This window comes from Vigna umbellata, chromosome 1 (genome assembly GCF_029865625.1).
Source record: "Vigna umbellata cultivar VRB3 chromosome 1, Vumbellata_1.0, whole genome shotgun sequence".
Classification (NCBI taxonomy): domain Eukaryota; kingdom Viridiplantae; phylum Streptophyta; class Magnoliopsida; order Fabales; family Fabaceae; genus Vigna; species Vigna umbellata.
The window spans coordinates 3,551,377-3,623,465 of record NC_142165.1 but is presented as its reverse complement, the minus strand read 5'-3'; the positions used below and the strand labels follow the sequence as shown (position 1 = coordinate 3,623,465).

General features: G+C 31.9%; 5 protein-coding genes and 2 pseudogenes across 9 annotated transcripts in view; 2 read left to right on the top strand and 5 right to left on the bottom strand.

Annotated features, from left to right (window-relative positions):
• LOC124826656 (inactive receptor-like serine/threonine-protein kinase At2g40270) overlaps nt 1-6,190 on the top strand; it is a 6,942-nt gene extending 752 nt beyond the window's left edge. Inside the window, exons 3-9 of the mRNA XM_047299547.2 lie at nt 2,778-2,849; nt 2,930-3,073; nt 3,154-3,297; nt 3,510-4,063; nt 4,230-4,420; nt 4,494-4,626; nt 4,856-6,190. Of these exons, the coding sequence (XP_047155503.1) occupies nt 2,778-2,849; nt 2,930-3,073; nt 3,154-3,297; nt 3,510-4,063; nt 4,230-4,420; nt 4,494-4,626; nt 4,856-5,454 (1,837 nt within the window). The 3' untranslated portion in view covers nt 5,455-6,190. The remainder of the gene's footprint in view (nt 1-2,777; nt 2,850-2,929; nt 3,074-3,153; nt 3,298-3,509; nt 4,064-4,229; nt 4,421-4,493; nt 4,627-4,855) is intronic.
• On the bottom strand, nt 6,097-7,883 carry LOC148204424 (ethylene-overproduction protein 1-like). Its single transcript, XM_088105929.1, has 5 exons — nt 7,872-7,883; nt 7,773-7,785; nt 6,617-7,530; nt 6,433-6,483; nt 6,097-6,198 (listed from the first exon to the last, which is right to left on the bottom strand). Exons 1-5 carry the CDS (start codon nt 7,881-7,883, stop codon nt 6,097-6,099), a joined length of 1,092 nt encoding a protein of 363 aa, XP_087962055.1.
• A 51-nt stretch (nt 7,884-7,934) lies between these two features.
• On the bottom strand, nt 7,935-8,824 carry LOC124826657 (uncharacterized; annotated as a pseudogene). The gene is made up of 2 exons (XR_015779805.1): nt 8,690-8,824; nt 7,935-8,601 (listed from the first exon to the last, which is right to left on the bottom strand). The product of XR_015779805.1 is annotated as an uncharacterized LOC124826657 (transcript).
• Nucleotides 8,825-13,086: 4,262 nt separating this feature from the next.
• Nucleotides 13,087-17,977, bottom strand: LOC124826655 (ethylene-overproduction protein 1-like). 3 transcript variants are annotated; one of them, XM_088091736.1, is made up of 5 exons: nt 17,856-17,874; nt 15,691-17,769; nt 15,198-15,489; nt 14,802-15,111; nt 13,087-13,697 (listed from the first exon to the last, which is right to left on the bottom strand). In XM_088091736.1, exons 2-5 carry the CDS (start codon nt 17,622-17,624, stop codon nt 13,477-13,479), a joined length of 2,757 nt encoding a protein of 918 aa, XP_087947862.1. In that variant the 5' UTR covers nt 17,625-17,769; nt 17,856-17,874; the 3' UTR covers nt 13,087-13,476. The 3 variants fall into 3 exon arrangements, with proteins under 3 accessions (XP_087947862.1, XP_047155502.2, XP_087947867.1); XM_047299546.2 differs by having other exon boundaries at nt 15,691-17,965; XM_088091741.1 differs by lacking the exon at nt 13,087-13,697 and having other exon boundaries at nt 14,832-15,080; nt 15,691-17,977.
• Nucleotides 17,978-40,109: 22,132 nt separating this feature from the next.
• LOC124826660 (uncharacterized) lies at nt 40,110-44,171 on the top strand (annotated as a pseudogene).
• Nucleotides 44,172-49,097: 4,926 nt separating this feature from the next.
• On the bottom strand, nt 49,098-50,454 carry LOC124826661 (uncharacterized). Its single transcript, XM_047299553.1, has 4 exons — nt 50,210-50,454; nt 49,894-49,984; nt 49,343-49,469; nt 49,098-49,219 (listed from the first exon to the last, which is right to left on the bottom strand). Exons 1-4 carry the CDS (start codon nt 50,452-50,454, stop codon nt 49,098-49,100), a joined length of 585 nt encoding a protein of 194 aa, XP_047155509.1.
• Nucleotides 50,455-63,967: 13,513 nt separating this feature from the next.
• On the bottom strand, nt 63,968-68,673 carry LOC124826658 (BAG family molecular chaperone regulator 4-like). 2 transcript variants are annotated; one of them, XM_088105618.1, is made up of 5 exons: nt 68,344-68,673; nt 65,487-65,671; nt 64,771-65,027; nt 64,545-64,691; nt 63,968-64,338 (listed from the first exon to the last, which is right to left on the bottom strand). In XM_088105618.1, the coding sequence occupies exons 2-5, from the start codon at nt 65,599-65,601 to the stop codon at nt 64,141-64,143; spliced, it is 717 nt and encodes a 238-aa protein (XP_087961744.1). In that variant the 5' UTR covers nt 65,602-65,671; nt 68,344-68,673; the 3' UTR covers nt 63,968-64,140. The 2 variants fall into 2 exon arrangements, with proteins under 2 accessions (XP_087961744.1, XP_047155506.1); XM_047299550.2 differs by lacking the exon at nt 68,344-68,673 and having other exon boundaries at nt 65,487-66,034.
• Between the last annotated feature and the right edge of the window lie 3,416 nt (nt 68,674-72,089).

Genomic DNA, 72,089 nt, shown 5'->3' with positions numbered 1-72,089 from the left:
TTAATAAAATCGATGAGAGAATTAGAGGAGGTGTCAGTAATCTCAAGTGTGGCATGAAACTTGCGTTTAGCTTTATTAAACATGAAATTGAATAGTTTGGTAACTTTGTGTTTGCCACTGTTTTAAGCCCTCTGTTTTATAATGAAGAGAGGGGTCCATTAGCCTTTGATTTTGGTATTAAATTGGCCGGCAGAGAAACCTGGTCTTCTTGTAGTGGTAGAAGCTGTTGTTCTTCTGATAATGAAAATGGAAAATGATATACAAGATCTTCTTAGCTCAATAACTGCAACTTCTATTCTTTAGAAACCTTTTTCAAAATTTCCTGCCACCTGTTGTGAGGAAAATGACATAATTAGTAAAAGGAATTTATATATAACGCGTTCAGGAATTTAAAAGCAACTAAAGAGGAGAAAGAAAAATTAACAATGATTAGTAAATATTATTTTATTGGTTGAAGTTTTGTAAGTTGATTTCTTCATGCGACAAATAAGTAAATAATTATACTTTAAGGTAATTTAAAAAATATGGACAAAAATAAAGTAAAAGACTATTATTTATTATTAATAAGTATAAAATTAAATGTTGATTTATTTCATGATTAAGTAATTCATTCTTTTAACTTTCATTTATATTACACTTTAAGGTAATTTTTAAAAAATATGCACAAAAATAAAGTAAACGACTTTATTATTTATTATTAATAAATATAAAATTAAATGTTCATGTATTTCATTCATTCTTTTAACTTTCGCTTATATATTATGTTATTATACTATAATTATATAAAATATTTTAAAAAGATAATGTTATTGTTTTGGGTATGGGTTATGACCAGAATACTCCATTTTACATTGTTTTTTATCCAATTTCTAATGTTGTCTCTAAAGTTGGAGTTACTCTATTCTCTAAATAATTATAACTTTTAATCACATATTTATAAGTTTCGATATAAATTTATAATTAACACAGGTTTAATCATGATCTAATAAAAAATAAATATACTTTGTTTATAAATTTGATCATTAATGACATTTAAATTTTTTTTATCAAAAGACCAGTTCCAAAACCTCACCAACCAATTGATAGGAGGTAAGGAGATGGAATGCTATGACACAATCTCTAAAATAAATCATTCCGTAAATAACTAACTAGACTATCATACAATAAAATTATTATTCACAAAAGTTATCAAGTTTAATTTGCTTTTATTGATCCTTCATCTTTGATATATCTTCCTCTCTTATCATTCAAGCTTAAAAATATTTAAAGAATGTACATTTATCATTTACTTTTTTTTTTATTTTTCTTTTATAATGAAACTATGAGTTAAGAGTAGAATCAATTATTTAAAAATTACAATTTATTTAATAATTATAAAACATTAAAAATCATATCAGTACTTTTTTGTATGTTAAAGAATATATAATAACAAACATATTTACATAAAAGACAATTTTAAATATATTTAAGTACTAAATATTACAATAACAATTATTAATTTTACCAAAGAATTTTGATACATTTACTATAACATCATATACATCATACTTCTTTCAATAGTAAGTTTTATTAATTATATTTCTTTTAATAAAAAATGCTAGTGATTATGGCATAAAAATATATTAAATTGAAATAAAATATATTACTTCCAAATATTTGAATATTAAGTCATTTTATTGAAGAAAGATTTATTTATAATTTTTTAAATTGTAACAAAATTATAAAAGAAAAATAACTATTAGGAACAGCGATAAATGACACTGATATTTTATATAAAATAAAAAATATAATTATCTGTTAAAAAATAGAATGTTTACAAAAAAAAATAGTTAAAATAATTATTTATGTGAATTAACTTCTTATCTAAAATTATTACATTTGTGTGTAAAAAATAAAAAAGTCAGGGGGCCCTTGGTTGTTCCTATCTAACCTGTAAAAATTTACTTTGATTTTAATTTTAATATTCTAAAATTAGTAATTTTATATATTTTTTTATAATAGAATAGATCTTCATTTTGTAAAATGTTATAAGATGATATGAATGTCAGTTCTCAAAGTGAATAAAAATTTACAAAAATCAAAGTTTGAGTTATTTATTTATTTATTTTTTTGTAAATTCAAGGTCTAAAATGAAAAATATGGCCAACCTTTCAAAATACTTTGTCAATGCTGAACCTAATAATTTTATTCTATTTGATTAAGTATACCTGTTTGGTCGGATTTGGTATTTTACTAAAAAACAGTATTTACTTGAAAATGAAGTATAATGAGTTAGTGTTAACAAGGCAACCTATCAAAAATTAAAATATTTTTTAATAATTACATATTTATTGTTTATATGCCTGTAATAATCTTTATTATAACTTTGCTTTTCCTTAGAATGCACGTACATTTTGAATATTCTTTTATAAATCAAGGAAATTTTATAAATATATTTGTATATAAAGAAAAATAAAATGTTGCATGCTTTTTTTTAAGGATAACAAACTCTATAGTTCTCTAATTAAAAATAGCCTTATTATAGTTTAAAAACGATTATTTAGATCCATGTAGTTTTCATAATTGCAAAATTTCATATTTCTTTATGAACATGCATGAAATTATTTACAATAAAATGAATAAATAAATAATTAAATAAAGAACAAAAATCACCTTTTTAAAAGTGTCGGGGTGAGGTCAATGTTAACCAAAAACAAAGAAATTTAAATCACATTTTTCTACCATTAGTGCGCGATAAAACATACAATTAATACTGGTGACGAATATTCAACTTGCAGGAATTTGAAAGACCTTTGTCTTGAAGGAACACTAGCACCAGAAGTTGGAATGCTGGCTCACATAAAATCAATGTAAGATGGTGCTCATGCCAATGCTTGTTTTAGAAATAAGAATTCCTCGACCAACTTTGTACACTTTGTATTCTCGGCAGCATTTTGCGCAACAATTCTTTCGTTGGAGAGATTCCTGAGGAGATCATATACTTACAGGAGTTGGAAGTCCTTGACTTGGGACATAACAACTTCAGTGGATCACTTCCATTTGACCATGGCAATATGCCATCCCTGACCACTCTGTAAGTTAAGCCTTTCATGCCAAATATTTTCTTTCTGTCTTGTTCTTTGGTTGACTAATACTGCCAAATTTATACTACAGTCTATTGGACAACAATTACCATCTGACCAACTTAACTCCAGAGCTGTATAAGCTCAAGATGAATTCTGAATTTCGTGCTAATGAAGAACAACTTACCGGTGCCACCACTACTAGAGAAGCATATGTTGGCAGATGTAGTTTATGGTAAGCAAATAATGATGGATTTTACAAAACAAATTTCTGAGTTATCAATTTTAGAATTTGTATTCGATGAACATCTTCCTCAGTAAATGGCTAACGTAGCCCTACAATGAAAATAATCATCAGACCAATATTGCTAAAAGCGTGCTTATTCATTGTAAAGTTCATCTACAGTTCAAATTTGAAATTATTTGCTTGTGACAATTTTGTCTAAGGCACATTGGCCAACATGGGGATAGAGCAGACCGGAGGCAACTTCTCAAAGTAGCAAATGTTGCTAGTACACCCAAAATTCAAAGGCATGTTAACCAAGGGATACTTAAACAATTAGCATCGCATTTCCCTTTTGCATTACCACCAAATTTTGAGCCTTTCTCATCACCACCATCACTTTCACCGTCAGAAAGTCCCTCATATTCGCCATCACCTTCTCCCTCAGATAGTTTTTTCACTCCTTCTCCCTCTCCTTCGCCTGTAGTGTTACTAACTCCAGACGTATCACCACCAATAAACACTCCTCTCACTGTACCTACACCACCAGTTAATTGGGTTCCAGCACCTAGCCCTTCTCCATTTTCTACCCAAGGGAACACGTACAATTCCAATCAAATACATCACTCGGCGATAATCTGGTCTGCGGTTGGGGGTTTCTCTTTATTGATTTTGATGTCAGCCATTACTTTTGCTTGCTTCCGAAGTAGGAAGGTTGTGACTGTTAAACCTTGGTCCACAGGATTGAGTGGCCAGCTGCAGAAAGCCTTTGTAAAAGGTAATTTATGTTTGCTATAGGTCATTCTGCATCTTATGTACTACTGCATAAAGATTAAGAATAAATTCAATTTCAAAATGCATTGTGAATTCAAAGAATGAAGTTAGTTTTTTAGAACTATTTCTTTAGCTCGGATTGAGTTAACTTATTATTATGCGTTATTAAGGTGTGCCAAGTCTCAAACGAGGAGAAATTGAAGCAGCTTGTGAATATTTCAGCAACATTATCGGTTCGCTTCCTGATGGAACTGTGTATAAGGGGACTCTCTCCAGTGGAGTCGAGATAGCTGTAGCATCCTCTGCTGTGAACACAGCTCAAAAATGGTCAAAAAGCATGGAAGCTCAATTCCGAAATAAGGTATGCTCTCAACAACTGTAGCAAATGCATCACATTTATCATCCAAGTCCTACTTATTTTTGCATGATTGCAGATAGCAACATTATCTAGAGTGAATCACAAGAATTTTGTGAATCTAATTGGGTACTGTGAAGAGAATAAGCCGTTCTCAAGAATGATGGTGTTTGAGTACGCTCCAAATGGAACACTCTTTGAGCATATACACAGTGAGTGATATTAAGTTCATATTTTACTTTCCAGAAACACATTCACAGCCACATCCTTTGATTATTACAGGTTCATAACAACCTAACTTCTGAAACCAATCTGTGAGTAAAAGGCTTGTATTTTCTGGCAAAAAGTTATTCATTAGATCCCTGACATCTTGAAATATTTTTGCGAAAGATGCACTTAAAGTTGTTCTGAGTGTTGACTTTATTCTTGCATATGCTGCAGTTAGAGAAGCAGAAGAACTAAATTGGACTATGAGAATGAGGATAGCTATGGGAATAGCCTACTGCCTAGAGTATATGCATGACCTAAAACCCTCCATTGCCCATAGAAACCTGCAATCTTCATTTATATACCTTACTGAAGATTATGCTGCTAAAATATCAGACCTTAGCTTATGGAATGACATGTGTGCTGCAAAAAATGGGTCTGCAACCACACAACTCCTGGAAACATCATCAGCAGATGCCAAGGACAATGTTTACAGCTTCGGAATAATATTGTTTGAGTTGATTACGGGGAAAATCCCCATTGCCGGGAACAATGATCTTCTTGCAGATTGGGCAGCAGAATATTTAAGGTGGGGGAAATCCTTGAGAGATGTTGTGGATCCAAGACTGAACTCTTTGCAGGAAGAAGAGATTGAAGAATGGTCTGAAGTGATGAGAAACTGTGTACAACCAGATCGAGAGAAAAGGCCAACTATGAAAGAAGTTACATCTAGACTCAAGGAAATAACAGCTATGGGGCCTGATGGAGCAAACCCAAAGGCATCACCACTTTGGTGGGCAGAAATGGCAATTACGTCCACTGATTCAAGTTGAGACATTGATATTATTACCCGAATAAAAGTGGAATGATAATTTGTACAGTTACTCTAAATTTGGTATTCCTGCACTTTTGAAGTATTTATGTTTATACTAATGTTTTTTAAACCATAAGTTTGAAGCCAACAGAAAAAGATGTAAAGAACAAATAACATTTGCCTCATTCTAGAGGAATTGATTTCTGTTAACGTTTGAAGGGGCAGAGAGTGCTTCCTTAATAATCTCTATTGAATATTACTTGGGGAAACTGCTGTCCGGACAGGGAAAGGACTGTGTTACGTTTGTCTATACGAGAAGGAAATACATTCACTTTTTCACTGTGAATATACATAGGTTATGTAACTAATGTTTCCTTGTTTTTAAAATGCTAGACATGGAAATGCTTGTGATGTGTAGTAGCTCATCGTCAATTATTATTATTTGAAGAGTTGGAAGCAAATTATCATTTCCTTTGGCAAGACGCATAAGAATAAAAGCCTCATCAATTATGTGCACAAGGATCACAAGAATATTGGATAACGGGGTTACTGCTCTCAACATCTTCCGATGGAAACACATTTAGAAAATAGGTTTCAAATGATCTCTGAATTGTAATTGATCTATCAGCCCTAGCCAAGCGCTTCATCCCTATAGCCGGTATCATATAATATCCATCCTTCGCAAATTAACCTTTCTTGCATTGAATTGGAATGGTTTCTCGCCATCCTCAAACTGCGCATTGCAGCCTTTTGACAGTTTAACCTATGAAATTCATACAGGTGAGGAACTCTCTTGTTATAGCATTTTATTTACTGGTCTTGACTGACCAGAATCCATTGACACACTCAAAATAAATCAAATCCTTAGATACAAAAAAGAGCACCATGTAGTGTGATAAACTTATCAACAACAGAAGAATGAGCAGTAAATACCATAAAAATACAAAGTTGAAGAAGAGAGATACTTCCATTAGCTATGATTTACTGACGTGCTTACCTCAATAGGAGTAGAGACGGACGAAACTCCTAGCCAAAGAACCAACATCATCTACAGAAGACCATTGTTCATATAACTGAATCCAGCATTCAGCCTGACTCTTTTGCTGCATCACATGGCTAAGGAGATGAACTAAGTATTTGCCTGTGATATTTTCATTTTAAGTTATATAATTTGGTTCCACCGTGGCCAACCTTTTCCTTCCCTGAGAACTACAAAAGATATTCATCACATTAGAATTACACAAAGAATTTGGTAGCTCCCTGAGCAACACTTGTAAGCAGGAAGCCACAAGAAGGGGTGCTCTCTCTTGCAACCCATAGTCAATAAATATCAATGCATCGTCAACACTTTCAACAATTGAAGCCAAATGAACATCACAAGCAGCTTTCATCTCCTCACAACAGAACCTATTGGCAAAGGAAAGCAACTCCAAAACAGTCATGGGACAGAAAAAATCTATCCTCTTAGCGCTGCTATACAACTCCACAGCCCTCCTACCCCAAGAGCATATCCCATTTTTGCTGAAAACAGTCTTCGTCATCTTGGACTCAGCAAAGCCACCATAAAGCATAGCCTTAAAATTGTCGGATAGAGCTGCAATTCTCCACCTAACACAATCAATTTCCTCACTCCCAATGCAAAAAGAAATATCATTTTCCACATCTGGCAAACCCAAACGCACACTTTCTTCTGTGCTAGTTTCCTGTTTCGTCCATTGCGGACACTGGCACCTATCATTGATTGAACAAGGACTAAACCCATGCACCAAATTCCCCTTTGGACATTCAATAACACAACCACCACAATCCGTTGAAGACAATCCCTCAAGTTCATCCTCCCTCCTCTCAAACCTCAACCATGCCCAAAGCACAACCTTGGAAAGCACATCCCCAGCGTTTTGCAGCGCTGTTCTGATACATCTCCTAAGAAGCTTCTGGTCTCCGAGGCCGCGCAGTAAAGTGAACTGCTCCACAGAAAGTGATGCTTTCTCAGATTGAAGGCAGCACTCTTGCCTGTGGTAAAATTCTGCCAAGGCCTCCACGAGGTTGATGGGTTTAAGATAAGGTTCTATGGAAGGCTCAAGAGAGTCAGCAGCTGGGAGCGGAAGAGGATACAACGTTGACAAAGACTAACTAAACATTGACCTTTGCACACATTGAAAATTAACGCAAACATCAGCAAGGCACATTTAGTTCTGCAATAAAACAGTCATTCACCTAATCTCAAACACCAAAAACAACAGTTACAATAAATTTCTCCACCATATCAGAGTTACAGCCCAAACCTTCTGCACATGGGACTTCATATTATGCTAAACTAAGCAGAATAGCATTTACCTGGCTGCTGCCCCTGCACTCACAGTGTACGTTCAATACAATTACAGGCTATGCTTCAAGCCACAACAATTGTTACACACACAGGAAAAGTTCATATACACGTGCACCCATTCACATTCAATCAACCAACATAGGACCACCAATTTTGCACCAACAACAGAATTAGATGTCCAACCAATTCATTGCTGGAATAAATAATTACAGGACTGTGCAGTAAAATAGATTATTAACTTAAGAACAGAACAAGCCTTCTCAAATTCCAGAATTAATCCAGAGAAATGGCTTCAATGATTCTACATCTAACATAAAAAATCTAGAGCACTAAAACAGAATTTAAGAATCACTCCAACACAACAGCAGCACCCAACTCCTTGAGTTTCTCCAGAATGGGATTAGCCTCCTCCTTGGTGAGCCCTTTCTTCAAAACACAAGGAACCTTTTCCACCAAGTCCTTGGCTTCCTTCAACCCCAAGTCAGTAAAGGACCTCACTTCCTTGATGATTTTGATCTTGGCAGCAGCATCATACTTCTCCAACTTCAAATCAAACACCGTCTTCTCTGCCGCAGCACCGGCCTCCACCCCAGGCGACCCTGCAGCCGGCATTGATGGTGTGACAACGCCGGCCATCGGAGCGCCATAGCGGTGGAGACCCATCTTGAGCCGCCAGAGGACGGTGAAGTCATGCCTCTCAAACCTGTTGAGATCGAGAAGCTCGTTGGCAATACGCTCCACCTTCTGCGCACGCGCCTCCGTGGAGAGAGCACGCGTGAGGTTCACAAACCTTCTGGCACACCTTGCCGCGCTGTGAGACATTGATTTTCCCTTCCCCTTCACCACACCAAATTTTCATTAAATACAAATTAAAACTCAAATCGGAATCCTAATCATATGAAACCACAAACGAAGAAAGATATACAATGGAAAATTTTTCCGGCACCGGATGATGCAGTGCGGCGACTACATGGGGAGTTGAACTTTGTTATATGGACCGCTTATATACCGGTCGGTTCAGTTCTCTTTTACGAAAATGGACCGGGTTTTTTAGTTTTTTAAATTATGCATCGATTAATTGATTTTTCTTTCGGAAAATATATTGGTAAAATTATTGACTTGGTTTTTCCAAGCATGAGGAGATTTAATTTAGTCTTAGGATTTTTAAAGCTAAAATAAGTTTTTTAAAAATAACTTTCTTACTTTTGTTTTCAAGTAGGTCCTGATTATAGTTTAACTATAATTTAACTCTTGTATGGTTACCATTAAAATGAAATTTAGTTATAACGTATATTTTTAAAACAAAAGACATATATCAAAGATGAAAGATATTTTTTAGATATTTTTATTTATGTATGTATTAACGTCAAATAACAAATTTGAAAATAAAACATCACTCAACCTAAATTACTGGAGGACTTTTAATAACCAAAATTTTACTTAAACAATATCTCTCTTTTTTTTTTAAATAAAATAAAATCTTGAAATAACATTATATTTTCAAATGGAACGTAGAATTTCAAGTAATTTTTCAACGTCTGATAATAGAAATTTGCTCCATATCAACAAAATTCTAATAACATTTTTCATTGTTTTTTCTTTATTCTACTAAAGAAAAAAAAATGAAATATTAAAAACTGAAATTAAAATAAGAAAAATATAATTTAAAATATCAATTAAAAAATCTTAATTAAAATTAAATTTCTTTAAGAGAAAAAACTAAAAATTAATTTAAAGAAAATTTTTACAATATTATTTGTTATCATTATTATTAGTTATAAATATTTTTATTATAATGTTTTTATTTTTGAAAAAACATCAATAATAACAAATTTAATTTAAATTATATTAAAAAATCATAAATTGTTTTTCTTTTATTTCTTTTTTAAAGTAATTAAAATTAAAATTTATCATTTTTAATTATATTTTTGTAATTATGGATGTTTTTCGGTGTGTGTCTCATCTCTCAAGAAAGTGATTATCACTGTAGAATATTATCTAGAGTCCATCTGACATAAGAAAGTGATTATCACTGTAGAATATTATCTAGAGTCCATCTGACATAAGTGAAATGTACCTGCCTCAGTCATTGTATTTATAAGTGTAAAATAAAAACAACCATACCTGACAATCTGGTTAGTTACTCATAAATATCTTAACTGCTTAAAATATCTAAGATATTTTATCCAATAAATATCTTACTGTAAATAACTTTTTATCTTTCTTCCTTAATTTAGAAAAGGAAGAAAAACTTAAACAAGTCCAATTTGAAAAAAATAATATTTCAATAAATTTATTTAATAAAAATTTATGTGAAAATATTATTTTGAGAAAAATCACTTAAAAATATATAAAAACATATACATAATAATTTAACATGGTAAAGGATTTCGATTCGATTATTACTGTTTTTTAGAATGACCTCACGCTAAAGAAAACGGGATTTTCCCGAAGTGGTAGAAGAGGTTACTTTAACACGTGTTCCTGACCTTGGCACCGGAATGTTTGTTGCGTTTGCATATGTTGTTCTTCTTTCTAGTGTCCTTTTCTAAACCTTTTTCCTGAAAATTTTCCCTTTTCTGTCTCCCTCTTTCATTCTCTCTCTTGATCATCACTCATTCAGCAAAACAATGGTGGGTTTCTCTTTCTGAAGGAGAAAAGAAACAAACGTGAATGCAATATGATCACCATCATCTTTAGCATTCCTTTTTGCTGTTGTTTTGGCATTGCTATTATTTCTTGAAATGTGCTAATCAATTTGCCTCACGATTAGAATATAATTGCGGGAGCTTTCAAGCCTCCATGTAAGAACACGCAAGTAGGTGCGTTGTCATGTTCTGCTGCAATTTGCTGATGGTAGAGCAATGTGAATGAATGATCTAACCTTTTTCCATTTTGTTGGTAATTTGTGCTTATGGAGTTTCCTTGTTTACCATCACTTCTAACCTATCTATCAATATGAAAATTGGACCTTTGAGTATGTAACTCATTTTTCAAAAAGTTCCTCGTGCCTCTCTTTTCATGACAAAGAGGTTTCAGAGTTATATTATCAAAGATGAACATTTGATTCAGAAATCGCTTGCAACCCCAATTGCAGCCTCAATGTTAAGGATTTTGTGGTCTTTGTGACTGCATTCCGACACACAATTGTGGCCACATCATCTATAATTGGTCAATTTTCCACAGTAAGAAGCATTTCAACCAAACACCCACAGTCGAGGCTGCTTCAGTCATCATATTATTTACAATTTTTCATACTATCAAAGATTTCAACTAAATCAAAACCACGGCTAAATAGAACTGTCGACTAATTATTGATCCAAATGGTTTTGGTATGAGATCAGATTCCATGTGGGTTTCTATATTTTATCCTTATCTGACTCGCATGTGCACGAAATTGTAAGGCAATATTCTATCCAGGTAATGGCTCAATGATCTGATTGTCACTAATTTGTGGTGCATGCTATAATCTATGTGACAGAAAGTGCTTAGTCCATGACTTTGTCTTTATATACCCATGTTCAATTTCTGAAATTTTAGATGAGATTTGGGATTTCTAGTTAAGTATTGTGTTGTTTTTCTTTATCTTATAGCAGCATGTTAATCCCTTCAACTGTAAGATATTATTGTCGAGGGAAAAGATACCTCTGTTTGCTTTGTAACTTCTCCATTATTATCACTCTTCAAATGTAATCACTTCCACATGAGAAAGGGTATTATTTCATTCATTTTTTAAAAGCTTTAAGAAGAACACCTTGATTTACTCTTTTGTACACTATCTCATTTGCTAGGTACGCATAAAGAAGGAAAATGGGCAAATGGTCATGGTTCCTCTCTTTCAATGTCATGACAATATAGTTGGGCAGGTACACTACTCGGCATCACCAAATGCTGTTTTTTTACCGATGACGTGATGATTTTCTATGTCAGTAGGCTAGAATTTAATTGTTTACACTTTGGGACCAAGTTATTATTGAACCTTCAAATGGGAAGAAAGTTGAACATAATGGTGTCAAAATAGAGCTTCTTGGTCAAATAGGTGTGTTTCCTTTGTTTTCTTTTATTTTTTTATAAATGGAGATTGCTATCTTTTTATTCAATAGTGATGACAATACTCTTTTGCGTATAATTTTTAATTATGTTTGTCTGCAACATCAAAGAAAAATAAAGTGTTACTGCAATAATTATTTATCTATATTTTTTATTTATATTTTTGTTTTTCATGATTTTAACCTATGGTTAAATGTATGTGTATATCATTCAAGATATCTAGCAAAAAGGTAGTTGGATTTGAATCGTTCTATATTTTTCTTATTTCAATACATGCTAATGTCATAGAATAGAGGCATCTAAATGCCATCAAGAAGTGTGATAAAAAGTTTAGAATTCATGGATATTGTTGGTATATGGAATTAATTGTGTTCAATGATTTTAGCTGGGGCATTACATTTTAGCATTGTGTGTATAATGAATGATTCTCCATTAGTTCATTTCCTTCCTTGCAAAATTGTATTTTGATAGAGGCAACTCCTATGACTTTACTTCTCTTTGGTAAGTTAAGCAATATCTTTTATTTTTTGTCTTTTCCTTCTATTTTCGTTCATAGAGGTGTTTGAAAAATTAGTTAATTATATAATTGCTTCTCATACTTATAAATCATACGATATGGTATTTTTTTTTAAAATGTAAAAACCTAAAAAAATAGAGTATTAAATGTGATAAATATTTTAATTTAATAAGATCAATTTATTTTAATATTAAAAAAGTTATAATATAAACAAACCTTTATAAGGCGACTCATTATCTAAAAGAGTTCTATATCTCTAAAACTTTAACTTCACAACTCTCTTTACCCTCTATCTAAAAAATTTTAACTCATGAAACATATATTTGACAATAAAGGAGTATCTAAGCAATTATTATTGTGAACTCTTCCCTTTCAACCAATCATTTTAATTTTCAATTTAAGACACGTGAAGATAGATTGAACAGTTTTTATTATTGAGTTAAATTAATTTCTACTCATTTTTCTCTTTTAATTTTCAATTTAAGACACGTGAAGATAGATTGAACGCACATATCATTAACTCTCTTTTCTTAGTTATTTGATAAGTGGTCTTAAAGACCTACCCTAATCATAATTATATGATCTGCAAGTACACATAGTTTCATTTGAGATGAGACCAGAGTAATTGTTCTTTTAGAACTGTTTAGTTTTCCCAACAAGAGAAGCTAATTACATGTTTATTTAGTTTTAATTAGTAGTTAAATTGGTTTACGATGCTTTAATTGAATAAATGGCTGATTTGCTGTGGATCTCTATACATAAAAGCTTCATCAGGAGCAATAAATATACACTTTAGTAAACAAAGTGTGAATCTTATAATCATAACCCTGTCACTGTACAAATGTGTGAATAGTGAGACAATTATGTGCACAAGGATCACAAAAATGTATATTGGATAACGGGATTACTGCTCTCAACATCTTCCGATGTACACCTGAGTCATCCTCCTATTTGATCATGTGAAACACATCACTCCATCTTTTCCTTGAATCATCCAGGCTTTGCTTCTTGGGACTTTTGGCATTATTTCAACAGTTTGATTGTGTATGTCCCCTCTCCTTGTGTCTAACAAAGTTGGGATGCCCCAGCAATTTTCTAACCAAGATCTTCACATTGTAGACATTTGATGTGCTTGTTGCTTATGATTAAAAGCTTAATTTTCGCGCCCTCTGATACAGGTCTAGCGTGTCCGTATGGTTAGGGTCTAAGCATAAAGCTGCTTGACAATCTTGAAGAGCTGAAGATAGGTCTCCTACTGCCTCATAAAATGCTGCTCGGAGATGAAGCATTTGCAAGTCAGGTTTGAAATTTATGGCCTTGCTGAGCTCATCTACAGCTTCAGACTCTTTTTGCTCATCCATCATCACTGCTCATGTCACATTCCATGTGAGTGAAATTAAGTTAACAATTGTGTCTCTGATCCAGCTATTAAAATTAACTTACCAAGTGAAGGTTAAATGTTGATAAATTTTAAAACCGTACTCCTCTTCTGATTCCTTTTCATCTTTGAAAAAATGTCCTTTTAAAACTGATCTGACGTTTGAAATCCAACCCCATTACTTTTACTAACTTATTTCAGTTTTTGTACGTATCCCTACACACCCCTATACTACTAACTGTGTAGAACGAACAATCTTGATGCTACAAGTTGAAGAATTACAAAAAGGTAATACTTTTGGCAACAAATTAATCAAACAAGTTTTTCAGTTTCTACTTCCTCGTGTCAGGTTATTATAGTTATTTAAAACTTGGTAATACATTTACAGTGATGAGCAACTAGGATTCATCAAATGCAAGCATGAAAGAGAGAGTTGCATAGAAGTGGTTTTGTAACACACTTATTAACGTATGCAAAATCTTGCACAAGCATATTTAAACAAAGACAATCACACAGTTTACTTACGAAAAATAAATCAAGGTTTTAACCATGAAGCATCATAAAAATATGCATGGAATGTATACTTTTTCTGTTGACTGATACTCAATCTCGCATAGAAACTTGCAAATGGTGAGGACCACCTAAACAAGTAAAAATGCTTAAAAACCTGTCTTCCAGAAGACCAATCCAGTCAACTTATTAATGAAAATATAGATGGACAAATTAGTAACTAAAGAACAAATTAAACAAGTAACACAGGAAAATAGTCACATATTTAATGCAGAACATAGTCACGAATCTAGAGGCTTCAGGGCGTGGCCATGCCAAGAAATCCAATATGTAAGGAATGTCTTGTTGTTAGTTACATATGAAATAGGTTTATGAAGCACTGAATAAGAACATCAAGTTCCAAAATAAAAATACTTCATCACGTTTATCAAGTGAAGTTTTCCACAACAAATGAAAGCATGTCTGATAAAAACAACTAAATCTAGATTAGCATGTCAAGAGTCATGACAAACATATTAAATAAATATTTGTCTCCAATTAAAAAAATGAAAGATGGTAAAGAATGAAAGATAGGTGAAGTACCTGCTGCCCTGTATCTATATGGATATGTCCTTAATGGATCCAGTTGGGTTGCAACATTCAGATCAACCCTTGCCATCTCGCGGTCGCAGTATTCTGATCGTTTCTCATATGCTGAGGCATTGCTCTCTGCCTTCTCAATTAGCTTGGTCATCTCATCATATGCAGCTTTTCTTTGATTTTTCTGATGATAAACACGTGCTAAACCTTGATGAGCTCGTGTATGCCTAATTGCAAGGGCGTTCTCATAGCATGCTTTTGCAAGATCAAGCTTACCACAATCTACATAAATACTCCCTAAGTTATTCAGTGCCTACAAAATATTGCAGAAGACAGTCAAATTACTGGAGGAGACCAATTACTTAATCAATAATTGGGATAGAGAATGAGGTCACTAACTTGTCCTTTCCGAAGACCATCTGAAGGACATTTAAGTCCTTCTTCCAGAAGTTCAATAACGTGAGAAGCAGATTCATGATCCAGACTTGTATCTGCTAACACGTATGCTTTTAGAAAATAGGCTTCAAATGATCTCTGAATTGTAATTGATCTATCAGCCCTAGCCAGCGCTTTATCCCTATAGCCGGTATCATATAATATCCATCCTTCGTAAATTAACCTTTCTTGCATTGAACTGGAATGGTTTCTCGCCATCCTCAAACTGCGCATTGCAGCCTTTTGACAGTTTAACCTATGAAATTCATACAGGTGAGGAACTCTCTTGTTATAGCATTTTATTTACTGGTCTTGACTGACCAGAAATCATTGACACACTCAAAATAAATCAAATCCTTAGATATCAAATCCAGAAGAATGAGCAGTAAATAGCATAAAAATACAAAGTTGAAGAAGAGAGATTCTTCCTATAGCTACGATGTACTGAGGTGCTTACCTCAATAGGAGTAGAGACTGACGAAACTCCAGCAGACTCTTTCCAGGATCATTCTCCAGCATCTGATGTATAATAGCCAAAGAACCAACATCATCTACAGAAGACCATTGTTCATATAACTGAATCCAGCATTCAGCCTGTCTCTTTTGCTGCACCACATTTCTAAGGAGATGAAGTAAGTATTTGCCTGAGATCTTTTCATTTGAAGTTATATAACTTGGTTCCAAAGTTAACAATGCCCTGATATCTCTTATGGCACTGTCATAATCCTTAAGTGCAATAAACATCCTAGCCCGGAATTCTAAGCAATCAGGCGATAGCTTAAAACCAATTATTTTATCAAGCTCTAAAATTCCAGCACTTATCTGCTTCTCCTCCGCCTTTAGCAGGGCTCTATATTTATACGGAAATGAAAGAGAGGGGTCCAATTCGGTTGCAACATCCAAATCAACACCTTTTTCCTTTCCCATATTGTAAAGAGCACGTTCCTGATACATCCACCCCGTAGGCTTGTGCTCAAACATGAGAGAACTAATTAACTTATAGGCTGAATATGGTTGACCCTGCTTGTACTTGGTTCTGGCCACACCAGCCACAGAATACAAATGACCTGCTTCAGCTGCTGCCTCAAAACTATGTTGAGCATCTTTATACTCTTTCCTTTCAAGCAGCACACACCCCAATTGGTGGAAGGCAAGGGCCTTCTGCCACCTTTCAGTAGCACACTCCCCCAGTCTTTCTAGTAACATCACTGTAGTTTTTGACACCATGCTTTCCTCCATAGCCACCTGGCTCAAGAAATAGTACAGTAAGAAAGAATGATACCCCACCGTGGCCAACCTTTTCCTTCCCTGAGAACTACAGAAGATATTCATCACATTAGAATTACACAAAGAATTTGGTAGCTCCCTGAGCAACACTTGTAAGCAGGAAGCCACAAGAAGGGGTGCTCTCTCTTCCAACCCATAGTCAATAAATATCAATGCATCGTCAACACTTTCAACAATTGAAGCCAAATGAACATCACAAGCAGCTTTCATCTCCTCACAACAGAACCTATTGGCAAATGAAAGCAACTCTAAAACAGTCATTGGACAGAAAAAATCTATCCTCTTAGCCCTGCTATACAACTCCACAGCCCTCATACCCGTAGAGCATATCCCATTTTGGCTGAAAATAATCTTCGTCATCTTGGACTCAGCAAAGTCACCATAAAGCATAGCCTTAAAAGTGTCAGATAGAGCTGCAATTCTCCACCTAACACAATCAATTTCCTCACTCCCAATGCAAAAAGAAATATCATTTTCCTCATCTGGCAAACCCAAACGCACACTTTCTTCTGTGCTAGTTTCCTGTTTCGTCCATTGCGGACACTGGCACCTATCATTGATTGAACAAGGACTAAACCCATGCACCAAATTCCCCTTCGGACATTCAATAACACAACCACCACAATCCATTGAAGACAAACCCTCAAGTTCATCCTCCCTCCTCTCAAACCTCAACCATGTCGAAAGCACGACCTTGGAAAGCACATCCCCAGCGTTTTGCCGCGCTGTTCTGATACATCTCCTAAGAAGCTTCTGGTCTCCGAGGCCTCGCAATAAAGTGAACTGCTCCACAGAGAGTGATGCTTTCTCAGATTGAAGGCAGCACTCTTGCCTGTGGTAAAGTTCTGCCAAGGCCTCCACGAGGTTGATGGGTTTAAGATAAGGTTCTATGGAAGGCTCAAGAGAATCAGCAGTTGGGAGCTGAAGAGGAACAACATGGTTTGCAACTGCTGAGGTTTTCGTGGTGTTAGATTTGGACTTTGACACCAGTGATCTGATTGTGATGGCTCCCCCTGTGGCCTTGTTTCTCCTGCTAGTGCCTTCTGAATTGAGGGCATGAACTTGGGTGCTCTTAAAGCGTTCAACGAGCTTCAGGCCACGCATTTTTCTTCCGTTTTTTGTTCCTCAGTGAATCCAGACGTTGCCTTCAAACCCCTGTTGGGATAAAGAGCTGAACTTTGGCGTGCCCATAAGCTAGGCTACTACGGGCGTGAAGGTTGAACCTTTGAGTAAAAGATGTTCCTTGTACCTGCTTCCAAAACCAAAACCCATCAGAGAGAGAGAGGGGGGGGGGGAAGAGCTTGCAGCACCCAACCCAAGAACAAAATAGCTTACAGCTGAAAAAGAATGCTTTTTTGCTTTGGTACCAGTGTTTTACTTTTACATAGTTGGTTTGCAATGGTGGGGAGAAAAAGTGGTCTAAACAGAACTCAGCATCTTAAAAAGGTGTTAATTTGAGGCTTTCCATCACGAGTGAGTCATACTTGTGAAATTGTTGCATGATAGGATATATTGAGCATTCTTTATGCTTTTAATTAATTTCTATAAAATACATATTTGTGTTGCGTTATTCTTGGAAATATTTAATTTCTATAAAATACGTATTTGTATTGTGCCAAATATGCTATGACATAAAGTATAGGAATATTGAAATTCTTAAGACAATTAGTTATTAGAATTTATTAATAAAAGTGTTTATATAAATACTATTAATCAACTTCGGTTTTCAAAACATCTAATCAGTTACTACTTTTATTTAAATTTTAAATTAATTAAAAAATAAAACTTAATCAACAAAATTCATCATCGTTATAAAAGTCCATCTACTATTTATTCAAAAATTAATGTTTAAATAAGAAAAACAATCTCATAAAGTTGTGAATATACTATAGTTTTTTGTTATAAAATAATTTAAAGAGGGTTTAATTTTAAATTTAGATTTTAAAGTAAGAAAAAATTAATTCGGTACACTTTTATTTGACATTATTTTTTTTCCTTTCCATTACATGAGTAAAAGTACATCAACCTCCTCTTACCTTTAAAGTAAGGAGATTGTAGCTTTCGAAAGTGTGAATGAATTGACATGTAATATATATATATATATATATATATATATATATATATATATATATATATATATATATATATATAAAATATGTTGAGTCTTACTTTTGTTCGTTTGAGATGAATTCACTATTCACGAGTAAAGGAAAGTGTGGATTTAGAAAATATTTCATGTTCGCTTTAAAAGAATTGTGAGCGATTGAAAGAAAAGATTTGTGGGATCAACTATTTTTCCAATCATCGATGCTATGGGAAGATTTAAGATGATTTATAATTAAATGTCTTTTTAGTCCCTTGCACTTACCATTATGTGAATGTATTTTATTACTACTTTGTGAATGTATTACATCTTCAACCAAGAAACAAAAATAATAACTAATAATAATAATAATAATAATAATAATTAATAATAATAATAATTAATAATAATGATAATAATTAATAATTAATAATATTAATAATAATATTTATAATAATGATTTTTTCTCTAGACTTATAATAATAATAATAACGATGATGATAATAATAATAATATTAATAATAATAATAATAATATTAATATTAATAATAATAAAAATAATAATGTTATTAATAATAATAGTTACTATTATTATTATTTCAATTTACTAAATTATATTTTTTTACATTTTAAAAATTAATTTTTACTTTTTCTCTTATAAACATTCTTACAATTAAATATAACATTAATAAATAACATTTTATATTACTTTAATAACTATGGACATTTTGATAATCTTTAATTTTTATCAATTAAACAAATTTTTTAAATCTATCACATCAATCAAATCATACACTAATTTTTACAAATTTTACTTTCAAATCTACTCTCAATTACCCACAAATCTACTAAAAAAACAAAAAAAAAAAAGTACCCTCAAATCCATTCAATTACTTTTCCCTAAATCATCTCCCACAAATCATCTCATGTGAACAAAGCCTTGTAGTTATTTAGCTATGTTAAATACTTAGAGAAAGTTTTCCGTGTGTAATAGTCTTATTTAATTGAATAAGACTACGTCCACATGTGATATAAAAAGAGGTTATAATTCAATAATTTAAATTGTATTATTTATTTATTTTTTGTAGTTTTTTCATATTTACAGTAAAGTTCTTTAATTTGTTTACATCATTTAATAAAGTTAATTAATTCAACTAACTGACTTCAATGAAAACGACTTAAATATATGGGAAGAAATCAAGATCAATGAATTTAGTTATTCTTTTGTAAGATATAAATTAAAAGTGGGGCATGTTTTCTTAATAAGAATATGCATAATTATTTATATTAATTAGGCAAAATTTACGGTATCATATAAATTATGTACTCCATACACACACACACAAAATCTACAATAGTACTAATATTGTTAATGTGATGTTTAATTAGTATTTTGAATCCTGCAATTAATCCATTTATTAATGATTAAAAATATTTTTCCATTGATATTTATGATTTATGCGATAAAAATTCAAATAATAATTTTATATAAATAATGTCAGCTCAAGTGTTCTAATAGCAATTGGTTAAAAAACATTTTACTTGGAGAAGCTTTTATATGTTTGCTTTAAGCTAAATTATGGATATGTTACTTTTAGATATTGTTAAAGACATGGATAATTTAGTCTAATCCTTTTTTATTGATTAAGCCGCAAATTTTGCCTTTGGTTTGGGAGAAGCAAAAGGTGGTTAAGTGTAACCATTCCAATTATTTGTATGGTTAAGTGGTCTTTTCGCTACCAAACAGGTCATAACATTTTCGAATATTGATGTAATTCAGAAATTAAAAAATAAGCTTTCTGTTTTTCAATTATTATTTTCAACTCCTTCATCCAACCAAAGCAAACCATTGTGAATCAAGTCAACTTTCGTTGTGGATCCATCACCATTGTAATAAATGAATTTCTGAATATTGGTTCAGTGTCTATATCATAAATCACCTTTTATTTTTATTTTTATTTTTTGTTTCAGATAAATTAAATTGTTATGTTTTTTTAGGGGTGATAATAAAGTTTTCTTTATATATAGGTTAGATTCATTGATGGGAGGTTCATTAGAAATATAATATTAATGGAATCTTAATCTAATCATTATATTATTTCTAATCTAAAATTTTAAAATAACAGATTAACAGGTTTTTATTTTCATGACATTTTATTTTATTATTTTTATTCAATATAAAACTTAAATTCATATTTAGATTCTTAACCATATATATATATATAATTTAAAATTAAACATTATTAATATGGTTTTACAAATTAACTTGTATAATATTAATATTGATATATGATATTTAAATGAGTTTAACATGTCTCTTAGCTAAGTTTATATTTTATAAATTTCATGTGTATTTGATACAAATTGTTTGATTTAGATAATAATATTGGGTTATATTGACACCACCCATTCTTGTTAGATTATTTTAAGAGAAGAGAATATGAAATTTTATATAAATGAGTGGTGAATATATGTATGTATAAAAGAAGAGAATTATATATTGTATTTAACAATTTAGTAATGATTTTGTGAGTTTTACTAAAAAAAAAATTCATTTTTATTCTGATCGATATAATAAATAAAAAGGTAAATATATTTTTATTTTTTAATTATAACATAAAATTGTAAATAACTTTTTGTTTAAAATTTGATTTTGTTTAATTCTTTTATTTTTAAAAGTAATAGTTTTAATCCGTGGTTAAATTATTTTTCATCTAACAAACGACGTTTCCCTTAAGGATCACACGTGTCTGTCACGTGTTTAATTTTTATTTTTTAATGAAAATTTAAATTTTACAAAAAGCAGCAGCCTTTTTGTAGGCAAAACTTGGAAGAGGACTTCAGCTTCGACCTACGTCACCGACGACGGTACCATTGGGCGGTGGAGGTGCAGTGGTTGGGTTGCCCTTGGTACACTTTCCTGGATGGGGCGTCAATGACTTCCGATTTGGGGGTTTTTCGGAAACAATGGGTATAGTGGCGATGCTGGTAGGTTGTTTGGTACTAATCGGCGCAATAGCCGGAGTCCTAGCTGGAGGGGATGGCGCCATGGTGGTTGGTTCGCGATTTGTAGGAAAAGAGGGAAGCCGACGGGCTAGAGATAGATATAAGATTTAATTTATTTTATGTTATGTATTTATGTATATATATTTATACGGTTTTTATATTTGTATTCGGTTTTTATATTGTTTTAAATAGTTATATAAATGGTACTTTTTTGTATTATTGAATAAAATACACAATTTTTATTTTTTATTTTCTCATAATATGGTATTAAGAGAAAATTAATTTTTCATCATGTTCTTTCGCAATTAATTCTGTTAATGTTCAAATCTTCATCTTCTATCTTTAGTTTTTGGTTTTTCTGTCTTTTCTCCTTTTATGACTACTACTTCTGTTACTCTCACATCGTTGCAAGATAAAACACACGACTATTACATTCACCCTAACGAGAATCCTTCACTAGTGCTTGTTTCTCCAATTCTTGAAGGTCACAATTATCATGGATGAGCTCGCTCGATGTTTATGACATTACAAATGAAGAATAAATTTGGCTTTGTTGATGGTTCCATTCCTTGTCCAGCTGATACAGATCCCATGGTTCCTGCATGGAAGCGTTGTAATAATCTGGTTTTAGCTTGGATCAATCATTTTGTTTCTCATGACATTACTACAAGTATTAGCTGGGTTGACTCTGCATCTGCAGCATGGAAGGATCTTAAAGACCAAGGTGATTCTGTTTGAATTTCACAATTGCATCAAGATCTTTATTCAATGCATCAACCTGACCTAAGTGTTACTGCATATTACACTAAAATGAAGATTCTCTCGATGAACTTTGCAATTTTTGCCTAATTCTTAAATGTCAATCTTCTGCTTCTTGTTGTGTTGTTTCTAAGACAATGAAGGAATATCGTGAAAATGATTGTGTTCTTTGTTTTCTTAGAGGCTTGAATGATCTTTACTCTGTTGTCCGCTCTCATATCCTTCTCATGGATCCCTTGCCTTCTTTACCTAAAATTTTTTCGATGATAATTCAACATGAGCGACAATTACAATAAGGAATTCTTCCTCAACCTTCAGTCATGGCGGCACAAGTTTCTCAATCTAAACCTTCTTTTTCTACCTTCAATGGCAGAGGTAAATCTTCTCCTGCTAATGATTATGCATGGGGAAAATCTTCATATCAAGGTTCTCAGGCTCGTTCGTTAGGAAGGTTTGGTGCACGTCGACAATGCACTCACTATGGTAGGACAAACCACACCGTTGATACTTGCTTTTTGATACATGGATTACCACCTGGTTTTAAATCCAAAATAGTCCATAATGTTACCACAGATTCTTCTACAGTAGTTCCTTCTTCTAATAATTCTCAGGCACAGTCACATTCCTCAACTATGAGACTTTCTCAATAGCAAATTCATGGTCTATTGGAACTTCTTCCTCAATATAATTCCAAAGCCACACATTCTACCGATCTAGTGAGCTCTCATAATGCTTCCACTTTTTCTCAGGCTCAAGGTAATATCTATTCCCAATGGATTCTAGACACAAGTGCTACTGATCATATATCCAGTTCTTTGTCTCATTTTATTTCTTATCACAAAATCTCACCAATTACAGTATCACTACCCAACATGAACTTTTCATTTGATCATTTTTTCGGGACAGTTTCACTTAGCCCACACCTTACTTTACATATTGTTTTGTTTGTTCCTAATTTTTCAGTCAATCTTATTTCAGTCACAAAGTAAACTAAATCTCTATCTTGTAAACTTAACATTTCTGAATTTTTCGGTGAAATACAGGACAAGTCAACCCTGCAGATGATTGGGAAAGCTGAAGAAAGAGATGGCTTGTATATCATGATAGCTCCTACACCCACACTCCTTGGTTCACCAGCTGCTATTACTCTTGAGAATTCTATTGCTTGTTCTACAACATAACTCTATAGATATTTGACACTATAGACTAAGGCATCCTTCTTTTTCTTGTTATATCAAATTACGCAACATGTATGCCACTTTACCCGATACAAAATACACTCATTGTGATGTTTGTCATTATTCTAAGCAAAGAAAATTGCCTTTTCAATTAAGTACTATTGTTTCAAAAGCTCCTTTTAATTTAATTCATGTTGATATTTGGGGCCCTATTGTACTTCTTCGGTTGATGGTTTCAAATATTTCTTAACTATAGTGGATGATATGTATAGATACACATGGATTAAATTGATGGCAAGTAAATCAAATACAATACCACAACTTATTGGCTTTGTTTCTTATATAAAAACACAATTTGGCATTGATGTAAAAGTTGTTAGATTAAATAATGGTATTGAGTTTGCAATGACAAATTTTTATAGACAAAAAGGGATACAACATCAAATATCTTGCGTTGAAACACCTCAAGAAAATGGATTCGTTGAGAGAAAACATCAACACATTCTCAATGTTGCTAGATCTTTAATGTTCCAATCCCATTTGCCCATAATTTTATGGTCTTTTTTTGTTCGTTATGTTGTGCAACTCATTAATATTTACCTTCCAAAGTTTTGGCATATTTTTCTCCATCTCAACTGTTACACAATGTTAAACCCGACATTACTTACTTATGAGTTTTTGGCTCACTTTGCTATGCTTCAACTCTTCAAGCTCATAGAACAAAATTTCAACCTCGTGCAAGAAAATGTGTATTTTGGTTTTAAAACAGGAGTAAAAGGCTACCTTTTGTTAGATTTCAACTCTAGGGAAAATTTTCTATCAAGGATTGTAGTATTTTATGAAAACATATTTCCTTTTCTTACTAGTGACAAGCACTCACCTATTGATACAGAAAATTCCTTGGATTTGGTCACCAAAATTATTTCATCTCCATCACCTCTTTTCTCAGAAGTTACTGATCAACCCTCTTTACCACCTACATCTCCTCCTTCTATTGTTCCAAACTCTGTTATTTTTTCTTCTCAACCTGTTTCTGTTGAACCTGCCACTGCTACTCCACAAAGGAAATCAACCAGGCCAAAACATAAACCATCTTATCTGCAAGACTATCATTGAAACATGTTATATACTTCTTCCGCCACTCAGTCATCCACAAGTACCTTATATCCTATCTCTTCATATCTCTCATATAATGCATTATCATCTCTTCATAAATCATATGTGCTTAATCTTTCCCAAGTTAGTAACCTAAAACTTATAACCAAGTCATCAAACATAATTGTTGGAGAAATGTAATGGATTAAGAAATTGCAGCTTTAGAAAATACCAAAACTTGGGTTTTGACTGATCTACCTTATGGAAAGCAACCTATCGGATGTAAATAGGTATACAAAATAAAGAGGCATGTTGATGAAAGTATTGAACGATACAAGGCAAGGTTAGTAGCCAAATGCTACATACAACAACAAGGCTTAGATTACTTTGAGGCTTTTTCATCTGTTGTCAAACTCACAACAGTAAGATTGGTTTTGGCTTTAGCAGCTTCCAAACATTGGTATTTACATCAACTAGATGTAAATGATGCCTTTTTACATGGGGATCTAGATGAAAAAATATACATGTATCTTCCTCTTGGCTACAAAATAGAAAAACCAGTGCAAGTTTGCAAGTTGTTGAAGTCTTTATATGGACTCAAACAGGTCTCTAGAAAATGGAATTGCAAGTTTACAACTACTTTACTTTGTTTGGGCTACATACAATCAAAATCATATTATTCACTTTTTGTCAAAAGTGATTATGCTCATATCACCATCTTACTTGTTTATGTAGATGATATAGTTGATGACATTAAGGAAATCCAAATTGTGAAGGCTCTATTGAATGCAAAGTTCAAGATTAAAGACCTAGACTAACTCAAGTATTTTTTGGGCTTAGAAATTGCAAGATCTCAATAGGGCATTACTTTATCACAAAGGAAGTATGCTCTAGAGTTACTAGAAGATGAAGGATTGTTGGGATGTCAACCTGTTTCTACTCCCATATAGTCAGGCACAAAATTTTTCAAGACAGAAGGGAAACCTTATTCAGATGTACATGCCTATAGAAGACTTCTTGGCAGGTTAGTATATCTAACCAACACAAGACCATATTTATGTTTTGTTGTTAGTACTCTCAGTAAATTTTTTTCCAATCCTTTGGAAGATTACTATGCAGCAGCAATAAGGATCCTGAGATATATCAAGAACAATCCAGGACAAGGATTATTCTTCCCTCCAAACACAGAACATGCTCTCAAGGCTTTTAGTGATTCTGATTGGGTTGCTTGCCTTGACACTAGAAGGTCTGTGACTGGTTTTAATGTATTCTATGGTGCATCCTTAATCAACTGGAAATCCAAGAAGCAAGGTACTATATATAGATCATCAACTGAAGCATAATATAGAGCCTTAGCTTCCAAACGTGTGAAATTCAATGGCTTATGTATTTGCTCCATGATTTGAAACAACCTCTACCACAACAACCAGTCCCTCTGTTTTGTGATAATCAATCTGCTATACAAATTTCACAAAATCCAACCATGCATGGAGGGCAAAGCATATTGAAATTGATTGTCATCTCATAAGGGATAAAGTTCAAGCTGGTGTAATTAAGCTCCTACCCATTTCTACTTCAGCACAACTTGCATACATTCATACTAAATCTTTGCATTCAGCACAAATTCAATCTTTGTTGTTCAAGCTGAGCATTAAGGATATATATGCTGCAACTTGAGGGAAATATTGAATTTAATTTATTTTTCGTTCATATATGTGCATTTATGTTCATATATTTATATTATGTTTTTATACTTATATATTTTTTTATATTGTTTTAAAGAGCTGGATATATAAATTGTATTATCTCTTTATCATTGAATAATATACACAATTTTCATTCTTTCTTTTCTAGTAACAATATAAACTTGATTATGTTGTGTGACATTTTCTTTCATACTTCTCAGCAAACTTTTGAATCAATAATATCTGACGGAATGAGAAATATTTATCCAAACATGTTATAGCTCACTATTCAAAAAAACATTCATCAATTGCTAGAATAGATCGACTGGGAAATGATCCTTTTGGAGCTTTCTTTAGGGAAACTAAGAACCTACGACGAGGACGAAATCTCCAAGTACAAATATTTGAGCTTTAGATTTTCCTCGAAGGATAGAAATAGTACCTGCATGCACAATACTCAACATTAACAAGAGCTACAAGCTCTTCTTTACATTATAAGAACTATCAAATACAAAATGGAAAGACGGAATGCGAATTTGGAATAAGGGGCTGCCGGAGCTGCCGCCAGAGTCCCACGACCACCGCTAGTTCCTCCTCTTCTAGCTTTTGCCTATCAAAAGAGCCGCTGCTTTTTTTTAAAACTTAAATTTTCATTATAAAAGATAAAGATTAAAACACATGAGTGACAATGTCTCGTCGACGTGTAAGTGTAAGCATAACGTTTAGGTGAAACACCCTTGGCCACTAGAGAAAAGAAATTAATGACGTTAAAAATATTGACTAAAACCATTGTTTTTAAAATTAGAAAAATTAAACACAATTAAAATTTCGAGTATGGATCATTTGCAATTTTTTTATATAGTTAAGGAATTAAAAATATGTTCAATCTATAAATAAATTCATTTTATGAATACTTTTTAAACTCGTTTTAAATTTAAGAATTCAAATTATTTAGATATAAATATAAGTAATATTTTAATTTTTAAATTGATGAGAAAAAAGGAATGTATATGTGTATATCTTCTCTTGTTCTCAAATTTATCCCTATTTTAAATCATTAAAATACTTATATTTTATTAGTTAATTTTCTTCTTATATTCACAATTTTCATTAGTTTTTTCTTTCATTTTATTTAAAGAACATTTCTTTTAATACATAATTTTTCATTTTTTCCCTATTGTATAACTCATTTGATATCCATCAAATTTACTTTTTCTTTCTTATCAAAATATCAATTACACATTTCTTTTCTTTTTGCGATATTTTTTTAAATCATTTATTTCATTCTAAGATGTATAAATCTTAATTTTATTGAATTAAACCATTTAAGACACACATTAGTTAAAAATTAGATTTTATGATGACTTATTATGGTGTTTGTAATTCACTCTCACAATAAGTGAAACGGTGATACAATTATAGATATGATGAGACTTTTTATGCCGATTATCACTACAATGGCCATAACAAGTGGAAGTAGTGACAATTTTGTAATAAAATACAAGTTTACTATATTATTTTTAATGGCTTAATATCACTTTTGGTCCATATTTTTGTCTACTTTATTCAATGTGGGATTCAACTTTTTCGAGTGTTTAATATGGTCTCGATTTTCATAATTTTTGTTCGATTTGGTCCTTTTTTTCATGAAAACATCTAAACCGTTAACAACATAGTATCCACGTGAGCAATCAGTGGTTGAGGTTCTTGTTTTTGGCATATGTGGCTCGTCAAAGTCCTTACACTAAGTGTCACTTTGTTTATTTGGCAAGTTTGCACCTTATTTCCTCTTATGGCTCGAAGGAAACCAGGTTTTTCAATGGTTGGAGACACAAAATCACTTTTTTGGAGAGCTTGGAGGTCTGCTAGGGCTTACGGAAGCAGTCCTTTCTTCCTTTTGGTTTCTCCTTCTTCTTCCATGTCCTTTTTGTAAGCTTGAGCTCTACATGGAAATAGAGAGTCAAACCTATTTTGTTGGTGATGGATGTAGCCACTAAACTCTCTTGTATTTTGTGAATGCTTTGATCATATATATATATGCATTTTCCTTCAAATGCTATTTTTCTAGTTTCTATGTTTAATGCTTGTTGTAATGAGAATGTTCATAGCTTGGTTTGTGGTTCATTAAGTATTGGGAAATATCTTTTGAAACCTAGACTTGGAACAAAATACATAATGAAGCTAGTATCTAGGAATGGAGCTTGACCCATTAGTTATCTTAAATCATAGATCTTAAAGTGGGTTATTTTGTTAAGTCTTTAATGGATTGACTCTCAGTGAGGGAACATAGGCTCTTTCACGTAAGAGATTAAGGCTTGAGTGTTATTTTGGTTTGACTTTAGTGTTTGGTGGAGACAAGATGAGTTTGCATTTTCATAAGAATGAAGCAAGTGAAATCTACTCCCAACAATATCGTTTCATACCATTTATGACCTTTTTTCCATTCCGAAGTGTCTCCAACTCCCAAAGTTCAACCTTTATTCTTTATCAATTTATATTTTGCACATAATTTTTCATTTATGAATTATTCTTTAGTCTAGATGAGTTATTAATTGTATAATTATTTAGTATTAGACAAATCTCATATGAAACAATACTTGATCTTACCATTTTATATTGCTTGAACGATTTGGTATGCTTGCGAATGAGTTAACAAAGGACAACCTTGAACCTTAATCTATGTTATTGTGTTTATCGAGTTTGTTTTACATTTTTACTGGTTCTGAAGAATTAAAGTGTTATGGTGATTACTGTTACTGTGAATGTAAATTGATCTTGTAATTATTATTTATAACATCCCATTTTTCTTGCTTGCTATAATCAATAATTAACATAAATTACACAATTAAAATAAAACTTTATTCCCCTCTTATTTGAAATCTTAATAATAAAAAAGAAACATTGTTTTACAAACAAACTTTATTCAAAAGACTTCTCAAATATATTCTGATATTGACATCTCTCCTTAGTGTCGTGTGCCTTCCTCAACACCTCTATTATCATATGTTTTCCCTATAATATGACCATCGTAGTGGAAACCACAATAATCAGAATAGAATTAAACTAACATAGAAACATCATAACCATAATATACATCAATCATAATATAACAACTCACCCAAACCTTACATAATCATGTGTCTCTTAAACACTATATAATTACACTGATTGTTTAACACAACCACACAAAACATGTTATCACTACAACATCAATGAACTCAACTCAAAATCCGATTTGTAAATCTCGCACGCAACTTACCAATATAGGTGTCACCTCCCATTACTTTTCTCGGAAACCCCGAAAAAATATACATATGTCACTTCTCATTACTCTCTTCGAGATCCCTAGCGAAGTATACATGTGTTACTTCATATTAATCTCCTCGAGAGCCCAACGAAGTATACCTCCTGTACAAATACGCGAAGTTACCCTTCACCATCTTTCGTCAAGTCACCAGACACAAGCATACATTTACACTTCCCAATCAACATATATTGACATGTCATCACAATCATACTAAATAGCATCTACTCCAAAATTTAGACTCATATAAAATAATACATCACTAACAAACAAGAAAGCAAGAAAGAAAATAAGAATATAAGTTCCCCTACCTCTTAATCTTCAACCCTTCCTTCATCCCCTTCAAAACTCAACCTTTAAAACTTTCTCCCTTCTTCATTGACTTGTCACCATTTCTATTAAAACTCTCACCCTAAACTTTGTCATCCCATATATTTATAAGCCTAACATTTCTAATGGAAATACAATATTTTATTCTCACTTATTATTATCTAACAATAATATATAAGAATACATCATAATATCTAACAATATCTCAAGATATCTTTTAATTTGTAACAAAATATAATAACTAAGGATATTTGTTAATATTTTTTTAATAGAATAATTATTCACCAAATCTTATTTCTTAGAATATATTTTAAATAAAATATATCCTCCAAATTATAACTAACAAACTATTTTATCTTTTTACTTAAAATATTTAACCATATTTTTATGTTTTTCTAATTATTAAAATTTCAAGGATCTCACAATACTAGTGATTATTGTTACCGATGCATAACTCATTCTCTTTCGAGTGAGGATATCTACTTCTCCTCCTCATTCATTCAGAATCCAATGAGGACAGATCACCTTCCACCATGCTTCCTCCATTAGGTTCATTGTCGTTGACACTGATTGCAACGATAATTTCATTGGCGTCACCCCATTGTTCTTCCATTTTTCGAAGTCGCATGATCCACTTTCTATTCATCTTTTTCTCTTTCAGAACCTAGATTGGAAACTACCACGACCTCCGTCAACATTGCAGTAATTGTTGCTCCTCACCTCCTCTAGTACAAAAACACCGTATAACGTCGTTGTTTTTCGGCTTTTCACGTCGAATTCGAGATCGACGTCATATCGGGAGACGTTAAATTGACGTCGAACATAGAACAATTCGACGTATTAACGTCGAATTTTGTCAATATTCGACGTTAATCATTTTTTTTTGTTTTTTAGTTAATTATAATCCGTTTTTACAACTCTACGAGACCTGAAAAGTAGGAAAACAATAAATTTCAATTTTTGATATTTTATAAAGCATGAACTATGAACGTGTAGTATCAACAACAAACAATAATAACAAACAATAACAAACAACAAACAAGTTCAACCAAACAAAAACAACAAACAAGTTCAACCAAACAAAAACAACAAACAAGTTAAAAAAAAACAAGTTAAAAAAAAACAAGTTCAACAAATAAGTTCTTAAAAAAAACGAAAACTAACCTTCAAAAGTGAGTTCGTCGAAATAAAGTAATGCCACTAGTTAGAGGGAAAGCAGAATGCACTTATGAAGGACAAGAACACGAAAATAATCAGTCAAAACAAACGAAAATCATACCTAAAGTAGTTAATTAACTTGTATTTGTAACAAATGAAAGAAAAATTACATGTGATGGTCGTCAAACTTCGTTCCAGAAAAGTTTGAGCCGAGAAGAGGGTATCGCGCACTAAGATAAAGTCAATGAATTTTCAATCTCCCGCTCAAATTTTTATTGAACTAACTAACCTTTTAACGTCCAACGTTGGGACATTCAACGTTTTATATCCTTTTGACGTCTAATTATAGGGAATTCGACGTCATACGTAAATACATTTTCACCTTTGCGCCAAACATTTTCGCAAAATTTACCCAATATAACAAATTGACGTTGAATTACAATTTTAAACGACGTCTAATAATTGCATTTATTTGCAAAATGTCACCGGTCATTTTTAACGTTGGTTATTCAGTGGCTGGACATTGAACGCGTGATGTTATACACTATTTTTGCACTAGTGCTCCTTCCCTTTTTTTGGTTATGTCTCTTTTTAATTGTCCTCTATCGATGCTCTATGCGTGATGATGCTTGCGTTTGTGAGATGAATTGGGTGGCTATTATGTATGCAACACAATGATGAATGATGATACTGAAATGGTGAAGCTTGGTGGAAGATGATGAAGTTGAAATGATATCTCTGTAATGTGCAATATTGGGTTTATGTGTAGTGTGATGTGCGTTTGGTGATGGATGAACAAATATAACATGGAAGTTACTTTCTACGTCGGTTATTGCCATAACCAACATATAAAGTTACACTTTCTATGCCGGTTGGGCACCCACCCACCATAGAAAGTGACTTTTTATTATAGACATGACAAAATTTTCTATGCTAAAAGAGGCTTTCTATGGCTCGTCTAGAATCGATATTGAACGTGGACTTTCTATCACCGATGCAAAAACAACATAGAAAATACAAACTTTTTATGTTGTTGTATATATGATAAGTCCATATTCGACATTAATGGTGTTTTCTAACTAACATAGAAAGTCTTTGCTACTAGTGACATTTAATATTTTTTTTTGTCTTTTAAATAGTTTTACTTCAAGTTAATGCTTAAAGATTAACTTCAAGTGTTAAGTAACCTTATAAATCATATTAAGGTAGTTGTTTCTTCTCCTTTTAATTCTTAATTTTGTTTTATTTGAATAACTCTTATTTCTTTATGCAATTTTTCATTCTCTTCATTCAATATTTACCAAGTCTATTTAAATTCTTAAATTTTTTTTCTCTCAACTCAACATTTTTTATTTCAAAAATAATAAAAGTTATACTTCTCATAAAGTTTAATTGTGTATAATTGTTATTTAATATCATATTCTCTTATAAAAATTTCTTTAACAATTGAGACAGAGCAAAAGTGGGTATGAACACTTACCACTCTACTTGCAACTTAATAAAGATGGAAATATTATATTTTATATTCTACATTAGTTAAAGATAAAATAAATTTATAATTTATAATTAAATATAAATTTCATTTTATAAATTGATTTTATAAGATTGAGGTAGATGTAAAACTAATTTATTTAAAATAGTATCATACTTATTTGGAACCTATTATAATAAGATTATTTTTTTCAGTTTAATATATATAGTCCAATGTATATGTCTTAACTAAGAAAAATGTCTTAAAAATCCTAAGTTAAGTAGAAATAAGACAAATTTATTATTCATAGTTGGATACAATACTTATGTTACAAGTATAATTTAGTTAAATTTAAAATTCACACACACATATATATATATATATATATATGGAATTTGCTAACTTGTGTACGCTCTTTTTTCAGTTGATACATTTTAGCAATGAGTATCGAGTTTTAGTAGACAAAAATATCCTCATATATTAAGAATTCTAAGTTTTAAGGTCAAGGGTATTTGAATAATTTTCATTCTCAAAACTAAAAAAAAACAAACAAAAAACCCCCAAACCCTTACTCACATTTCCCATCATCGCTCATTCCTCTCAACCCTTTCTCTTTAATCTCTCTCACTCCAATATTTTCTCTGTCATCCCTACAGTAGTTCCAACTGAAAAAATCATAAACACTCATCTAACTCTAATCCACCTTCCTCACTTATCCAATTTGTTTCTGTAAGACCCATGAAAAATATTTAAATTTAATAAATAGTTGTTTTATTTTTATTTTTATAAAGTTAATAAAAGTATGGTAAGAAAAAAATAAATTAAAATTTATGATAGGTAACAATAATAATAATTTCAAAGGAAGGAGTTTAAAAATTTGAGAATTTATTTTAAAAGTTAAAAAAAAATGAATAGTAAATAGTAAATAGTGAATAGTGAATAGTGAATAGTTAAAAAAAAAATATTAAAATAAATTGTGGAAGAGAACACTCCACGTAGAATTAATCATTCAGAGATAAGAATGGTGAATAAAATATAATTTTTGAATAGTAAAAATGAATAGTAAAAGTGAATAGTAAAAATGAATAGTAAAAATGAATAGTAAAACTTTTTGGCTATAAATAGCCAAGGGGGGGAGGCTGAAGATTTGCACCAAAATTCTAGAGAAATTGTGAGAGAAGAGAGTTGGAGGAAATTCTAGTTCAAGAGGGGAAATTCTGGAAGTTTCCGGAGAACGGTTTGAGAAGAAGAAACTAAGTCTGGAATAGAGGTAAGGGGAGTTACATTTTGTTTGGTATTATTTTGAGTCTTGTATATGTTGCTTTTGGTTGATCTTAAATCTTGAGTGTGAAGTATTTTGTTTCTGTATGATTTTGAATTTTTGATGAGAACATGCTTCTGTGTTTAGATCCAAGTGTGATAGTTGTAAAATGTGATGTTGATTATGTTATGCATATGTATGCTATTAATTGTCTATGGATGGATTAGAAGTTGTCTAACCGGCTCTGCCAGATTCAACTTCTTGTTTCCCCATACTTTATATTGTTTTCCTTTTTCGTTTTTATTTTTGGAAGGATTAGAAGTTGTCTAACCGGCTCTGCCAGATTCAACTTCTTATTTCCCCAAACCTGTTATTATTCTTATTATTTAATTACGTTGTATTCTTGGAAGGATGAGAAGTTGTCTAACCGGCTCTGCCAGATTCAACTTCTTGTTTCCCCATACTTTATATTGTTTTCCTTATTCGTTTTTATTTTTGGAAGGATTAGAAGTTGTCTAACCGGCTCTGCCAGATTCAACTTCTTGTTTCCCCAAGAATTTTTATTAAGTTTATTTAATGATTGTCAAACATTTGATTCTTCTCCGTTGACCATTTATAGTAACATTTTATTATTGTTAATTTGTTTGTAATATATTTATATTGTATGGTTTCTGTGTTGAATGTATTTTATGATGTTGATATGAAATTATGAATCTGAACATGATATGAGTTTTATGAGGAGATTTTGTAATAGTATGACATGAGTTGAGGAAAATGAGTATGATATGAGTCTCATGGAGAGATTCTATATTGGTATGGTATTAGTGTATATGTTGATGTTGAGGGTCCTGTTGTTGGTGGTTATCCTAAAACTCTAATAATCTTCCAGTATCAATTAGAGAAGGATGTGTTATGTGGTGAGAGTAGTAGGAGGTCCTAGTCTATGTTTATAGACATTAATGGATTAACCTTGTGGGTGATATGATATATTATAGTTGGCCAAAATTTTTGTTGTTGAAATCACCACAAGTGCATGACCACCCGAGACTTCCATCAACATTATATCCGGATAATAGAGTCTAGAATGATAATTGCATTTTACATGAATTTATGGTGAATGTATTACGTATAGCAATAGTGTAATGTTTTTCTTTGAATGTTGCATGGTAGCTCACCCTTACTTGTTTGTTTGTGCCGGAAAAATCTTATTTTTGCGATGATCGTATAATGTTTTTGTTATACGGGAGCAGATGAGGGAACGACGTCTGAACCAATTCAAGTGAAGGAGGAAGCAGCAGAAAAATGAAGAATATTTTAAGAAAAAAAAATAAAACATAAATAAAATTAAGAGTGTTTTATTTATGTGTGAAATTATAATGTATTTCTAGTGTGAACTATGTTACTCCTAAATGGAGGATTGTAATATTGTACGATGTTTTCTTTATTAATGAAATAAATTTGGGTGTGAGATGTTTTATATTTTGGGGTGTTACAGTTTCTGTCTCATCTCTATCCTTTCTCACATCCACACACATCAACCTACGACACCACAATTTGTTGTTCTTATTCTGTTCGCTTATTTGTTTTCCACTTTAATAACAAAATAATTGATGATGTTGATGTTAGTTTTTTATTATAGGGCTGTGTTATATCTTTTTCCTTTTTAAATTTGTAAAAAACTAAAGTCTACAATAATTTCAATAATTCAAAACTAAAAAAAACAAGAAACCCTCCACGAAAAGACGTTAGCATCAACCCATAATAGTTGCGAAACATTTAGTTTCTTAATACCAATTTTGATAAAATCATAGGAATGAAAGGAGTAGAAGTTAAACTATGAGCGTGATGGTAACAAATTTATTAAGCTTAAATTCCAATTTGAAATTTAGTGCATTTTGTTTTTCTTAATTTCACTTATGCGACAAATGATAAATCAGAAGGACAACATCATGTTTATATTGATCAAACAAGTTGGAGATGTGAATTGTTTAAAATAAACTTACATGATGTGATTTACATTGGAAAGTAATTTTCTGGTCCAACTAAGAGCTAACAGGTTCATTATGACTAGTTTACTAATTTCTAGTTGATTTTTAATTAGTTGGTATGTCAATGCAATTCTTCTTGGAAACTACTAAATATTCTGCAACCTACTAAAATGTAGAAGATGTGTAATTTGTTAGAATATTTTTATTCTTTTTACAAAAATAAAATGAAAATATGTTTATTAATATGAAACATTCGAAAGGGAACGAGTGGTCTCTTTTCTAAACAAGGGGACAGAGTTAACAACAATTTTCTCTGTTCATAACTCTCTTCAATAATTTGTTCCTCTTAAATCATTTAGTACGATGTGTATGAGCTTCATTTTTTGTTGTGTTATGACGTTGGTTTCCAAAATATTGTTTTCAGCGAAAAATATGTTTTTAGAATTATTTTTAAGAGTTGACTTCAGAAATCCATTTTCTAGACAATGACTTAGCCCTCCCGGAATCCCCTTTCCACATAATGGTTTTTCTCATTTGAAAAATATTTCCTGACAACTTAATAGTTAAAATATCAAAATTTTCTGGAGATAAACTACTAATTTTAAAATTTAAAAACGAAATTTAATAACATTCTGAAGGGAAAAAATATAACACAATTCTCCAATAAAAAATCAACATCATCAATTATTTTGTTATTAAAGTGGAAATCAAATTAATGAATCGAGCAAAAGCAACAAATTGTTGTGTGTGGGTGAGAGAGGAGTATGGAGATGAGAGATAAACAAATTGGATAAGTAAGAAAAGTAGATTAGGGTTAGACGAATGTTTCTGATTTTTCAGTTGGGACTACCATAGAGATGACGGAGAAAATGTTGGAATGAGAGAGATGAAAGAGAAATGGTTGAGAGGAATGACGGAAGTGAGCAAGAGTTTGGGAATTTTTTATTTTTTTTAGTTTTGAGAATGAAAATTATTCAAATACCCTTGATCTTAAAACTTAGAATCCATAATATATGAGAGTATTTTTGTCTACTAAAATCCGACACACATTACTAAAATGTACTAACTGAAAAAAGAGCGTACACAATTTAACAAATCATTATATATATATATATATATATATATATATATATATATATATATATATATATATATATATATATATATATATATATATATATATATATATACACACACGTGTGTGTGTAATCCACTAAATCTCCACAAACACGTGAGTATGCCTGGATAAAATAAAGTGATAAAAACAAAAAGAAAAATGTGGACATGGATGAAGTTAATTATTGAGGAGCCAGAAAGTTATTAGATCTAGGAATTTTTTTTATAAATTTGTTTATTCTTTTAAACCACGGTGAAGCATGTATAATTGGGAAAATAATTAGACGTAGACAGAAAAGAATGATTTGTTGGCATGAACAGAAGTTGAATCGAGTTCATGTGAGAGAAACAATGCAATGAATTAATGGTGAATATATACTAAAGGCATATGGAGATAGGAAAATGACCCTACAATCACCATGTGACACCACTCAACCTTGTTTCTTCTCCGTGTTGTGCTGTCACACCATTCTTACACACATACTTCTCCAACTAGCTTTTGGAAAGCGATTCCTCGACTCCATGCAAATGTGGATGCTTCCTGTTGATTATGCACTTCGTGTTTGTAATTTCATCATGTACAAAAATAAACCTGCCGCACCATAGGCAACTTTGTGTGAGGTCTGTAACTATCCACTTTTGAGATTCTCTCAAATATATTCTTTTTTTAATAAATTTTAACTTAAATTCAATTCTCGATTATTTAACTGCTCGATTGGTTAAATGGTGGATTTAGAAATTAAATTTGATAGTCAAATAATTATCAATTTAATAGTGCTAAAAGACGTTGGATGATTCTTTTTACTGTATATATTTTCATTCACATCTACTATATTACAATCGGATATTTGTGTAGAATGTTTCCAGTCGAAGATGTTTAACAAAATAAGTGACGTGTAAGAAAAGACATATTATATATTATTTGTAATAAATAATTAAACATTTTTATATAATAAATAATTGAGCATTTGAAAGTAAATGTATAGAAATTATTCAAATATAAATGCTAAATACGTATTATTTGATTTGAACTTAATATTATATAATAAGAAGAAGGAATATTTGAGAATTTTGGATAAGTTAAGATAAGTTAAGATGAATTCACTGAATTGGATCATCTTGGGATGAAGGCCAAGACAAGTCGACATAAGACAAATAGTAAGATAGATTGTTTTAAACGAAAATTTGAAATAAACTCTCTTAAATAGAGGATTAAAATGGGATGATCCAAGCTAAAGGTTGAGAGTGACCAAAAATCGAGATGAATGAGGGTCGAGACAAGCCAAAAATCGAAATGGGTTGAGATAGATCAAAAATCAAAGGTTGAGACAAACCAAAAATCAAGATAGAGTGAAGGTCGAGACAAACTAAAAACCAAGATAGACTGAAGGTCGAGACATGCTAAAAATCAAGATAGACTGAAGGTCGAGACATGCTAAAAATCAAGATGAATTGAGACAGACCAAAAATGAAGATGGGTTGAAGGTGAAGACATGCCAAAAAAATCGAAATGGGTTGAGATAGATCAAAAATCAAAGGTTGAGACAAACCAAAAATCAAGATAGAGTGAAGGTCAAGACAAACCAAAAATCAAGATAGACTGAAGGTCGAGACATGCCAAAAATCAAGATGGACTGAGACAGACCAAAAATGAAGATGGACTAAAGGTGAAGACATGCCAAAAATCTAGATGGACTGAAGGTCCAAAAATGTCGAGATGGTCGAGATGGGCTAGCTGGACTAAATGTTGCCATAATCGATTTGACTCAAGATCTAAACTGGTCTATTTAGACGGAAAGTATAGATGAGTCAACCTAAATTAAAGGTCTAATAATATATTTTAAAAAATAATATTTTTTGTTTTAAAAGAAAGAATATACTCAAGAACATATATCAGAAGTTCACAATGCACAACAAAACCGTAATAGAAAAGTGATAAATGTCATAGATTGAACTTGCGTTACGTGAGTTCTCTTCTATATTCCTTTCGGATTTCTCTTACTTTCTCTCTTCAAATTCCAGAAACTCCCTAACTTTCTCCTCTTCCTCGTACTTTCCTTTTGAAATTCTAGAAACTCTCTAACTTTCTCTTCTCCTATTTTTTCGAATTCCTACCCAATGCTATACTGATCACACTTATATATATATATATATCATATTCAAACCTTCCGCTCTTACTAACAGCTCGCTAACAGATTCTGCAAAGCTGTTTTTATAGTTTGCCTCCTGGTATATAATAATAATGGAGAGAATGTTTTTTTTTTAAAACTGATGCACGTAATCAGGGAGTTTCACGAGTGAAACTATAATATGAAAAGTGAAATTGTGTCTTAAATTCCTTTTTTTTTATATCAACTTTGAATTTTACTGTCTTAGTAATATTTTATTACTATTTTTTTAACTTAATTATTATACTTTTTATTCTCCTTACATTTTTCTTTTTCCAAATTTTATTTTTTCTCTTTTTATTTATTTATTATTATTATATATATTTTTTAAAAAGTATATATATTCTTATTTTAAAAAATATTTTATATTTATTCGGACAAAATCTCTTTACACTTTTCAAAGTTCATAAACTTGCATTTCAAGCAATAAACATATACAATAAACATATATCGAGTTAAAAAAGTTAGATTTGAAAAAAAGATAAATATAAGATGTGTAAATATATATCAATTTATATAAATATAGAAACCCTTAAATATATAAATAAATTTATAGCACAGATAAATACACCAATACTTTTGTAAGAAAACATAAAGTTGAATATTTTTAGGAATTCTAATGCTAAAAAATAGGAACTTAGATAAAAAAAAAATATTTGATAAAAAGCTGACCATCTAGTGAAAAAACGACTTACCGGTCTGGAAATTATTCTGAACAATAATAGTCATTAATGGACAGTTAATTAGAATAGTAACCATTGATTAACAATTACCAGTTGGTAATTAATGAATCAGACCTAATGGTAAGCTCATTAGTAATTTTTATAGATATATGTCTCACAAAACAAACAAGTAATTTAATTCTAATTACTAATATTTATTACAAGATTATTACGCAGAGTCACTGACTTGAGAGTTGGAGTGTCTTCTACAGACACCCTTCCCCTCAGCTAGAATAAGGAGAAGAGAGAGCATAGTGCAAGGATGATGGAGCGGACAACTTTGAATACTTTGGGTCAGGGATCTCAACCCTACCGAAACATTTTGGCACCCACCGTGGGATCGAGCGACATCCCCATGGAAGCACAAGGAACTAGACGCGTGCTCGGTCTCGACATCGCTACTTCGGATAAATACCAGGTTTTACAGCAAAAGAAAAAAAATCAATAATAATATCCAAAAGCTTTTGAAGTAATAAAAATAGTTTTTGGAGCGTAATCAAATGGGTTTCGTGGAAATGAAACAGTTCTCATTTTATATTTTACAAATCTTATTTTATGACATTATTTTAGGAAAAAGCTTCTTTAACAACGATTTTTTGCCAACGATTTGACAATGTCACGTGGCGGTTGCCTATTGGTTGAAGTTGAAAAAAAAATAATATGAAATTGATCAGGTGAGGGTAAAATCGGAAGGGAAATTTACGAAATTTCGTTTCGCGCTTTCCCTATTCTTCTTTCGTTCGTAGTTACGCTCTCTCATCTCTCGCGTTCTCTCATATCTCTCGTTCTCTCATCTCTCATTCTCTCATCTCTCTCGTTCTCTCATCTTTGTGGTGTAGAAACCCTACTGGCGTCTTGTGCCTTCTCGGTGTTTCGAACCTCCTTCTTGTCCAACATCGAAGTCGTCTTCGACGTCCCTGTGGAGCATTGGTATTGTCGCTGTCGTGGTGTTTTTTGGTAAGTAGAATTGCGCGAACCCTAACCATCTTTTCCAACATTGGCGTTTTCGTGTTCCGGTAACCCTAAGCATCTTCTCATTGTGGATTGTTGTTTTGTTTATGCTATAACTGCAGGTCCAATGGCAGCCCAAAAAGGAAATGTAAATTTTTATTGTTATAGATGATGTGTTATCCTCTGAATCTTAGTTAATAATATTTTTTTGTTAATGTTTTGTAGTGGCGCCTTCGTATCTCGATGGATTCATCCAGCATTGTTGAAATGAATAGCTTACTAGGACACGCTCATGTAGAGCGCATTAAGATGACTCCATTTAGGTGGTGTTTGCATATTCTGAGCCATTTGGAGGTGAATTTCAAATTATTGAAGGTGATGGTCCAACACTGGGCTAGGCATGATGTTAGTTTTAGAGTAAGTCAACAATTGGTCTCAGTTACTGTTTTTGATGTGTTCATGACCACAGGTTTAGAAATAGGTGGTCTATGATTGTTTCCATTTGTATAAATTTTGTTTGTGTTTAGAGGAAGATGGATTTTTTCCAATAAGATTGTTATATGTACATATTGTAACAAACAATGATATATATGTACAAATTGTTATTGCAATAAGATCATAGCTTTCATGATTACTTTATGTGTAATGTTATTTTATTTATGTTGTGTGTGTTTTGATGACAAAGGAACGCGCAATATTAATAAGTCTTTTAAATTAATCAAATGGTTTACCAACTTAAGTGAAATCCTGAAACTTCTGCACTAAAAAACACACTTGTAACCTAGGTGGTGCCCAGACATTGTTCCTTTCCTCAATCATGGGGTGCCCAAACATGACTTCTCAGCCTCTACTCATACTTAAACAACAAAATCAAGTGAAAACCACTGGACTTATGCCAAAAAATTAAATTTTTTTACTGTGGTCACCTAGGTTACCACAACTAGCTCCTACAGTACAAGTTTCTGTACAAAACCCAGATTTTGTTCGTGTAATTGTTTACTAAGCACCTGTAAACGATTACAAGTGTGTTTTATGGTGCAGAAGTTTTAGGACATCACCTAAGTTGCTCATCTTATAAACATTGTTCCTTTCCTCAATCATGGGGTGTCCAAACATGACTTCACAGTCTCTACTCACACTTAAACAACAAAATCGAGTGAAAACCATTGAATTTATGCCAAAAAATTAAAAATTTTGACTATGGTCACCTAGGTTACCATAGCTAGCTCCTACAGTACAAGTTTCTGTACAAAACCCAGATTTTGTTCGTGTAATCGTTTTCCAAGCACCTGTAAACGATTACAAGTATGTTTTTTGGTGCAGAAGTTTCAAAACTTTTGCTAAGTTCCTCATGTCACAAACATTGTTTCATTTATCCATCACAAACATGAATACTCAATCAAAGTGGCCACTTTATTCATTAACATTCCAAACAAAACCTCATTTCACAATGATAATAATGAACGAAATAAAATTTGAATTAACATTAACAATATTTAACGAAAGTAAAGATGCATCTTTTATAACATTGAACAAAATAGGTTACATTACACTCCTTTGTTCATCTAAGTACATTGTTGCATAACTTTCTTTTAACAAATCATTACAATTATCACTCATTTTTTATTCTAAGCACTCAATTTCCAATGTACGGATTAAACGCTCTGCTCTTGTAACGCCTTCGTGATCCAACCCTCACATACGTCTTCATACGTTCGTTCAAAGTACAAATATACTTTGTTGAAAAAAAGTGTCGAACGGTCAACTGCATCAACCAAAACAAAATAAGCAAAACACCAAAACCCAAAAACGAAAACAACACAAATCCAAACCCAAACCCAAAACCCAAACCGAAAACGCAATGAAGGAAATGGTAGGAGAAAGCATTTACCTTGCTCGACGGACGATGCTCAAGGGACGTTGCCATTTTGCACAACAACCTCAACGAAGAAGACGACCTTCACGAAACCTTTGAGAGAAAACGAAAATGGAAGGAGAGAGAGAACCAAGAGCGAGAACGGTAAATGAAGAGAGACAACAAAGGGAATTAGAGAGAACGTTGATTCCGGATGAAATAGGGTCAGGGATATATTTGGAATCTCAAATTTGAGAAACCCTACTCAGTTTCAACCAGACTTTTGAAAAAAAAAATTAAATTGAAAACAGACTAATGGAATCGTGACATGTGGCGCTGTCAAAAGAGTGTTAAAAAGTCGTTGTTAAAATAGTGGAGTCCTTATTTTTAAACTAATGAGTCACGAGTCACAGAAAAATTCCCAACAAGACTTCATAGTCAAAAGCACAAATCGAATCTTTTTGAGTCAGAGGTTTTGAGTCACACAACAAAACACAGACGCGGTGGCATCAACTTGGAGTACATGTTATATTTTTCAAACAAAAATTCTCTATAAAATCTACTTATTATTCAGGAATCTAATGAATGAAATTAGTATGTTTATCTATTTGTTAATTAACGTGACTGCTGCAACATAGCCAAAAAGAATAAGGTAGTAGTAGGAGAAGAAGAAGAAGATAGAGTTACAAGAAGGCAGTGCTAGCGCAAGCATGGCGCAACAAATGATGGATTGTTCTTGAGTAGCCATTCTTTGCTAGTGGATGAATCCAATTTGACAGGTGAGAGCGATCATGTAGAAATTGATCCTTCAAGAAGCCCCTTCTTGCTGTCTAGTGCAAAACTGGTCGATGGATATGCTCAAATGCTAGTGAAATCTGAACCAACACAACATTGGGTGAAATGATGAGCTAAATATCGGGAGACACCAACGAAAAACACCAAATTCATTCGTCAAAGTTGAAAGAGTGAAAAAGATAACTCAAATTCTTTTCCTCTTAACTCTTCTCTCATCCACTTCCTATGCTATTGTCAATGATTTTTGTGTAGCAGACCTAAAGGGTCCAGATGGCCCTTCAAGTTATCAGTGCAAACCACCTAACATAGTGACGGTGGATGACTTTGTGTTCTCTGGTTTGGTAGCGGGGAACACCACAAACACTTTCAATGCTGCATTAACCTTTGCATTTGTCATTGATTTTTCAGGTGCGAATGGTCTTGGTGTTTCCACCACACGGTTAGCCATAGCAAAAGGTGGATCAATCCCAATGCATACACCTTGGACCTACTGACCTTTTGAAACTAGTGGAAGGTCAAATCACTGCTATTTTTATGACACCATTTGCTCTTTATACGAAGGCACTAAAACCAAGAAATGTTATGGTTTTCCCACAAGGACAACTGCATTGTCAAGTGAATTCTAGAAACGAAAAAGCGATTGCTTCTCTTGCTTTCAGTAGTGCAAACCACGGAGCACAACTATTTGACCTTTTATTGTTTAGTAGCACACACTACCTTCCTTGATGTATGAATCTGCTTCTTAAACAATTACTATAAATGGAAGCAATCAAGCTCAAAAAACGCTTTCTATCTCAAATCTGTCTTCACCGTGTTCGCGGCAATAAAAGTGGGCACGGTCAAGTGGAGGGTACAATACAAGTCACAAGGCATTAAGCACTAATATCTCCGCCATGAACATCCTAATATGGATTCTTTATATTGGTCTCAAAATGTTCAACCGAAGACCGAACTGTCTCGTCTGACTAGCATTCAGCTTCGTAACCTAAATTATTTTAATATTATTTTGATTGGTTACATTTTTCTCACTATTCGAAATTCGAGTTGTTATTTTTCTTCAATGCAGATGACAAGACCCTACATACAAACCACTTGGACAACTTTGAGCAATTGGCCGGTAGGGAACGTTTTTCAACTCTTGTCGAGCCCTTCACAGGTGGTCAGGGAACATTTTTTCAACTCTTGACTTACCTTCAACTAGCCGATAGGGAACGTTTTTCAACTTTTGTTGAGCCCCTCATAGGTGGTTAGGGAACATTTTTCAACTCCTGACTTACCTTCAACCAACTGACAGGGAACGTTTTTCAACTCCTGTTCAACCATTCAAAAGTGGTCAATGAACTTTTCAACTCCTACCTTACTTGCAACGAGTGGTCAAAGAGGTTCAGAATCTTGGTCAAACGTACAACAACACACAAAGAAACATGTCAAAGGTAAAATTAATTCGCATCAGAAGTATAGTACCTAAAACCCCTTTGCACATTATATCGTGCTCGGGCTTGGGGGGCTTGTGTACTATAGGACTACTCGGTCAGTCAAAGGACCGAACGATTGACCATCCAGTGAGAAAACGACTGACTGGTCTGGAAATTATTCTGAGCAATAATAGCCATTAATGGACAATTAATTAGAATAATAGCCATTGATTGACAATTAACATGTATTAAGTCATTTATTGGTAATTAATGAGTCAAACCTAATGGTAAGCTCATTAGTAATATTTATAAATATATGTCTGACAAGAAAGGAACGTAATTTAACTTTAATTACTAATCTTTATTAAAGATTATTATGCAAAGTCACTGACTTGAGCGTTAGAGTGTCTTCTGCAAGCACCCTCCCTCGCGACTAGGACAAGGAGAAGAGAGAGAATAACGCAATTGGATGATGGAGCAGACAACTTTGAATGCTTTGGGTTAGGGATCTCAACCCTACCGAAATAGTAACGTTTGTTCAAAGTGGTCCTATCTTCTTCAAAAAGTTAAAATTATCTCATATGGTGTAAAAATGGTTCAAGTTAGTCATTTTTGCTACGACTTTAAAAACTCTAATAGTGTAACTGCTCCCTGACCAAAACTAAATGAGTTGTCAATTTCTTCATTATGTGGCATGTTGAGGTCAAATAAGGTGTCAATTTTAAAAATAAAAGTTAATCAAGTGGAAAAGTTATTCTTAATAGATTCTCATCTTTTTCTTGTTAAACCTAGAAGTTGCTTGCACCCAAACTACCACTGAAAACTCAAAACCAAACCACCACCAGAAAACCACAAACCGCAACCATCACCCTCCAAATGAAAAAAATTACAAAATCTCAAATCAAAACCCTAGTCCTAAATTACGAATTCAAAACATGTAAAGAATAATTAAGAACAGAAATTCCAAATAACATAACCCAAATCAAAACACTAATTCCAAATCGCGAGATCAAAACTTGTAGAAAAGAATTAAGAACAGAAACACCAAATAACAGAACTCAAATCAAAACCTTAACCCCAAGTTGTGAAATCAAAACCTGTAGAGAAGAACCAAGAACACAAACCACAAATAACAAAACCCAAATCAATACCCCTACTCCCAAATCGCGAGATCAAAACTTGTAGACAAGAATCAAGAACAAAAACCCCAACTAACTGAACCTAAATCAAAATCCTAGCCTCAAATCGCAAGATAAAAATCTGTAGAGAAGAAACCCCAAATAACAGAACCTAAATAAGTAGTAAGCCTTCTTGAAAGTAAAAAGAATGGAGAAAGATTGGTTTATAAAAGATTTTATAACGTTCAAATTAATAAGAAAATTAGATCTTTAATGTGTAAGATAGCAAGTGAGTTTCATTGTATCTTTCATCATGAAATACATGTGTATTTATAAGATCTTGGAACTTATGTCATTTATGTGATTTCAATAACAAATATAGTGGTTAAAGATGTGTTATTAAAAGTCATTTAATGGTTATTTAAAGGATATAATAACATGGTTATTTAGGCGGTATTCTGGCTCAGTGAGAAACATGATTATCAAAGGATGAATTCGAGGGAAACATAATACTCAATGTTAGTTATTTGGTAGCCAATAGTGATTGTGGGACTTCTCGGTATTCGGTCTGGTAATTCATCCTCCACAGAGTATCCGATGGTCATCATGTCGGTTATTGGCTTCAAATTATCTAGTACTAGATATCCCAATAAGCAATACCATGTTATTGTCTTAAATAACTTATTTAAAGATGATAATTGTAGACTCAAGAGATTTTCGATCATATACACTATAGCATTATAATTAAAGAAATAAGTTTGGAGCACAAAATTGTATAAATAATAGATAATAAATGAATAAATAGAAGAAAACACAAAATGAATAGAGTGTATTTTATTTAAAACGATGTTAGCGATATGTAAATTGAATATTGTTAAGAAGTAGACTTTAAGCTTAATTCAACCCCACAAAATTGGCTTGTAAAGTGAGATTTGCACCCACTTATATATTATAAGTTGGTCTTATCTTTAGTCGATGTAGGACTTCCAACACACCCTCCTTACGCCGAGGTATATACATCTCGAGCATGAGATTAGACATTAATGGGTGGTCCGATAGTGACCCGATAGCAGGTAAGACAATATTGTCTACACAAATCTCACTAGGATAGACTCTAACTTGACTTTCATACCATGTTAAGAAGTGAACTTTAAGCCTAACTCAACTTCACAAACCCGGTTTGTAAATTGAAGTCTGCACTCACTTATATACTATAAATTAACTTTATCTGTAGTCGATGTAGGACTCCCAACAAATATGGCATTTAACATTTGTAAAGATTTTTCGGTCTTCTAAATAACATAATTAATAATTTAAGTTACAAAATAAATAATGAAAAATATACAATAAATATTTTGAAAAAAATACTCCATAACATTTTTGAAAGAGGAAAGAATCCATTGACAAAAAAATAACCTATTTCAAAGACAAATGATCTTAACCATTCGAATTGAGAGCTTATTACTAATCAACAACAAAGTTTCAACAATTTTAAACGTTAACAATGAAAAACAGAAAATAGTCAGATGTTACCCATTATTTTCCTTACAAAGCATTCTAACCTTCAAATTGGACAAAGAAATAAGATATTCTTGCACAAGGAGAGAAGAAACAAAAATGAAAGAGTATCCAATGAGAAATCAGAACATTGTATTACTATCTACTTTCAATAACATGTGACTTTCGAGATCACGTGACAAGTTGATACTACTTGCAATGTCATTTTTAAATTGCTTATATTATTTCATATATTTTTCATCTTTTCGATGACACCCAATATGTTTCTCTCTTTTGTTTCTTCACCTTTCAAGCTTTTCTATGTGATAAATCATTAGCTTAAGCATCTTTGTATTCGCATTACATGTAATAATTATTTTTGTGTTTACACGTAGGATACCTTTCCTTGTCTTCACATTGCTTGAAACCCATTTTATAAAGTTTAGATTGAAATTATACACTTATAAACAAAGTCAATTTCTCTTATAAAACTTCCACGTAAATGAATGAAATACAATTGATATGTTATCTTCTTCAAATGTGAAACTTTTATATTTATTTCGTTTTCTCCTCAAACTAATTTTAAAAATTTTGTTCACTAAATTAAATTTATATATATTTCGTCTCTTCATTTATGAAAATAATATAAAACATTATTATCAGCAAACGATACGTGGAGTGTTTTTCAGGTAACAAATGAAATTTTAGAATAGACTATAATATAACCTTTTGCATTAGGAAAAATATTTTATACAACTTTTATAAAATATAAGAATAAAATAGATATAAATTTAGTTTAAGGACAACAACTTTTTTAAAATAGTTCAAGAATAAAAAAACATATTAAATTTTATTTATTTTTATCTCATAGAGCTTCTTCAAACAAATCGACTTATATTTTGGAAATCTATTAAAGGATAAGTGCTCTTTTCCTTTGTTATTCTAGTCCATCTCCACTTTCATTGTAACTTTATTAATGTTTTTGCTCATGTCCTTCATTAGCATTCCAACCTTTTATATTATCTTCTAAGAAAAATGACTTTATGTTTTTGCTCATGTCCTTCATTAGTATTGTAACCATTATATTATCTTCTATGAAAAATGACTTTGTAAGTTGATATATTTATATCACCTTATTATCAAATATCAAAATAAATGAAAAACATGTCTATTTTATATCATTTCGGTTTATATGTATTTTAATTTTTTATCAATAGAAAAGAATAATAATTTTGGCGTATTACTATATAAAAAAAGTTTCTTATGGTAGGAATTGGTTTTTGTTAAATAATTTAAGAGTGAATATACTAGGGTCAAAATGTGCTATGCAAACTTTGTTGGGCCAAAATAAATGGGCTTTTATTGGATTAACTTTTGGAGAAATTTGGGTTCCCTTAAGCATCTCAGTATCAACCAAAGAAGAAAGCATTGCATTTCCATCATGTCTATCAAATAATAATAATAATAATAATAATAATAATAATAGTAATTTAGTAACAAAGACTCCAAAAATCAAAGGTAGTTAATCGATAAGATAATTGTTTGTAAGAAAGTAACTGTTGTAATTTGTAAAACAAATTAAGAAAAGAAATTTTGAAGTAATCTGAGTTTCTGCGAATGAATCAGGCGAAGGCTGAAGGGTTAAAGTTGGAATTGGTCATAAGCTGCAACGATCTGAAATTAACCATTCTCCTTTGCACTTCCAACATTTTATCAACTTCTGCTCTGTTCTTTTCAATCTCAACTATCAAAAAAAGGAATTAAACTTTTACAAAAGCTGTCACAAATACAAAAATAACCCTCTACTTAATTAAATGTTCAAATTTTAGATTATATTCTGATTCTAATATGTTTATGACATTGTTACCTTCTTGAAGAATTCTTTGCTTTTCACGAGCAGCCAAATGAAATTTCAAAGTATGATGCTCAATTTCCAACGACAGATGCTTCTTTCGTTGCTCTGCAATTTCTCCGTGGAGAACTTCTTTCTTCCTCTGCACACCCAACACTCTATACTAAGCTTTTACTATGGCTATAGTACAACATTTTATTCCTCTCATGTAAGCTTTTTTGGAATATATATATATATATATATATATATATATATATATATATATATATATATATTAAAAATAACATGACATTTTTATAATTAAAAAAAAATTACAAACTACTCCAAAACTGATATTCTCCGATGTCTATTCTCAAAAGGGTTTATAGAATTTCGTAAAGTACAACAGATTATGTAAATTTAGTGCCCTAATTTTTCATTAGCGATATTTGTTCTTGGTTAGACATTCGTTTTGAGGAAAGGAAAATCATTTTATATCCAACAACTACGCAAATAAACATTGATTGTTTTTGCATGAACATGCTAAATATATAAAATTGATTGTTTCAATGAACGGTCTTAATCACCTCGTACGCTTTCAATTCGTTTTCTAGCTCATCGATGTATGCAAGTTTCTTCAATCTCGATCTTCGTGCAGCATGTCGGTTTGAAACGATTCTAATCACCAGAAAAACAAAATTATACAAAACCAAAAACATATTTTCATATCTTTATTATAACTATACAAAAATCAAAGAATTAAGACTAAAGTTAGAGATCAAAATATATTTTTCCATAAAGAGGATTTAAATCACAAAGGTTTAATGATTTTTTTCTTTAATTATACATAAACATTTCATCATTATATATGCAAGCATGTAATTAAAAACAGCATATACATACCTTTTAAACTTATTTTTCATTTCTTGCTCAATGTTTTCTTGGACTTCATTGGAAGTGTTGTGATCTCCATTAGGGTTTTCCTCTGTAAGAATGTGATCATTTTCTGGAATGGTGGCAAGCTTATGGAGTGGATTGGAAGGTTTTTGCCATGGTTGAGCTCTTAGAGGAATAGGCTTGATTAAAGTGGGTATCTTTGACCATGTCTTTTCTTCTACTAGGTTCCCTCTAATCTTAAGTTCTCCCATTTTCCTCTGTTCTTTTGTCTCTCTGCAAAACAAGGAGTTATCAAATTTAAGCATAGATTTGCATAAACACAAATATCTTTGCTAGAAAATATGTTATAAATATGTGCATCATCATATTAGAGAAAGTAGAAAACCCACATATAGCATTTTATTATTATTTTTGTATGGACAGAATATATTTTTTGTTGCATTAATAATATGTCAAATTGAGAGAAGGTAAAGAGGAAAACTACATGCATGTAAAAGGAATAGTGTGAAAAATGTTAATGACAAAACATAAAGCTTATGAACATAGGATTATTGATCTGGTAAAATGAATGTTTTTTTTATCTCTTTTTCAACACAAAGAAGATACACGTGTATTTACCAAATATACCTTCTAGAAAGAAGCTTTCTTCCTTAAATACGTGGGAAGAACATGGTATGTTTAGTTGTTGGATTAGTATAGTTTTTGCTAATTCATGTAATGATTGGTGTATTGTTGTCACATGAACCAGGTAACTTGGCGATTAATTAAGATTCCAAAACATTTTTGGGAAAAAATGAATATATTTTAATAAGATATGAATAGATCATTTGCCCCTGATGTGTTTCAGCAAACTACAGTGTCTGACATTAACTTTTGATTTCGATGTTCAAAAATTAAGATGATAAATGTATGTTTGCATTTAGTTCTTGATTAGTATCGTTCTTTTATTCATCTCTAAACTACAACTAATTAAGACGTGTAGTTAAAACAAAAATGGTATTAATTTTTAAACAAAAATGGAAGGCTGGTGTATTAAAATAAATCTAATCAAAACTTACGTAAATTTTAATCGAGCATTTAAACTAATATAGTGTGTTCTATTTTGCTTTTATATTTTTATTTTGTTTGAAAAAAAATCACAATTATATTTTTGCATAGAGAGAGAAAGAGAAGAAGTGTGCATGGAAAGAAGTATATCAATTTATAAAAATTATATATTTACACTTTTGTTTGATAGTATGTTGTTTATGTTCAAACAAATATTGTTATAGTTTAAAAAATAAGGAAATGTATAAAGGTAAATAAAGAAATAATTCAACCAGCTATTAATTAATTAACTTTATAAAAAGTTGTCACCAGTGTATTATGCTTACTTTTTGAAAATTGTCGAGTTTCGCATTCTTTACTTTGTAATTATTCGGTGAGCATGTCAAATTAATTCAGTTTTTATTTATATTTTTGTTAAATGCGCGTTCATTCGAATTAAGTTTTGGTATCATACGTATACATTTTACTTTTATATTAAACGTCTAATCCTCTTTCATTAAAGGTTTTTTTAATGATTTTGTAATATTAATGGAAAATAAATTTTGTAAATAAGAGAAGCCTTTTTACGTTTGTAATATTAAAAAAGTGCAGTGAAAAATTTGTAAATAAGAGAAGCCTTTTTACGTTTGTCTCTTTTTAATCACTGTAAAAAAATCTCATTTTTATCAAATCTTTTGTGATAAAAATAAATTTATATTGCATCCCTCCTGGTCAGATGTAAATGAGACTTTTTTGCATCTAATAATGAAAGATCGTATACAAAAAAAATCTCATTTATTGTTGATTTGAGTGGATTTGAGGGGATTTGAGGGGATTTGAGAGGATTTGAAGATAATTTTTTTTGTCGTTTTTTTAAGCGAATTTGGAGATAAATGAGAGTGAATTTGAAAATAAAATTTGTGAAAATTAGTATAGAATTGTATTGATGTGAGAAATTAAAAAAAATTATTTTCAAATTCACTTTCATTTACCTCCAAATTCGTCCAAAAAAACGACAAAAAAAATTATCTTCAAATCCTCTCAAATCCCCTCAAATCCACTTAAAAGAACAAGTCCTTATGTTTAATCATAAGAGCTAATATGTAAATTTATATCTTGATTACAAATGATCTAACATAATATATTAAGTGCAAATTTTATTTTCCATTTCTTCTTTTCCAAATCTTTTCTTTAATGATGACCATGAGTTTGTTGGAGACTTCATTGATGATCAAAAAGACTATTTTTTTTTATATTTTATATGTGATTTTTTCGTGTTGTGCACTGAGGTTATTAGTTGACTAAACTTTTACTTTGCTTATATTAAATTTTTTATTGTTTTGGGAAAAATCAACAATGTCTCCATTTGTTGTTGATGAGTTTCTCATGGTGATTATGATTGTTTTGTGATGATTACTTTGATTGCATTGAAGTTTTTGTAGATTAAGTGTGTCATTAAGATATGTATTTTATATCTTATTGATTATTTTTAGAATCTTAATAACGAAAGTGTATAAATATCTCCATTATATTCATTTTTTTTGTCTATTATTGTCGTTTGTGTTTAATGTATATAGAACAAAATCATTATAATTATTATTGTTTTTTCATGTTTAACTTTAAAGTCAAAACCAATTATTTTAATTTTTTTTAACATAAAAAAAGTTCAACCTATGTCCGATACTATAAAGTTGGATCTAAATTTACATAAAAAGTCAGAAATATCATAAGTAAAAAAACTTTTTTTATTTCAACGTAAATTGTAATAAATATCTTATATTTCATAAAACATTTATAACGTTTGTATTAATTTTCGTTGGCCACAAAATCAAAGTTTAATGTAAAATTAATTACATTTATTTACTTAAATATTAATATAAATTGCAATTAACATAAATTTTGTCTTGAAATATATATAAAATATGGATTGTAACATGCATATTAATAATGTAGCAAAAGTAATTTATTTTACTAAACTATCTTTCAAGAGAATTTATTAATATTTAAATTTAATTAATTATTTGGTCAGGATTTACGTAAAAATAATTTAAGTCTTAACTTTTAAAAAATCAATATAATTAGGATTTTCTCTTGATAAGTACGATATATTATATGTCAATTGGTAGTTTTTTTATTTATTTAATTTCTTTCTAAATTTTTTATTTGTTTCTTATTAGTTTTTTTATCCACGTCATGTCATATGACTAGTTGTTTCTGGACACGTCGGAGACGAAACTTGCAACTCTGTTACATGACACGTTGGGACATTCTGGAAACGCAGAACCTCTAACCAAACTACATTTCAATTTCAACTTTTAAATGCCTTTTCAATGTATTTTAATTAAACCATTTTTTTAAAACATCTTTTAAACACTTTTTTCATGGATTAAATATATTATTAATTTTTTAATTTTTAATGAAAATTAAAATTAATTAATTTTTAAAATTTTAGTCTAATTTAATTTTTCAATATGTAGATTTGGTTCTTCTAATTTTAATTAATTTATTTGACGTTTAAAATTTCCATTTCATATAATATTTAAATTATTTATATGGTTAAACACATTTTTTATGTTAACTCACAAATAATCTTAATAAAATTTGATTAAAAAAAACTAAATTAATTTTATAACGAAATGAGTTCAAAGTTTTGAAAAGCGAGTAATTTTAATTTTTATTCAAAATTAAGATACCAAAATCATATTTAATTCTTTTTTTTTATTTTAAATAAATAAAGTATTAGAAAATTTAGGATTTTTTTTCAATGAAATTATTTATATTTATATAAATGAATATTTAAATAATGTTTTATTATCTTTTATTTTTTTAATTTAAATTTAAATATAATATTTTATGTAATTATATAATTATTGTTATATTATAATTTTTTATTTGAATAATATATTTTTATTTTATTTTATTTTAAAATTACAAATATCAAATATACTTCTTTTAATATATTTTTTAAAATAAAAAATTAAAATATTAAGAAATATAAAAAAATTACTAATTTTAAAAATAAAATTTTTTATAATAATCATACTCAAATTAAAAAATAATAAAATTTGATAATTTAATATTACTTTTTAAAATATAATATATTATGCTATAATTAATTTTTAATTTGTGATATTTTTATTTTTCATATTCAAACAATTTAAAAAAATTAATTTATTTTATTTGTCTATTAAATAGTAAATTTTTTAGGTTTAATTTATTTTCTTATAGGAGAAGAGATGTTTCAAAGTAAAAAATAATCTCGAGGATGGAATAATATAATTCAATGCAGTTTGTCTTATATGTTGTAATGTTTATGCCTTATATTTTTCCATTTTAATCATATTTATGTATATATGTCATGTTCAAGTTTGTATTTGTGCTTTATAATACATGGTACTCTCAAGTGATAGTGGCAATGTCACGTGTCAACGTCAATTTGAATGTTAGTGTATTTTGTATAACAAATTATTATTTAACACGTTTTGAATTAAATACTCTTATTGATATGTTGATCTCACAACTAAATTATGTATGTAAATTATAACATTTGTGAATTGAGTTTTGAAAATGATTTAGAAAAGTAGAATAAATTTTTATATCTTTCCTTATTATAGCTTATAAAATTGATATATAAGTTTAAACATGCATACTTTAAACTTAACTAATCAAGATTGATTTGAAATGACTAAAGAATTACACTCGGGTAAATTATGATTGATTTATAATTTTATTTAAATAAGTTATATCATATAAAAAAAATTTATTGAGATTGATGAAATTTGTATCTTATACAAAAATGATTATTGAGATCAATGAGAATTGTATGAATTTAAGGTCATACATTTGGGATGGTGTGTGAACTATTATTTGAGTTGTTGATTATGTACTTACACATATGTTATAGTTGAGATTTCCTAGCTTTACTAATGGTCTTAAGACACATTAACTAAGATTTCAAGTGGTGAGATGTTCAGGGAGAAGTTTTATCACATCATAACATGTGTAAATGTTTAACCTAGGTTGTGATGAACTTATCCTTATTTCATGTGGATTTGCTTGTAAATCCACATCTTGGATTGGATCAAAAGTTAGTTTTTGGTAGGATGTAGTTTCGAAAAGAGTGAGTCAATATTTCGCTTGTTGAAATCTTTGATGAAAAAAAATCCATGTGTTGTCTTATGATGAAATCTTTGATGAAAAAAAATCCATGTGTTGTCTTATGATTTTTGAATATCGGTGTTTTGATAGAATTGAATTAGTTTTTGTTATCTAATTTCAGTGTTTCCTTATACATATTTTTTAAAGTAAAAAGTTATTTCAATAACTTACCCTTGCATGTGTTGTTGTTAGGAGTCACGCAATAGGAAAAATGAAAATAATTTCATCAATATTCAAGGGAATCCATTACCAACACCAAAATCAACCAGGCTAGACCCCACCACACATATCAACAAAGTCATTACACAAAAAAATGATGAGCAACACTAACCTCTTTCTAAAAAGAAATGCAAATGATGACATACCTTTAGCCATGACCCAAGCACATTCAAGAAGAGCTAAAGTGATTTATGTAAGGTGAAGCAAAGTTTTTTCTCTTAGGCCATCATGGAGTATTTCTAGACCTTGTATTAAGGGTCGGGTAATGTAGGATTGTGATAATGATTGATTTTACATGTTTTTATGTTTTCATGAATAAATGAACTCTTTCATAACTTTTACCTTGTTTTGTCCCCAAGTTTAATGAGTCTTTATGATTTCTTGTGTTTTAGTTAATATATGCTTGTTTTACCTCTAATCTCTCTTTGAGTGTGTGAAATAAGGAAATAGATAGTAATTATAGAACTCAATGAAGCATGATTGGAGAAAAGAAATGATTTTTAGACAAATACCCACTTTAAAGGTTCTAGAAATAACCTAGGGCTGCAAACATGAAGAGAAGACTCACATGTAGGTATATATTGGCATGGACCAGAAAATCACCATTGCGCTAAGCTGACTCGTTGGGCGAGCTAACTGCTCGCTGACGAGTTTGACAACCTAAACCTGCAATATTGGAGTCCTTGAGAAAAAAATGGTTCAGCCAGCAAGTTACAAGTCAGGGAGCATCGAATTTTAGGCCTAGCTGTGCAAGAATGAAACTGTGTGGCAAGTCTATCAGCCTTGATACACAAAAGTGGGTATTTAATCATGTTTTCACGAGGATTTTGGATATTCCTCATTTCTACACGAACATAATCACCTAGGGTGCTTGGGAGAGGCTTTTAGAGGCTATTTGGAGTATTAGGAAGCTCTCCCTCTCCTCCTTAGGTTTCCTCCTTCATCCATGGTGGTTTTCCCCTTTTGGGGTTGAGGAGGAAGATGGGTTGCATATTGGAGGTGGAAATGAGAAGGAAAGGCGCCATTGAAGCTTGTAGTAGCTGCTATGTTCCTTGAGAAAAGACCTTCATCTTCTTTATGGTTTCAATTTCTTCTCTACCTCTTCAATTTATTGAACCCTAAGTTCTCCACCATCGAAGACTAATCCTATTTGTTGAGATTAGTTGTAAAACTGGGAACTCTTGTGTAATTTATTGATATTAATGATATATGCCTTTCCAGTTCATTTTAGTATTCAATGTCCATACTTAATGCTTGATGTGGATTATTCTCATGCTTCATTTGTGATTTGTGAGGTGTTGGGAAATATCTTTAGAATCTAGATCTAAAATTGAATGCCTAATGGATGTTTGTATCTTTGAATAGAACTTGCTTTATTAGTAATCTTAAACTATTGAACTTTATGCACGGTTGCTTATTAAGGATTCAAGGGATTCAAACTTGATAAGTTATCATAGGCTTAAAGTGATTAGAGATAGGATTTGAGTATGCTTATGAGTTGATTTTGACATGAATAGGAATTAAGATGTTTGTCAATGCATGAGAATGAAATGTTTGAACTCTAGTCTCAACAAATTGTAAACACTCTATGTTACATTTCCTTCCAAACCATCTGTTTGATAAAAATATCAAAAAGGTTTTCTTATGTTTTTTGAACTTTGAGATCCAATTAAGTTAGATTGCAAGAGTTATTGAGTGTTGCAAAAATACCTTGGGAGAAAACGATATTTATCACTTGTTACATTACGATCGGTGCACTTGTCATTGGTTTAACAACTATCAAATTTTTATCAACATAAATTCTCATCTAGATTACCACTAATTGGTTTGTTGAGAGAAAGGTGTGATTAATTTTGAGGAGAGTATGATGAGTTTCGCCTAGAGCTGGAGAGAAGACACTGAGACATGGTGTTAGAGGACCTCCTTAACGAAAAAGATGAAGTGATGGTGAAATAGTTATATGCAAATGCATATCAACCAAAAGGAAATGGGCCAAGACAATGCAAGGTGTGGGTGAAGCTTATCAAATATGACAAGAGGACCTTAAATACCTTCCTAAGGATAACTGCAACTCCTTTTGGCCAAGTGACACCCTTTAACGCATTCTTGATTGGCCATAAGGACTATGAGGAGATATCTTCAACTTTATGCATCCTTAGCTACACTTACATGTTAGGTGTTATTGACATATGCTAGTTCATATTCTTCAGAGCACTTGAACTCTTTGGCACAAATGTGTAGTGCCTTCCCCTTCACCAACCTTAGGCCCAACACACATACTTTTGATTGTAATATGGAGATGTTGTATCTCATTAATGGGATAGTGACGGGGATGAATATGGATGTCGGTTCCCATATGTATCAAGACATAACCTACACCGCAAACATGTCCAATGTAAATTTAGGCTTCCTTGAATCACCGCTCTTTGTAGGGAGAAGGGAGTTTATTCTGACACCCATGTGCTTCTCTCCCTCCAGCCCACCATTGATAAGAAGTTTATAAAAAAGAACTACATTAATAGAGCGAAGCTCTCTACTTTCGATGATCCTACCCTTGCCCATGCACCCAGAGTCGCTGACCCCTCTCATCCTACATGTGAAGCTCTTGTTGCATTTGAGGCTACCTTCCAAGCAACCATGCCCAAGATGTTTTCTTGGCAGGAAGATATGATGATAGGCTATCAGGCAATCCGGCAAGGACAAATTGCCGTCATGGACAACATGTACTAGTTGTCTCATGGTGTCTAGACTTTCCTGATGATACTCTTATGACAAGAACCCAATTCGAGGGACATGCTTCTTGGCCTAAGGGTAGGCCTTAATCTCAGTGGGGGAAGCTTCAATGTTGCCCATGATGAAGGAGCAGAATGAGCTGATGCTAAAAAAGGCCAGGAAGGTTAAGAGGATCCTGACACAACTTGAAGACCATAGTCATCGCAATAATTCTATTTGAGTATTTGAGGATGTTTACATTGTTGTTTTTGTCGTTTTAGTTTCTCTTAGTCTATTTTAGTTTTTTATATCAGTATTTTAGTTTATATTAAAATAATTTCATGTGGTGTTTTAAATTGATTTTTTGTGGTCAACCTTGTTTTTGGGTGTCTTTCTTTTTGCTTTTGGGATTTAGAGCTTTGATTTCCTTGCATGATAACTTGTGTAATCTTAAGAAAATCCTTGCAAATTTAAGTGCTAAGATTATGGATGTGGTTGCAATATGATTCATTCTTTATCCTTTTTTATTATGACCTAGAGGATTGAATATTTGAGTGTGATAAAAATGCATATATAGAGCAAGTGAGAAAGTTGTTGTTATGCATTTGATTTTTGCAGGATTATTTTAAATGCATACATACACTTGATTGGAAATGAGAAAGTCAATTACTATTTTGTGAAATGAAGCTTCTTGACCAAATGACTACCCCTAATGCCCAACATTGAATCTTTTGTAAACCTTTTGAGCTTTGTAAATTGTCTTGTGACCCTTAAGCTTGTAAAATAAAAGTTTACCTTGCCCCAAATCCTAGAAGAAGAGAATAAGAAATATGTTAAGGAGGGTGTGAGTTGGGACTAGAGATGGAAAAATACCCACGTTTGTAGGTAAAATCCGTTGCAGATAGTTGGTAACTACAATTAACTGGTACCCGTGGGTAGTAGATAATTGGTTTAATGTCTTCAAAGGTCCCTATTTTGGTCTGAAATCTTAAATAGGTCCCTTTTCTTTTTTTCATCTCAATTTTTTTGTAAAATTGTCGCAATTAAAGGTCTGCTGTCAAATTGGACAAACGACCGTTTAAGTGTTGGTTACGTGGCATGGTAAGAGTTGACATTAATGAGACGTGACATTAAACCTGTTTCTTTTTATTCTTTTTTTTTTAAAAAAGAAAAAAAATTTCAGGTGAGCTGTTGACTCATTAAGTCTTCTTCTTCTAAGCCAAGGCAAAACCTAGGGAGTCAAATATGCTTTCGGACATGAGCACCTTCCCCACATCGTGGCAGACTTTCCACCTGGCTAGAAGTGTCGTCGGTGATGCCGATTGTTATCGAACCTCATCGACCACTACACGCTCCCTCTTCTCTTCTTCCAGCCTTGGGTCACACCGTTGTGTGTTTCACGGTCCGTTAGAGCCGTCGGCCACCATCATCCAAATCAGAAGCACCACCGCCATTCGCGGGGTTCAGTCTTTTCGCATTCCCCTTTGTGTGTGATAGAGGAGTTCAGCCACCCCTTCCTCAAAACGGATAATCACTATATGATGAACGAACTCCCTGATCCCCTTGAAGTCTTCTTTGTTGTTCTCTTCCTATGATGTAAAATTTGGGAATTTTTATTTAGAATCTGCTATAAAAACGGTAAGAGTAAAATTGATTTGTGGTGGAATTTTGAGAATGATGAATCTAGAAATATGGGGAAGGGAACATGATGATGAGAACGAACTGATGGTGGGAGAGGTGCGAGCTCTATGATTTGTGTTTGTAATGGATGATAATTGAAGATGTTTGAGAAAGAAAGACCAGAGATGATGAAAATGGGTTCCAGTAATTGAAATTGGGCTTGAGGTCAGATTTTCAGATCCCCCCTCTTAAGTCGAAGTTCCCCCTCGTTTGTATCATTCAGGTACTGCAACAGGATGAAGATTCAATCGAACAAAGAACGCGATTTTCCCCTTCAAACGAACCCTAATAATAAGAACCCTCAATATTTTTCCCCAATCTCAGTTGCATATCTCAATTAAAGGGGGCTGCCCTTAAATTTTTTCATTTTCACCCCTTTGCCTTTCCCTCAATCTGATTTCACCTCTCCCCATACAATTTTTTGATAAAAAACTCAATTTTAATGTCACGTTTGATTACTCATTCAACTGACCATGCCACGTTACCAAAACTTAAACGACCATTTGTTGAATTAAACGACAGGCCTCTAATTGAATCAATTTTACAATAAAAGGGACCCAATTGATACTCCGAAAAGAAAAGGAACCTATTTAAGATTTCGAAACAAAATAGGGACCTTTAAAGACATTAAACCTAGATAATTTAGTACTCGCTCATTAATGAGTCAGGTTCGGGTATCATACTATCCATACCTGCGGGTATCAACTACCTGTTAAGGAAATGAAATTACATTTTTATCCTTATTAGGTTTAAGTTGCAATTGAAGTTTTATCCAAAGATGTATTTTTTGCTAGTAATATTTTAGAAAACACACTGAATCGATTAAAGTTATTTCAAAAAATAGAAATAAAAAATTACATTATTTTAATATTTACATATAAATGTCATAGTTACTTATGAGATTCATATAGACCCTTGTGCTTCTCCGTCAAACTCATTCATTATATGATATAGAAACTAGGGAGATGGAATAGATCATTGTGCTTCCACATCAAACTCTTTCATTAAATGATATAGGAATTGAAAAAGTCACATGTTCATATATCTCATGCCTACATATAGTTGTGACCTTTGCATTATGTTTTCATATTTATTTTCTCCTTTAAAATTCTACCCTTTCGTCCTTAAAACTTGTTTTGCTTTTTTGTGAGATTATTGTCACTTAAATAATTATTTTAAGACTTAATTATAGTTTTGCTCTTTTCTATTATCTTCATTTCTTACAATTTAATTTGGGCCTCAGTTAAAAACTCATAAAATATTTTTTTTAAATACTTGCTGGTATCTAACGAGTATCCGCAAGTTGAAAAAAATTCGCTAGGTTTTTTTTATTCGAGTATCTAGTGGGTAATGAGACAGATAACATGTACAATTTTTCATGCGAGTCAAGTAATAGGTAGACACTATCTGTGTGTCATCCCTAGTTGAAACTAAGTTTGGGGGAAAACAAAAATGTTTGAGAGAATAAAAGTGATTTAATTGGGAATCATTCATATAAAAAAAGAAAGAGAAAAACAAGATAAAAAGGTTCCATGGGTTAAGTTATAAGAGGAATATGGGGTTAGGTTATATGTACATATGGTAAAAGATGATGATGAATGGCTTATCCATATTCTTATTCTCCTCTTCTCAAGTGGTATATTTGATTCCATGAAAAACCATGTTTCTTCTAGCCAAGCCAAGTTACAACCTTTGAAAGACCTTTTGATCTAAATCAAGATGTGTGAAGTGTATGAATGAGATGATATGAAAAAGTTGATGGAGTAGTTTAAGACATGTTGAGTTTGAGTTGTATTTGATAAACAATTTTGTGTTGAGGGAAACACTGACTTTATGTGAGCTTTAATGATTCTTTTCTTTGGTAGTCACATTTTATTCTGGGTTTAAGGAATTGTTTGATAGAAGTGCCATGCCATATCTGAACTCTTGGAAATGCAAGTGCAATTCTCGATTTTATGACCATGATAGTGCGTTTGAATATCTTTTGCTCCTGTATTTTGTTTTTCCAGGCTAGCCTTACCTTTCCTTGTTGTTTTTGGCAGGGGGACGTGAAAAAGTTTAAGTTTGGAGGAGATGATAAGTGTAATAATTACCTATTATTCACACTTATTAGAACTCCTCATTTGTGTTTATATCATACTTTTTGTGTTGATTTCCATGAAAAGATGCAATACTTGTACATAGTTTTTATAGATAGACATAATTATTTGTTTTTGGTTTATTTTGTAGAAAAATGGAAGATTGGAGAAGATTAAAGAGATGTTGTCGAAAGCCACTCGCCCAGCGAGTCATCAACACTTGCCTAGCGAGACTTTGGCAACACTAATGTAACCAAGAAGCCCAACGAGTAGAACAAACCAATGTGTTAGAAAAGCTACCCCTTGCTCAGCGAGAGGATTCTAGCCCAACGAGAAAGCACTTTTTAGTGAATGGTTTAAATGTCGAGAGTTGAAGAAAAAGAGTTTTTTGGACATGGAAGCAAACCTTAAGCTTAAGACATGGGTTGAGGCATTTCTAGGCTCTCATCCATCCCCCTTGACCAAGGAAGCTTCTAATCTTTTTCAAGTGAACGTCCTTTGTCTTTCTAGAGCTCTCTACTTTAACTATAAAAGGAGAAGCTTCTCCTTTTGTATTTTCTTAGAACTTGAATTATATTAGTGAAATTTTGCCAAAATTGCAAGACTCACTTTTCTAAGTTCGCTTGGAGTTGTTTCTTTTCTAGACTCTTTCTACCTTTTTCCTTCAAGGTTAGCCTAACCTCCTTCTAGGATGCATCAATTACCCATTCATCAAGACACTTCATCTCATCTTCTTCATGCTTCCACGCCATCATCAACTTCATTAAGGGATCTTCATCAACTTTGTTGAAGGAGCTTCCATAATTGTCTTTAGGTATTTCTTTTATATGCATAACCTTTACTCTTAAGCTTTATTTTCTTGATTGTCTTATTCAACACTCTCAATTTTGTCTCACCATAGCTCATTTTGAAGAGTTTTTGTTCATTTTGACCTTTATTTCTATTCTACTTAGATTTCTAGCTCTCGAATTTGGTTTGATTTTTGGTGTAGGAACTTCTTTGAAGAAAACCGAACCTAGAGATAACATCTTAGAAGATTGGAGACCTCTTTGGACCATGAAGCCTTAAGGAGGAGACAAGAAGAGGAGTGAAACACTTTGGAGAGGAACAAGCATCATTTATTTACATTTTTTAAGTTGTAAAATTGTCTTGTTTTTGGACTTGTAACTCACGGTCTTGTTAGGTGTCTCAGAGGAGTCTTTGGTGCTCAATCTCATCTCCTAACAAGAACCTGTAAACCATATTTGAAAACATTTTTAGTTAGTAAAGATATAAAGGTTCCAAAAGACCTTCTAATTTTACCATTAGGCCACATGGTCTAGTTTAATTGTTTATAGTTTATTGTGTGTCCACTTTTACATCAAACCTAATTTCATTTAAGAAGTTTGATGCATGGTTTGAAATAAACTTTGACTAGAAAATGTTTAGATTTTAAGTAATTCTTACTGATTCTCATCATTCATATCTTGGGAGTGAACTTGAAATCTTTTCCCCTCCTGAAATCTTTTAAGAATTTTTTTTTTAAATACAAGTTTGTTTTTGCATTGCATATTTTTTTTTTCCAAAAAAGCTTAAGAATATCTAAGGTAACTTCTTACCAAATTGAATATTTGGCCAAAATTCTAAAATCACTTAAAATTTGACAAAAACAATAATCTATTTTGAAAGAAAAAGAGTTGAAAGAGTTAAAAAAATCAATATCTTGTCATCTTAAAAAGAGAACTTAAAATTCTTAACCAAAAAATAAATAAAAAAAGATATAAGAAAAAAAAGTAGAAACAGAGGATCAAATAATTCTTAAAATATTTTTTTTAGAAAGGCTCAAATTTATAATAGAAAAATGAATTATTTGTTATTATTATATTATGTTAGATATATGACTGATGGCACAGAAGGCAAAATCATGTGTTTATTCTGACATGGAGAAGTAACATGTACAGTTATCAATTTATTAATTTGTACAACCCTTCTTCACTTCTGAAAACATCTTTGTCATCATTGCACAGACCAAGTTTCACTGAAGCCTCTTCTACAAATAAGAAAACTCACTGAAGGAATTTGCATTTATTCAAAGTGCTCCCAGTTTTTAGTAATCACAGTTGATGTTGGAAATGAAGTTGGTGACTTCAAGCTTCCAACTCCTGATTCAAATGCCTCCCAAATTACTGGTACTGCATTCATGTTACCACCATTGCTAAATGCACCACAATTTCTTGCCTTCAGGTTGTCAACTGTGTCCACATAACGTTGTACACGACGAACCTGTGTTCAAACAAAAACTTATGTGTCAGATTTCACTATCAACTTGGAGTCTGCATAAAGTGAGAAAGTGATGGGAACTATCCAAAAACTCACCTACTTAACATAGTCTAATTCTCGTATCAAAGGACACAACATATATAAATTAAGCTCATATGACGATAATGATAATAATTTAATACTAGAATTGCTGCAAATAAAGTATTAACCTCAAATCTTCTCTGTACTTTGGCTTCTCCATCGGCAGCAATGGAATCCAGTTTAAGCAATTGGAGCATTAGCAGTTCTGTCAAGATTGAGAATTCTTTGTCTTGAATCTTAGTACCACCAAAAACAGTTGTCTCCAAAGCAACCACCTAAAAACCATCAAACATTGCTACCATTATTTTCAAAATTCCAATGAAGTTATTCTGTTTTCATGACAAGGAAAAGCACCTTCTTATGTAGCTTGTCAACTTCTGTTCTGACAGTGGAGATGGCTTCCCATGCCTTCAAAATATCTTCACTCTTCTGCATCTCCTCGAGCTTCTTCTCTTTGCTGGCTGGATCCTCAAGCAATACAACCTTAGACATGTCTTTCAGCCCCACCATATGCAAGCATTCCTCATCCTCCTTCTCTTTCCCTCTAAATAGTAGCCTTTGCTCCTTAGGCTCAAGACCAGTCTCGGTTGCAAGCACCCCTTTTAGATGCCCTTCCATTCGGACAAAACAGAACACTCACTCATCAATCTCAGAATCTAGCTACTTATAATTCTAACAACATGCCTGCTCTGAATTCTAACAACCTTTTTCAACATAACGATAAAGTTACTCTCGCCAAAACGTATGCTTTCGGCAAAGTCAATGTCAAACAAAGATTAAACATAAAAGGGAAGAAGGGGATTGATGGGTTAATATTGTCAGGACCTGAAGGACTGATTCCAACATCTCCTAAAGCCAAAGAGAAATTTCCCACTTGGTACTTCTTATGAGATAAAATAAAACCCATGTAAAAAACAAAAAAAAAAAAGTGATCTTTTGGATGATTTCAAAACAGGTTATAAATTATGAATTGTAATGAACGTTACCCTTTTGATGCCAGGATCCAAGGTGTGTAAATTAGGAAACAGTAGGAAATAAGTTCCCCCAAATGAAAACAATCCTATGCTTACCAAAAGTGGATTGTGCAGGAACAGTGAGCTCATGGTGATAGGAACCATGAGAGACCTTGATTTTGATCATGGGACTAGAAGAGGAGTCAAGGGATTGTCTCTTCTGAACAAGCATGCCACCAGGTCTGAGCTCCCAATCTATGCTTCCCTTAACCCCATCATTAGCTTCACCTTTTGAAGATGATCTTTTCATTGGAAACAGTAAAATTGGTAAAATATAGCAATAGGATGATAAAGAGAGAAGAAGGTGGAGCTAACTGAGAGAAGCAAGAGAAGAATCAGAAGAAGAAAAGAAGTCACTGGAGTAAGCAAACAAAAGGGGTTTCGGACAGGGACCCCTCAACTGTCTTTTGCAAAAACAACACTTGCTCAGTTACAAGAAAGTAGACTTGGTACAAAACTATACCGTACACACACTGTTAACACATGCAAAATCATTTCAACGTATGTAGCATATTGATTAGAATCATTACCCTTTTTTTCTCTTTGAATCATAGCTTTGGGGGTGTTCACATTGGACCTGACACAGACATTGAATGAACAAGACATGCTTCCAACTCAACACTTATGAAAACTGTAAGTTTTAGTACGATAACATGCCAAACTTTTTTTACTAAGCCTGTTTAACACCAATGTTCTGTTCAATTCAACCACTGTGGAAACATTATTGCTACACGCCAATTTGCCTGTGCGGGTTGACCCATACTATGGAACCACGTCATGCACATGCAGAGATGTACTCGTAGAGGAATTAACGTCACCCAACATTTTTAATTTTAATTATGTCTTTCTTATGACACATTCTCACTGAGTTCTCTTCATAACTGTTCTGATATAATCAAAAGACTGATGAAAAGAATAGTAAACAATATTTTATAAATACGTTACGTAATAAAGACAAAATTATTTAATTTAAATGATTGGATTGAACTCGAACGAAAGATACATCAATGCACACAGTTTCTTTTATATAAATATGAATTCTCTACTTTTAGGAGGAAGCATGAATTCTCAAGAATCCAACAGTCGTACTGTAGTAATGAGTTTACCCGAAAGACTCTTAATAATTTTAAAAGTTAATAAAAATTTAAAGATATAATATTAAGATATAATATGGGGTTAATTATAAAATTCTTTAACTTGTACGAAAAATTGAATTTGATCTACGTTTTTTAATTATTTTTGTTTTTAAACTTTATTAATAAATGGATTTAGTTATCTTAATCTAATGTTAAAGATTTATTAATGTATTAAACAATTTTGTCACCTATATATCTATGTCTGTGTGTTGATACGTGACAACGGAATTTACAACGTCAATATATATGTAATGTTGTTTTGTTTCGATAATTAAATATATCATTAATAAAGTTTGGAAATAAAAATGATTGAAATCAGGAATGAAATCCAATTTCACAAATATTAAAAAATTAAAAACAATTTAATCCTTTAAAATTTTAAAATATATATATTAAAAATTTGTAACAAATAATTTATTGTTTATAAGAACATAGAATAAAAATAAAAATATAAGTATTTAAAATTTTATTTTATTTCTTGTAATTTCATATGTTTTTTAACTTATTTTTTACTTTTTTTATATCATAATATAATTTAAATATTTTTACTGCATTTAATTGTATATAATATTAATATTAATATAAAAAACTTATTTTATAATTAACTAACCAAAATATATGTAGGATCCTATTTTACAATTGATTGATTGAAACATATGCGTTCTCTTATTCACGTATGTCTTATTGAATAGAACATTCTTATTCAAAAAGATATTAATTGTTAGAAAATATAAACATGAGAGAAGAAGAAAAAGGTAGAAGAGAGAATAAGAGAGAGTGGAAACTAATTTTCTATGTTATTACTAAGAGGAAGAGTCTTGTTCATACATTCAAAATGTGACCAAAAGAATAAAACTCAAAAATTACAAATAGTTAAATATAATAAAGAGTAATCAATCAAGTAATGGTAATGAATCAAAACATTGATAGAAAAATAAAAGTAATAGAGAATACTCAAACTAAAATCTTGTTCGAGAAAAGAATCATGTATGAGCAAACATGTCAACAACAATCAGGCACATAGATCCAGATCAACAGAAGCAGCAGAGTATATAGTTTATTAGAAAAGACAATTTAACAATTCTTAGACACCCAATTCTTCAACAATTAGAGTTACTGTTACTAAAAGTATGCAAAGAAATAATAAGAATTATTGTTGTGTGAGAGCAGAGCAATTGCTTTTAAAATTCTTACAGAACTATAAATATATTCAAATTGAGAGTTTGCGTACTGATAGTGATTTTGCCTAATATTATTGTTTCAAAATGCACACCATTTATATATAAAAGACGATCATAATGTTTATAAATGCTTTTAAGAACATTTTTTAACAAGTTTTTGGATGCATTAAAGGAAAGGTTTTGATTATTTGAGAGACTCTGTTCAACAAAAGTGAGTTTGATAGTAGCTACCTCACCCATTTGATTTTTTATTAAGAGGCAATTACTAAAAATAATGTGAACATGATGAAGATCCAGTGTGATGTCAACCATAAGATTGTCATAAATACTAGGTTGAATTCATGATGAGGAATATGCTATAACTGCCAAGGTCTATGAACCTAAGATGGAAGGTGGAGCATCATACTCAGTATAGAGGATGTTTTATGGTCTCTACAGAAAGATAGTTCCATTTTTTAAATATAGTTATTGTTGTTTCATAAGTCACAGCAGAGCATATCATATATAATTCTCAAAGGATGAATATGACAGTGAAAGCCCAGTAAATGGTCTAAGACAGCCTTATTAAAGCCACTGACGGTGAAGTTGGAGAAGTACCAAAAATATGGATGAAATAATCCCCCAATCTGGTGCCCTTCAAATAGTAATGGAGACAACACCGCCTCCTTCGCTTCGATGAAACGCAACAGCACCGCCTGCTCCATTCACATACAGGAATTCACCAGCGCCGGAATCCTCTCATTCACGATTTACCAAACATCAACAACAAAAAAACCAATAGATTAATCAATCACTCCTTCGCTTCGATGAAACGCAAGAAGGTGAACCAGAACGATAGAAGGAGAGGTAATTAACCTAGTTTATGGAACCGAACTCGACGACTTTGTCAAGCTACGATTGTGGGATCCAAGTCAACTTTTTTCTTGATCTTTCTTCTAACTCCAAGTTTGGGTTAAAGTTGTTATTTTACTATATATGCATTGAACCGAAGACGTCAAAAGTAAATAAGAAGGGTTAAATATGTTTTTAGTCCCTAAACTATTGGTCGTTTCTGGTTTTCGTCCCTATTTCAAAGTAAAGTACAATTTGGTCCTCATTCTTTTCGAAACGTTTGTTTTAGTCCTTGGAACTTTGGTTTTAGTTCTCATTTTGTTGCTAAATGAGGACGAACTTTTTAAACGGTGTTAGTTTTTGAGGACTAAAACGAGCGTTTTTGAAAAGAATGAGGACCAAATTGTACCTTACTTTGAAAGAGGGACGAAAACCAGAAACGGCCAATAGTTTAGGGACTAAAAACATATTTAACCCTAAATAAGAATTGGATAATACTAATAATAAATGTATATTAAATATAATCAATTTATCCTAATACTTCAAACTTATGATTATAGATTTCATAATGAGTTTCAAATTAACATCAACCTAATTACGATCCAATGAATAGGTTTAGCATAATTATTTTTAGCATTAACCTTCGCTTAAGGTCAACCGCTATATTTTCTGGGTGTTTCAGACTCGCATAATTGTCTGGTCTTGAGCTGACTGGTCGATCATACTATAGACAAGCCCCAAACCTAAGCATGTCTTAGTATGCGAAAGGGTTTTTAGTTGGAGAAGGTTTCGCGTGTTTTGGAGAGAAAGAGAGATTTTTGTGTAACTGATCGGTCTACTACACTTAATTATGTTAGGAGTTTCTTCCTAATCGTGCTAGTTGATGGAAGTTATAACTGATGGGAGTGGAACACATGACTTTTCAGAATTCGTGAGTATGTTGAATTGAAAGGTCGTGAACTGTGTGGATTGTCAGATCTTGTTTATTTCAACGGTCGCGTTTCGTTTATTTAAGCGCCCATTTTGGCTATAAATAAGGGATAAGGTCAATGTCATTTTCACCATTGTCATCTACATTCCTTCCATAACCTAACTCCTATTCTTCCTTTTATCTAAGGTAATAATGTAGACCGTTGTGTTGTCTTCGTTTGAGGAGTCTGTGGGGAGAGGAGGTTGGGGGTATGCTGATAGCGAAGACTTGGCTTGCCAGTTATATGAGGCCAAAAAGTCATGCGTCACATACGATGAGGGTAAGAAGAAGGCAATTACCTCCCTTACGGATGCCCAAACAGCTATCCAACTTCAACGAAGGAACGATGACCTAAAGATGTAGCTCCAAAGCACAACTAACAACTATAATGAGTTGTTGACCAACGTGAAAGCTTGGTGAAGATGAAGGATGACTTGGTGAAAGAAAAAGAAGATCCTAGCAAAGTGATATTTGTCTAACACACCAACGACTTCAACAAAGTTATTACCCAAGTGACGCTCTTCTTCGATATCTTGGATAATTATGAAAGATTTAATGTGATGAAACGGGTATTGATGGTCAACTGATTAACCTAAATCCTCCTACTAAGGTTGAGGCTGAGCAACCAGCTGAGCAGGAGGAACCCCACGTGTTGAGGTTCACGATCACGTTGAAGTTGTCAAGGAATAGGAGGATGAAGGTTTCGTGGGTGAGGAGGAATGAGCATTCTCCTAGGGTGTATAAGGGTTAGAACATCTTTTGTTTTCTTTTCTTAACATTGGTGATGGTCGTTCACCAAACAAGGCTTTTGGGTTAGGCCGCCTTCTTGGGGTTCGACCCTATTTTGTACATGCCCCCACATACATTAATGAAATTGGAATCTCACTTATTCATTTATTTTCCTTTATTTGGTCGTTGTTTATCGCTCGATTTGTTTGCTCCCTCACTTATAACTTGGCATGAATTTTCCTTATTTACTTATTGACTTGGTGGATTATTACATTACTCAGTATGTTGCCCATTGAGCTTATGCAACTTAACTTATCCTAAAATTTTAAGTTAATTTGCACTGATCGATATCCTAAACGTAGTGATTCGTTAGGAGAATCTTGTGTGTCTTATCTTATTGGAGATTGATCGAGTGTGTTCCTTATTAGAAGCGTTCTCTAGATCTACGCTTTACAAGTCAGTGAGAATTCATGAAGAACTTTATTAATCAATCGGTGGGTACTTGGAGTTTACTTAGAACATTCCCCAGACTCCGGCTTGGCGATACAACTAGAGTTCATGGAGAACGTTCCTCGTCGATTGGTGGGCACTGGGAGTTCACTTAGAATGTTCCTTAGACTCTTACTTAACGATACGATGAGAGTTCACGGAAAACGTTCCCTGTCGATCAGTTAGTAATGTGGGTTCACTTAAAATGTTCCCCAAACTCATACTTGGCGATACAACGAGAGTTCAGAAAGAGCGTTCCTAGCCAATCGGTAGGCATTGAGAGTTCACTTAGAACGTTTTCTAGACTATGGCTTGGCGATACGAGAGTTCATGAAGAAAGTTCCTCGCTAATTGGTGAGTACTGGAAGTTCACTTAGAATGTTTCTCAGACTCTTGTTTAGCGGTACAACAATAATTTTTTTTTGTTATTACTAAGATGAAAATCCATATTGTATTATATGTGGTCAAAAACCCTTTGGCTAAATAAACTACAACCCTAAGATGATTGTCTAACCAAACACCAACACGATATCAAGGGTTTAATACTAGGTGCCTTGTGGTTAGTAGAGTTCACATGTCTAATACTACATACTCTTTAAAGGATAAGTTATCTACTAGATACCAAGGACTGTATTCTCAAAGGAGTAAGCTCAATGTTACATAGCGAACACCTATAATCGAATACCGAGTACTATGCTTCCAAAATCGAAGACTAGGTACTAATGAGTCCATAATTGAGACCCATCCAAGTGAAGGTTCATGGTCAACAAAATACCTCTATAAATATTATTTTAATCATGTTTTGACTTTACTTTTGCAGAAATCCAACTTTAACTATAATCTCTTATAAAGTACTAAATAGCTTATAAAGTGAAAGAAAACTTTACACAATACTTTTAACTGTATAATTTCAATTGACATTAACCGTTGAAACTGAATTCACTATCATAAGTAATAATTATTATCAAATCAATCAATTATATAAATAATTATAACATAGATGGATAATCATTCATTCATAACCTTAATAACTTTTAACAGTAAAGAATGTATTGTTTTAACATTTTGTCTCAGTATTTTATTACAGCTATATGTTAAACAACGTATTAGTTTTATAACAAATACTTGTGTCTCATTTGGTTGCAGTTAAAAGTAAATAATGTTTCTACACAAGGAGATGATGATAATATGAAAGTTTATCTACATTTTAATTATCCATCTATTAATTTTAACTTTAGTAAATAGAACCAATTATTACTTGAACTTTACTTTTCACACAGGAATGAATTGGGCTAATCCCAAATTTTCGGGTGTTACTTCCTCC

Bases quoted from the DNA above. Each gene is read 5' to 3' on its own strand.
- LOC148204424 (XM_088105929.1), bottom strand. The intron at 6,484-6,616 runs GTGGAACCAAAT...GGTCTTCTGTAG, and splicing joins GAAGGAAAAGGTTGGCCACG to ATGATGTTGGTTCTTTGGCT. The intron at 6,199-6,432 runs GTAAGCACGTCA...TGAATTTCATAG, and splicing joins CCGTCTCTACTCCTATTGAG to GTTAAACTGTCAAAAGGCTG.
- LOC124826655 (XM_047299546.2), bottom strand. From the start codon at position 17,624: ATGCGTGGCCTGAAGCTCGTTGAACGCTTTAAGAGCACCCAAGTTCAT. The intron at 15,490-15,690 runs GTAAGCACCTCA...TGAATTTCATAG, and splicing joins CAGTCTCTACTCCTATTGAG to GTTAAACTGTCAAAAGGCTG. The intron at 15,112-15,197 runs GTTAGTGACCTC...AATATTTTGTAG, and splicing joins ATGGTCTTCGGAAAGGACAA to GCACTGAATAACTTAGGGAG.
- LOC124826661 (XM_047299553.1), bottom strand. From the start codon at position 50,454: ATGGGAGAACTTAAGATTAGAGGGAACCTAGTAGAAGAAAAGACATGG. The intron at 49,985-50,209 runs GTATGTATATGC...TCTGGTGATTAG, and splicing joins ATGAAAAATAAGTTTAAAAG to AATCGTTTCAAACCGACATG. The intron at 49,220-49,342 runs GTAACAATGTCA...TTTTTTTGATAG, and splicing joins GCAAAGAATTCTTCAAGAAG to TTGAGATTGAAAAGAACAGA.
- LOC124826658 (XM_047299550.2), bottom strand. From the start codon at position 65,679: ATGAAAAGATCATCTTCAAAAGGTGAAGCTAATGATGGGGTTAAGGGA. The intron at 65,028-65,486 runs GTAAGCATAGGA...TCCGAATGGAAG, and splicing joins TCCTGCACAATCCACTTTTG to GGCATCTAAAAGGGGTGCTT. The intron at 64,339-64,544 runs GTTAATACTTTA...GTTTGAACACAG, and splicing joins AAGTACAGAGAAGATTTGAG to GTTCGTCGTGTACAACGTTA.